We start from the raw sequence: 60,948 nt of genomic DNA on the forward strand, positions 1-60,948 counted from the left end.
GCAATGCCTAGGGAATTCCTAAGTTACTGCCTTCAGATTTTTTTACAGTGAGGTTATTGGCCAGCTGGGAAAGCAACAAAAGGGAAGAGGCAAACCTGAGTTAAAGTGAGAAAGATCTCATTTTGACCAAAGGATGTGTTTTCTTACACAACATTCCACTCATTTACCACTGCGGCTCAGGCCAGGGCCACGGCACCGACATTTTGCGAGGGATCTATGGGGGCCACACGGGGACACTTACGGGGAATCACTGAAAAAAGTAACTGCACTTTAGGAATCAGGACCCCACATGTTAACCACACAGCAGTTCCCAGAGTCATCGCTGAGCCCACCAGCTAATAGTTCCTGAAAACCAGACGGACCGGCCATTGCCCATCTCACCCGGCATCTCACATCCTAGAGCCCTGCGGGGGGCGGGGGTGTCTGCATGAACAGCTTTCCTGAGAAGTGTGACTTCCCCTGCAGGTTCTGTTCAGCGCGACGAACACAGAAACCCCTGGGCCCCCTCACAGGCTCCGGTTTCCAGCACCAGCAGGCGCAGGCGCTGAGAGAAGGAAGAGAAGAAGAAAGGAGAGAGAGCACGTGGTTTCTCGGTGAGGCAGGGTGGGCAGGGGCGGGGTGGGGGGAGGGGGAGAGCCGGTTCGGCAGGCTGGGCTCTGTGGGCGTGATGAGTTTTAAAAACCATTTGCAAGGCTGATTTAAAAAAATAATCTCACACAGAGTCAGGGCTCTCAGATGGATACCTTCCTTTCCTCCCACTCTCCGATCTTGCCTGTCTCGAAGCTTCTTAAACGAGGGCCTATGGCCTGCTCCCCCCACCCCCCGTGATGCAAACCTCTGCCTCGAAGACGTGAAGGCATAAAAACGGAGTGATGCATCCGGTAACTGGCATCGCCCAGCTCCCCGGGTTACCGCCTCTCCCCAGGGCACCTGTATCCGTGCCTCGAGTTGGGAGACAGAAGGGAAGTGTGAGCAAGGTCCACCGTCACAGTAACAGCTGACAATCCCTGAGCATTCCCTGGGGACTGATACTAAGCCAGGCACCTGGACACATACACATCCTCTCATTTCATCTCCACCCCAGTTACGAAGTCGCTATGATGATCACCTCTTTTTAAAGTAAGCTGCTCAAGGTAACCCCAAAGTGGGTCAAAGTTTGAGCTCTCACCTAACTGTCCCTAACCGGGACCTTAAGTCACGTCACCCACTGTCTTCCGGCCTTAGGTCTGAGAAGAGGGGACCGAACTCCCTGGTAGCAGTTGCTGGCCTAACTCCACGGGCTACTGGCGCTTTCGAGTCTTCTTTTTGCTTCTGAGTAAGACTAATCTCAGCAGAGCTCTTGGCCAAACCGTGTTTAATCTGGAGGAAGCTGCACGGAGAAACCACCTACGAAGCCTCTTCCAGCCTCAGGGCGGGACAACGCCCCTCTGCCCCTCCCCCCTCGGCCCCTCCCCCTTCCCCCACCGGGAAGGTTTTCAGGTCCTTCTGCCTATGCTCTGCAGGAGTCTGACACGGCCCACCCTGAGGGCTAAGAAGAGACATATTTTTGGCTTGTGCTGCAAGGAAAAAGAAAAAGGAAGAGAAAGGAAAAAAAAATCACAACAAAGGAGGAGGCTGGTTACATTTTCGGCACTTACTCAAACAATCCGCTCGCAGCCCAAGCTGGCGTGGTTTCCGGAATCGTCAAGCAGCTATTCCCTACTCAGGGGAAAACTGCCAGTTGCACGAGAAACCAGTTCAACGACGCCTCCGGAATCTGACGATTCGGCACCATGAACCCCACTACCGAACTGGTGTTGGTATTAATCACTATAACAGTAACTAAATTTGAGTTATTTTAAAGGGAAAACCGGAAGTCTCAGGCCAGCGTTCCACAAAACAAACATAATCCACAGACACGTTTTCTTTCTTATACGTGTTTTTAAACATGGAGAATTCACAGGAAAGTTCAGATTTCTAGCTTCTCCTTACAAGTAAGACTTAGGCCTCCCGCACTCGCTTTTCCCCATGGCAACGTCTGTCTGATCTGAAGAGCAGCTGTTTCCCGTAGGCAGGACAGTCACCCTCCAGTTGGCCACAGTCCCCACCGCTCCCTATTACCCTCCAACACTGAAATCAGGTTGCCGTTTATCCTTTCACTCGCACTTTTCCTTTTCATGGAGTACAAAGCCACGGCCTGTAACGAAGGCTGTATCATAACAAGGAAACTCAACCACAGACCAAGAGGGACACAAATTTCAAAGCAAAAAAAGGGAAATACTGTTTGTTATGGAAATGAAGAAGAATCTTACACCTTTCACAGGCATAGTCCTGCCTGACTCACCTACCTGGCACTGTGGGCATTGGAGGTTGTGACCCCAGCTTTGCATCCTTCCTACGACTCAGACCTTCCCGTCAAAAGTGCCTCCAGACGTTGCCAAATGTCCCCTGGGAACCAAATCGCCCTCGGGTAAGAACTACTGAGTTCATCCAACTTCAGACACGCCATGGCTGCCCTGGGGTCAGCGGGCGAATCAAAGGGCACTGCAGTCACGGACACGGGGAAGCTCGCGTTCCACCGATGGGGGACCGGTTCCACTGCCTTGAGCTGTGCGCAGCAAGGGCTCCCGCTCGCCATACCCCAGCAGTGGGAGCGGCGGGGTGTCGGAGCCCTTCACGTCGTGAGCTTGCATCCGCTGCCCACGCCTGCCTGTCCCAAGCTGCCCATCAGCTGAGCCCTCCAAATCCACGCAGAGAGAAATGGCTGGTGCCGTGGGCGACTCTCCGTCCTGCACTCCCCTCTCTGACTTCCCTGGGTTGCCTGACGAACTTGGAAATCCTTTTCATCAGGGTGCAGCCGGACCACAGGTTAGCTCTTTATCAACCAAGCGAGCGGCCATGTTCCTCCTGGCCCCGCAGTCCAGACACACAGAGCCCGCCCACCCACCCACTGCCCCTGCCCGGGTTCGGGATTGCGTGGATGTGTGGCGGCAGACCCGCCTCCGCTGCCACGTGCTAGGGATTTTCCTTTGGCACCTGGAAGAGCTGCAGGAGGCGACTGCACGCCTCCTATCTCGGAGGCCTTCCAGCATTTTCAGACCTAGTCCCACCAAAACGAACGGCTTTAAGCTCAGCCAGACAACAAGGGAAGAAGGAGAAGTAAATCGGAATACAAAAATAAATAAGTGAATGAGTCTCCAAAGAACCTGAATGACCTCTACATGTCCTGTCCAAATTCTGAATTTGCTCCGTATTTGCCATTCATTCTTAGCCCACAATTACACCTTAAGTTGATAATCCTCCACGGAACAGTTCTTATGTAAACAGCCAGTGATTTTAATATATGAGAATTACAAGAAATTTCCTAAGGCCAAATTCTGCCATAGTTTAAGAAATAGGCCTTGGTTATCCCTAAGAATAATTTTGCTTCAGGGATCCAATTAAAATGGTCAAAGCCGGAGGTCCTTCTGGATGCTAAAGATGCAACAGTTCTGCACATACCCCTACGGGTTACTATTTCCCAGGGATTTCATTTTACAGATTTTTTTTCAAAACTCCTCAACTGAGGGGAAAGGTTTTAGAAGAGCGCATAATTCTAAACCACAGACAGAAAGCTCGCCGCCGTGTGGTCTGGGAGGCTCGCAGGGAAGGGGCGGGCAGGTTTGGGCACACGCAGCTGGAAAAAAAGGCCAAGTGGGTTGGCCTGTGAGATGCTGTGATTTTCAACGCTTTCAAGTTCAAGGCGTGGTAGGTACAGCTCATTGGAGGCACAATCAGGAAGCTGCTGTTGGTTTCTGTTGCCGCACTATTGTCACAGGGGGTCCCACGTGGGCCGGCATCTTGTAGGCGTGTGGATGTGGTAATTACCCTGCAAGGATCCTGACATCCCCGCTTTCCCAGGGAAGACAGGGAAACAATGACGGAGACAGTGGATGACAAGCTTTTCGAGGGCCTCGGTGCCCCTGGCTGCCACCATCAGAGGCGTGAGCCACTGGGGCAGCCAGGGAGCCGAGCGGCAAGTGGGGAAGGCGTGGCACCTGTCGCAGAACAGGCGGGCAGGGGCGGGCCTGTCTGTTGGCTCTGCCGGGCCTCCCGTCCGTCAGCCTGGGAACTGGGCGTGGTGTCTGGCACCTCTCAGTTAGCCCGGTGCTCTACTCACAGAGAAGATCCGGGCAGCTTGACCTTTCTCAGCTCATCACAAGTAAGAATTTGCCTGTCACACTGTGACTTCAGTTACATGGCTTGGGGGGGGGGGGGGGGAGAGGGAGAGAGAAACCACGTTTGTCCATTTCCCTATTAAAATACCACCAAGTCACCCTGTACTGTGCGGTCCGACAGACTGGACCTCGACCTGGCCACCAGGAGTAACAGGGGGCGGGGGAGGCTTGGTCAGGAGAGGAGGAACCCCCTAGGTCTATGATTACAGAAGCTGAAATCTCCAGATTTTTTTTCAAAAATAAACTGGATTCAAGCCCCGGCTGGCATAGCTCAGTGCATTGAGCACAGGCTGCGAACCAAAGCGTCGCAGGTTTGATTCCCAGTCAGGGCACATGGCTGGGTTGCAGGCCACGGCCCCCAGCAACCACACATTGATGTTTCTCTCTCTCTCCCTCCCTTCCTTCTCTAAAAATAAATAAATAAAATCTTTTTAAAAATTCTTTTAAAAAATAAATAAAATAAATTGGATTCAATTATTTTTCTGTGATCTAGTACAGGGTCCAGCAAACATGTTCTGCAGCGGGCCAGGTAGCAAATGCTGCAGGCTTTGAAGACCGCACGGTCTCTATTGCAATGCCTCAGCTGCCCTGGTAGCTTGAATGCAGCCAACGCCCACTGCAAACGAACCAGAAGCCTGTTCCAACGAGGCTTCGCTTCACAGAGCCAGGTGGCAGGGGACCTGGCCCGCGGGTGTGCCGACTCCCCCTCCCGTAGCTGGGCCGACTCTATACCCCTCCCCACGTTCAAAGATGCCACCAGCCCCCTGAGGTCTGGGGGACATCACTTCATGGGGGACAGATACGAAATTTTGCTTCAAACAGTCAGGGGGGAACGCTTCCAATAACAACAAGGCTTTCTTCATTTATCATCTTTCCCTTGTGAAGTCCGTCCTCCTCCCTCACACCAACCCACAACAGGGTCTCTTGGGCACGCTTCACGGCAGAGCCACGAGAAACGACGCAGAAGGAGAGGATGGTCATCTTCGGTCAGTGTCGGTCCGTCACAGCTCGGGGCAGCTCCAGCGAGCCAGGGAGCTGAGGGCCGGTGGAGTGGAGTCTCCCCGCCCCCTCTCCGGCCCTCTCTCCAGCCCCAGGAGAGGCCCCGGGCTTTGCCTCCGGGCAGAGGGACCCAGAGCAGCATCAGCGCCAACAGCTCCGCCTGCCCCAGAAATCCACCAGGGGGAGTCGCCCAGGCGGGATCGAGCCGGACTCCATTGCACAGGCTGGTAATGCTCAGTTTTTCCATTTGAGGCACTGGAATTTTTTTTCATATCACTGTTTTATTTTTCCTATTCTTGTTCATCCTACGGAAACTCCCAGTGCTCTAGCCAAGCAGCTCTTTCTGTCCGTTACAAACAGTCACCTTCCTGCTGCCCCTATTGATTAAACCATAATTGTTACTTTCACACTTAATTCATTTGTTGTTGTTTTTTTTCAAACTTCTTAAGTCATGTGGATTGTTTCTCAGCATGATTCTTCCCAATGCTATACTTTAAAACAATGTGTTGCCCTGGCCAGTGTGGCTCCGCTGGTTGGAGCACCATCCTGCCCTGTAAACTGAAATGTTGTGGGTGCAATCTCCGGTCAGGGCACATGCCTGGGTTGTGGGTTCGATCCCCTGTCGAGCCTCTTACAGGAGGCAGCTGATCAGTGTTTCTCTCTCACATCAATGTTTCTCTTTCTCTCTTTCTCTCCCTCTCTCTCTCTCTCTCTCTCTCTCTCTCCTTCCCCCTCCCTCTCTCTCCAGAAGCAATGAAAAAAAATGTCCTCCAATGAAGATAAAAAAAAACTGTTAATGTAAGCTCTAATGAATACCAATTTGTAAAATCGGAGAGTTAAAAAGAACCCCATTCCTGAAGTGAGTATGCATGTAACCCCAGACGTCAGTGTTCCTTCGCTTGATCCGTCCTGGCCATTAGCAGGACATTCACGTACTGACAGGGGTTCCAGCTATTTGAGCTTCTCTGGGCCCACAGCTCCCGACTTCCAAGGTGAGCCAGCGGTGGCCCGGCCTTGTGCTAGACCCAGGCCGGCCGCTCGGCCCCTGAAGGCTCCCCTGCTCCCCCCCTCAGGCCTCCCAGCGGTGCGCCGCCCTCTGGTCCCACAGAGGGGCAGTGAGTGGGGCGGGCTGTGCTCCTCCGACCAGGTGAGCCAGGGCTTTTAAGAGGCTGGAGGCGGCTTTTCCAGCTCCAGCTCCGCAGAGCAATTTAAATAACAGGGGTCAGGATTAGCCCCTCCTGCAACAGAGGTGGGGGAAATCCGCGGGGGCGGTGGAATGAGAAAGGTGGGCTTCGTTCTCTCACAGCAGACCCGTGCCCGTCCTGCTAAGCGCACGCGGCCGTGACTGCGTTGCCCTCCGCCGGCTTGTGCGCGCCTGCTCCCTCCCCGCCGTCAGCACGCCCGCGCCTCTATAGACGGAAGCCGATTTTAATGGAGAAGCCCTGGTGTCTATAATTCATGCTCTTTAGCCTTTACATATTTATTCTGCATTTTAATTAAGGCCAAAATCTGAATACTTTGGATGGATGGTTGCTTTTTTCTTCTGTGCATAGCTTAGAGGCAAATCACCTGGCAGCGACCCAAATGTTAAGCAAACACAATAGGACCTGTGACTGAAGGAAGTGGAAATCTGGACACAACCGGCCCGGGAGAGCCTGGAAAGGTCTCTTCTTTTGAGGGGGACCCACCTCAAGATTGGCAGGGCCTCCCCTTCCCCCTGTCCTCCCCACTGCCACAGTCTGGAAAGACTGGATAAAGAAATGAGGATAAAACTCTGAAGTTTGGGGGTGACTGGCATAGCACACCTCTCCACAGGAAGCCAGCAGGGGGTCACATCTGGGGGGACGGAGGGGGCCGGGGCCAGGGCAAGACCCTGAAGTGCGCCAGGAATTCACAATCGGGACCTGGAATCCACGTCCCCACAACTGCGACAAAGACACACTCTAAAATTAGAGCAGCCAGAAGCTTGCTCCTGACATTTGGTTGGACCGACCAGGCTCTCCGATGAAATGTTTGACGCTTTGAAACCCCAAGCAGTCTCCCCATGAATAATATATCAAGGGAGAGGAAAATCTCAAATAAACAACCCAGCCCCACACTAAAGGAACTAGAGGAACACCGACTAACAACCCCCAGAGCGAGCAGAAGGGAGGGAAGAGTCACAATCAGAGCGGAATTAAATGACATAGAGACTAAAAGAACAATTCAAAGGATCGCTACATTCAGGAGCTGGTTCTTTGAAAAGATAAACAAAACTGACAAACCCGTAACCAGATTCGTCGAGGAAGAAAGAGGGAGGACCCGAATAAATAAAATCAGAAATGAAAGGGAAGTTGCAATTGAGACCACAGAAATACAAAGGATTGTATGGCATCACTAGAGACAACTAACTATATGCCAAGAAATAGGACAAGCTGGGTGAAATGGACACATTTCTAGAAACATATAGTCTGCCTAAACTGAATCAAGAAGGAGCAGAAAGCCTGAACAGACAGATAACAACGAGTGAAATTGAAGCAGTAATCAAAAAGCTCCAGGCACACAAAAGCCGTGGGCTGGACAGCTTCACGGGTAAATTTTACCAAACATTTAAGGAAGAACTTACTCCTGTCCTTCTCCAGCCATTCCGAATCATTCAAGAAGAGGGAAGACTCCCAAACTCTTTGTAAGAGGCCAGGATCCTCCTAATTCCAAAACCAGGTAAAGACACGGCAAAGAAAGAAAACTACAGGCCAATATCCCTGATGAAAGTAGATGCTGAAATCCTCAAAAAAAAAAAAAAATACTGGCCATCTAGATTCAGAAATAGATTTTAAAAATCATACGCCATGATTAAGTGGAATTCATCCCAGGGATGCAAGGATGGTACAACACTCACAAACCCACAAACACAATACACATAAACAAAATGAGGGACAAAAACCACAGGATCAGATCAACAGATGCTGAAAAAGCATTTGATAAAATCCAGCCCCCATTTATGATAAAAACACTCAGCAAAATGGGAATAGAGGGAGCATTCCTCCACACAATGGAAGTCATACATGAGAGACCTACAGCCAACATCATACTCAATAGGCAGACACTAAAAGCTTTCCCCTTAAGATCAGGAACAACACGAGGGTGTCTGCTCTCGCCACTCTCATTCAACACAGTACTGGAAGTTTTAGCCACAGCAATCAGACAAGAAAAAGAAACAGAAGGCATCCAAATGGGAAAGGAGGAAGTAAAACTGTCATTATTCGCAGAGGACGTGACAGTGTACACAGAAGACCCCATAGGCTCCACCAAAAAACTACTCAACCCAATATGTGAATTTGGCAAAATAATGAGGTGCAAAGCCAATAGTCAGAAATTGATGGCATTTTGGCACACCAACAATGAAATATCAGAAAGAGAAACTAGGAAAATAATCCCACTTACTATGGCAACAAGAAAAATAAAGCACCTACGAATAAATTTAACCAAGGAGGTAAAAGAGCTGTATTCAGAAACCTATAAAACACCAAAGAAAAAAAATTAAGGAAGATCCAAATAAATGGAAGTGTATATTGTGTTAATGGATTAGAAGAATTAACACCATTAAAATATCCATACTACCCAAAGTAATCTCCTGATTCAAAGCAATTCCTATTAAAATACCAATGGCATATTTCGCAGATCTAGAACAAATATTTCAAACATTTATATGGAATGAAAAAAGACCCCAAATACCCTCAGCAATTTTCAGAAAGAGAAACGAAGTAGGAGGGATCACACTATCCAATATCAAACTATACTACATGGCCGCTGTATCAAAACAGTCTGGTACTGGCATAAGAACAGACACATATATCAACGGAACAGAACAGAGAACCCAGAAATAAACCCAAGTCTCTACAGTCAATTAATATTTGACAAAGGGGGCATAAACATCCAATGGAGTAGAGATAGCCTCTTCAATAAAGGTGTTGGGAGAACCAAACTGGTACATGCAAAAAAAAAAAAAAAAACTAACTAGATCACAAACTTACACCTTGAGTTTATACACCAGGATAAACTCAAAATGGATAAAAGACCTAAATATAAGATGTGAGACCATAAAAGTCCTAGAGGAAAACATAGGAAGGAAAATTTCAGATATCCCACATAGCAATATTTTTATGATATATTTCCTGTGGCAAGAGAAATAAAGGAAAAAATAAACAAATGAGACTACATCAAATTAAAAGGCTTCTATATGGCTAAAGAAACCATCATCAAAATGAAGACGGGACCATCCTTGCTGGTGTACCTCAGTGGATTGGGTGCTGGCCTGTGAACCGAAAGGTCACCGGTTCGATTCCCAGCCAGGGCACATGCCTGGGTTGCGGGCCAGGTCCCAGTAGGGGGCACATGAGAGGCAACCACACATTGATGTTTCGCCTCTCCCTTTTCACACCTTTCCCCTCTGTCTAAAAAGGAAATCTTAAAAAAAAAGAAACAAAACAAAAACAGTGATTTCCTTGGACCCTCAATTCCACACAGACTGGGGGCCTGGGGCGGACCCTGCAGGGTCTTGTGCTTCCCTCCCTCCTCTCTGTGGACCTTCACGGGCTCATGGGGGCCCCGGAGCTCCGATGAACACCTACGCCAAGTGAGCAGGCAGGGAACTCGATAGCGGGGAGGCAAAGAAGGAAGGGAGGTCAGAGCACTGTACTCAAGCTGTTCCTCTGCCCGTGAAGGGCTTTGGCTGGCCCCCCAGAACAAACATGGCCATCCTTAGGAGACCAGCCCCATCTCCTCTGACTGGCTCCCTCGCCTGGCCAAGGGCTGGCCCCACCCCAAGCCAGGCTCCTCCGAGCTGGCTTTGGAAACTGCAAAAGGAGGGTCTTCCCAGGCTGGACGCTGCGTGGGCCCTGGTAGCAAGAGACGCACAGTAGCCAAGTTCAGTGCCTGCGACGTCTGGCCTCCCCACACCCCGTGGACGGCCTCCCGGCCTCCGGGCCTCCGATAAACCCCCGTCCTGCAGGAGTTTGCCGAACTGTTTCTCTCCCTCGTAACCAACCAACCAGCACTGATTTTTACAGAAGTGCTCTTCTTTTTTTTAAAGATTTTATTTATTTATTTTTAGAGAGGGAAGGGAGGGAGAGAGAGAGAGAGAGAGAAACATCAATGTGCGGTTTCTGGGGGCCATGGCCTGCAACCCAGGCATGTGCCCTGACTGGGAATCGAACCTGCGACGCTTTGGTTCGCAGCCCACGCTCAATCCACTGAGCTATACCAGCCAGGGCTAGAAGTGCTCTTCTTGATAAACAAATCGCTTTCATTCAGTGTCCTTGAGGTCTCCTTTCTAGGAATATTTTAAAACAAGTTGTTTCTACTTTCCCCTTTAAAAAAAAAAAAAAAAAAAAAACTAGAGAGCCATTTTAAGTTGCCAGGTGAGGCAGGAATTGACTCAACATGGACAGACCTACAAAGAGAAATTCCGAAAGCTATACTTTATTAACAGGTGTTTCAAAGGGTAACCTGTGCACGTATTATTGAATCATTCAGATCCAGTCGTCAAAGGTATCACCTCTCCTCCCCAGCACCGGCCCCCTAGAACTCCGATAAGCAGAGACTCTTTGAACTCAACCACGCCCCCACCTGAATCTGTTGCCCACACAGGGGCACCTTTGCTGCAGGGCGTCGATGTCCACTCCAGATTTTACCGCCCATCCCGAGTTATTTCAGTGCGTGCTAACGTGACGCGTGACATCGCTGAGCTTCCCTCCTCTCTCCCTCTCGTAAATCCCACAGGAAAGGAGACAGTCACCCGGCACACCGTGCTCACGGGCAGCCCACGGGAACCCCACGCACAGCGGACTTCTCCTCAACGGGCTTATGAATGCTCTGGAGCAACAGCCGGCCCACCATAGAGAGCGTACCGCGGCGTCCCCTAACGTGCCGAGTAAAACCCAAACTTCTGACCGTGTAAACAAAGCCCCACATCAGACGGCCACTTCCTAAAGCCCTGACTTCATTGAAGGCCCCCTCCACCCCCTTCTCTCCCCCCTCCCATCCCCCCCTGCCGCCCCAGCTGCCACCCGCCTGCTCAGCTCCCTCCCCACCTCGTGACCCTGCACTTGCTCTTCCGCTACTGCTGGGAACACCCCTCCAGTCCCCAGGACGGGCTCCTGCTCACCTTGTAGACCTCAGCTGAAATGTCACCTCTCTATTGAAAAAGGCCTTTCCTGCTCACCTGACCTGCAGTACCCCCAACGCCTGGCTTGCTCTCTCATAGCCCCCTGCTCTGCTTCGCTTCCCAGCGCTCGCTGCCGCGCAGAACACGCAATCCATGCCTCGCCTCCTTACCTGCTGCCTCGGTGGTGACGAGGTCAGACCCATGAGAGCAGGGACTTGATAGTCCCAGATAGTCCCTTAGAACAGTGTCTGGAATGGGGGGGCTCAGAGAGAAAGAGGGGTGAGACTGGGGAGAGGGAAGGGGAGGGAGGAAAGCACAGAGGCGGGCAGGGACCGAGGAGCCGGAGGAAGCAGTCAGCTGGCTGCTAATTCCCGTGACCCATCTGTCTGCTTTCCAGAACTAGGACAGCATTCGCCTGTCCCTAACCCTTCTGCTCGTAGTGCTACGAGGGATTCATCAGGGACACGGCTAAGCTCGGTGGGACTGCATAGAGTTTTGGAGACCCTCGCCCCTTTAAGAAAAAGAATACACAATTGTGAACATAACACCAGGTATGGACATGTATATATATTTCTTTTTTAATGAGGGAAGTCGTCATAATACAGGTACGTGTCTTGGAAACGCCATCTCTTTCTTCTTGGATCGAGCTGCATGATCGGCCGGGATTGCTCAAACAGAAATGCCCCTGACAGTGGTCTGGCCTCAGCGAAACACACGGAACAGCCCCAACCCCAGCGACACCCATTGGCCCCCGAACTCACAGGGGTCCAGGACGTGACAGTCCCAGGGGCTGGCACCTCCCTGTCCCTGCACACCCGATGCCCCCATGTCAGCCGTCACTATTATGTCATTTCACCCCCACAGCCACCCTGTAACGAACCCTGATAACAAACCGCCACTTCAAGCCTGGGGGATCTGCCATGGGGTTTGCAGTGACTCTCAGCAGGATTTACCGTCAGGTCTGAACGTGTGTTCGGTGCCCGCTGCTGCCTCTCACCCACCTTCCCAGCAAAACGTGGGCTCGTTCAAAAAAAAAGTCCGAGAAAACCACCACCTCTCCGTCTGTCTTACACTGGACTCCATCCGAACAGCGCTCTTTATAAATGATTTACTTCTTAAGCGGTGGCTCGCTTTTTAGAGCATCCTGACCACACCTGCGACGCCCTTGTGTTTGCTTTCACTGTTTCCGTATCCGCCGCTGTCCTTAACGTGGGGTCCTCCCGGCTGTCCTGAGCACGGTCTCCGCCCCTCCTGCACATCGCGGAGGAGTGACACACGGAGGGACAGCAAAGAGTGTCTTCCCGAGAAGCAGCCCTGAGCCGGGAGGCAAGGACAGGCAATGCGAACGTGACCCGTGACCCGGGAGGAAACGTGGTCAAGCGCGGTCTCACGTCTTCCTGCAGAAGGGAAATGAAGCCGCACGGGAGGGGACCCTCTGTCCCTGAGCCCTGAGCCCAGCAGCTCCAGGCAGGGACAGGACGACTCCCTGTGCCGGGGCGGGTGGGGGGGGTTCCTGTGGGCGATGCGGACCGTTCCCTGCTCGGGGGATGCAAATGGGCATCAGCTTTATGCTACGTTTGGAAATGTCCATCAAAATTACAAACGTGTGTATTTACCCTTTGATTCAACAACAACACGTCTAGGAATTTATTTACAAATGTGTATCTTACATAAATAAACACGAGCAAAGAAACGAATGCCCACGGTTGTTCGTTGCCATGTTATTTCTAACGACAGAAAGTTATAAACAACCCATGTGACCTTCGTGAAGGGTCAGGTTAAATAAATCATGAAATACCCACACAGTGGAGCATTATAAAGCTGAAAAAAGGAATAAGTAAGCACTTTATATTGAAACGTGAATATACGCCATAAGGTATACATTGAAAATAGAAGGAGCAAGTACAAACAGTATGTATAGTTGGATGACCTTTTATTCTCAAAAAGAAAAAAATGTATTTTGTAGTTAGATGAATAAAAAAGTTCCATGAAGAATAAACAAGAAACTAGGAACTAGTAATAGTGGCTACAAATTTTTTTGGAGGGCTTAGGAATTAGGCTAGGAGGGATATTTTCCACTAGTTATCTTTTCATCATTTTTAATCTACAGAACTGCACCACCTAGTAAAAAAACAAATAAAATTAAAAATGAAATGGGTCACTGCAGACCCATTAGGGTGGCTACTAAGGAAAAAAAAAAAACGGAAGATAACAAATGTCGACCAGAATGTGGAGAAACGGGAGCCGTGCTACACTGTCGGTAGGAATGTAGACTAGTCCAGCCACCGCGGGAACAGCAGGGCACCTCCTCAAAAAACAATAAAAATGGAGTTACTATGTGATACAGCAGTGCATCCATGTATCCGGTGTGTGCGCGGATACATGCCCGGGATCACTGAAAGCAGGGTCTCAGAGACAGGTGTGCGCCCTGCTCACGGCAGCATTGCTCACAGCGGCTAAAATTCAACAGCAGCTCAAGTGCCCACCGGTGGGTGACCAGGTGAGCGAAGTGCGGTCACACCGTGCGAGAAGGCGTCATTCAGTGGCTACAGGGTTTTAGTTTTATGAGGTGAAAGGAGTTCCAGAAGGTGAATGGTGGTGATGGTTGTATCACAGTATCAGTGTATCCAGTACCACTGAACTGTGCACTTTAAAATGTGTAAGTTGGTACATTTTATGTGTATTTTACCACAATAAAAAAAACTGCATTGCTACAAAAAGCAAAGGCAACAAAAGCAAAAAAAAAAAATCAAGGTGAACTACATCAAACTGAAAATTTCTGCACAGCACAAAATGAAAAAAGAGAATATTTGCAAATCATATATCTGATTAGGGGTTCATTGCTGAAGTATATAAAGAACTCACACAACTCAATAGCAAAGAAACAACGTGATTAAAAATGGGCAGGGGATTTGAATGAGCGTTTTTCCCCTGAGGACATGCAGAAGGTCCCCAGGTACATGAAAAGACGCTCAACCTCACTAATCATCAGGGAAATGCAAACCAAAACCATTAGGAGGTGTCGCTGCACACCTGTTAGAATGGCTATTACCAAAGAGTAAGGGTGTGGAGAAAAGAGCGCCCTTGCACGCTCCTGGTGGGAGTGTGAACTGGTGCAGCCACTGTGGAAAACGGCACAGAGGTCCCTCAACAAACGAAAACTCGAGCCACCATACAGTCCAGCTAGTCCGCTTCTGTAGATACGTGTATTCAAAGAAAACAGAAACATTAACTCAGAAAGATGCATGCACCCCCGTGATCGTTACAACATTATTTACAACAGCCACGGCATGGAAACAACCTAGTGTCCGCTGACCAATGAATGGGCAAAGAAGATGCGGCATGTGTGTGCAATGGAATATTATTCAGTCGTGGAAAAGAATGCCGTTTTGCCATTTGGGACAACGTGGATGGACCTTGAATAAATTATGCTAAGTGAAGGAAGTCAGACCGAGAAATAAAAATATCATACCGCACTTATATGTGGAATCTCAAAAATAAAAAATAAAACCCACCAACCTCATGGGTGCAAAGGACAGACTGGTGGTTGCCAGAGGTGTGGGGGTGGTGAGGTGGGGGAGGGGAGCAGCCGAAAGCTACAAACTCCCAGGTGGAAAATAAGTAAGTCACAGGGACATCGTGCACAGCTTGGTGGCTACAGCTGATAGTGCTAGACTGCATATCTGGAAGCTGCTAAAGATGGAGTCTCAAAAGTTCTCATCATAGAAAAAAACCTTAACTGTGTGGTGATGGATGCTAATGGACTTATTATGGTGCGCACCTCTCAATATATCCGAATACCGACTCACTATGTGGTGTACCTGAAACTAATGTATTGTCGTATGTCAACTATATCTCAATGTCTAAAGTGAGAAAGATTGCCCTGGCTGGGTAGCTCAGTTGGTTAGAGCATCTTGCTGATACACTAAGGTTGTGGGTTCCATCCCCGGTCAGGACACATGCAAGAATCGACCAACGAAAACATAAATAAGTGGAACGACAAATCAATGTTTCTCTCTCTCTCTCAAAACAAAAAATCAATAAATTTTCATCAACAAAAAAACCAATAAAATAAAGAGAAAGATCTGACGTCTGTAAGTTAAAATGAAGAAATTTGAAAAGACACTAAAAGTCTGGAAAAGAGAAGCTAGACCTACATACTACTCTGAAACATAGAAATAATTGAATAATTGATTAAGCGCAGCAGTTGAATAATTGATTAAGTATAGCTTAGCACATTTCAAATGTATATGATGGCATAAGTAAATGTTATCAAAGTGTTTTCAGAGATAAAACGACTTGGTTGGAGGACTGAGAAGAGCCCATTAGAATTACTCCGCAGAATCCCATTAAAAGAATCAGAAAGATAATGTCCTCGAGGAGAATTTGCGTCCCAGGAATGGTACGTTGGAGGAATGATACAGTATCAGGAAATCTTAAAATTCTTTTCATCACGCCAGATGCATCAAAGCCAAGAAGGGGGATCCTGTCACTTATGAATTAGAGAATTGAATGTCCTTAACCAAGAATCGGCTGAAGGCGACGGGGGGGCGCTGTTTTCAGCGTATTACTGGTTTTTTCTGCCTAGAATCCCTACTGCACCGCCGCCCCCCGCCCCCCGCCCCCCTCCCCCTCCCCCTCCCCCTCCCCCTCCCCCTCCCTGCGGCTACACCCTCCTTTTACCTCGAGGAACTGCCCTCGGTCAGCCAAGGCGCACAGCCCAATCACAGGCCCACTGCCTTCTCCCACGGTGAGCATGTGACTCGGGCTGGCCAATAAGAGCCCTCTGACCGAAGACACACTGATTGGCCCACGGTAGAGCACACAACCCAAACAGAGCCAATCAGAGTCCTCCTCCTGAGATGTGGGCGTGGAGGATCCTGACCGGGGGAGCTGCCAGGGACGTCCTCTGTGGCCACGTGGGTTCGGGAAGGTAGGCGGTGGCGGGTGAAGCCAGAAGACACAGAGGAATGAGGTGCCACGGCGGCCGAACTCAGGGGTCCAGCTACCTCTGAAGTTAGGACCAGCACCTAGCGTTCTCATCTGCTTAAGCCAATGAATTCCCCGTATTGCCCGGGCCGTTTTGAATTAGTGTCTATCACTCGGAAACGAAAGAGCCCCGACTACGGGGCACTTTACCAATTATCAGCAGCCTGGTTCGTTTGCTCAGTAATAAGAATGGCTGGTGCTGACCCCCTTACCAGCTTCTCCTGGGTCCTCTCCTGATGAAGGACACACACTGTCAGCACTGCTATTTTCTTGCTTTCCTTCGTTTCACGCTCTCACCTCCTCAGTTACTGCCGTGACTCAGTCGACACTTGGAGGCGTTGTTCTGAGAACAGTAAGGATTGTCAGAGAGAATGGACCTTCGACAGTGACAGTCCTGGGGGTGAGTGAAGACCAGGCACCGGAGCAGACAGCGAGGTCAGCCCACCTGTGGGCCGCGAGGCGGCTGACTCCGGCCTCACTCATCCCGAGCCCCACTCACTCACTCCGCAACTGAGTCACGGCAGTTTGAAGATGACGCAGGGCAACCTGCCACCCAGAATTCCTTCCAACTAAGGACGCTGGCAAGACCAGGGCGTTGGGACATCAGACGGAACCCGAATTCAAGAGCCCATCTGCCACGTACTGGCTGTGTGCCTTGGGGGGCCAGCCACCTCATTAGCTCCCTGCACCCCTGTTCTGCTCTGTAAAGCGAGCGTGGCCACTGCCCCTGTATCACAGGGTCACTGTAAGGACCCGATGGGACATCACAGGGGAGGAGCTCAGCACAAGGCCAGAGGCAGGGAAAGGGCTCAGCCAATGTCAGCGTTCAATGTCACGTATTCATTCCAACATGGATGGATCACGCCAGCAAAGCCCAGTGGCAGATGAATCGGAGAATATAAAGGTTATCGAGCATGGATCTTGGCTTCCAATACCTTACTCTCCTTAATAAGGGAGCCAAGACGAGTATCTACATAACTATTAATAAAATAATAATGGGTAACACTTCCTGTATTAGGCCCTGGAGATTTAATAATCAATAAGACAGTGGTCTTTGCCTTCCTGCAGGTACACTTCACTGGAGGAGACCAGCTATGAGTACCTCGGTGATTTAAACCTCTGATAAGGACCCAGGAGCTGGAGGCCGGGCACCGCCCGTGGAAGGCTGTGTTAAGAAAACGGCCCCTGGAGGAACCAGTGAGATGGCGGAAGGAAGAAGCAGAAGAAAGAGGAGAGAGGAGACCACGCTGAGGGGTGACCTTCTGCAGAGTCAAGGGGCAGCCTGGGCCTGACCCCACAGGGGACTCCGGAGGGGAGGTTATGGCTCCGAGTGGCCCCGACCTGAGGCTGGCAGGTACTTTCATACCGCCACACCCCTCGGCCAGGAGGTGAGGGCCGCCATGGGAGGCTCATGCACAGACTCTCCTGGCGGTCTGCGGCTGTGGGCAAGGGGAAGCCCTTCAGAGTAGAGGGAACGGTCCCCAGAGCAGTTAGAGAGACCCTGGGCAGGTGGGTGCAGCGCCCCCAGGGTCCAGCACACAGGGGACTTGAAACCCTGTGAGGATGGGCTACCAGGGGAGACTTCCCAGGGGAAGTGACATTTTAGCTGAGTGGGAACAGAGAGGCAAAGGCAGGAGTAGCTCCCCTGGAGATGACGAAGACGTAATACTTTTGCAGAAGGCAGTGAACACGGGGATCCTGCTAGTGGCCACTCCCCTCCGCCTGCAGCTGTGCCGCTCTCTGCCAGGGGCGGCGGCAGCTGTGCCAGGTGGCCGGGCTGACGGCCACCCCTGGTGACACGCACTGTAACTAGAGATCAAGGGCTTTCGCCGGGAAGCACTTGACAACCTCAGCGCTAAGTGACTCGGCCTTTCCGTGGCTGGGTCGCCGCTCATCACAGACCCCCCCCAAACACAGAGCACGTGATGCCACCCCGGGCTGCGCCCGAACATTGCTGCCCGACTTCCGCAGCCCCTTTTCCCTGGTCAGGCTTGCGTGGCACAGAAGTTCTTCGAGATCTCGACTTCCCCTGCCAAGCACGTTCCCAACTCCTACTGAAAACGCGAGACCCACTCAGCACACTTGAAAAGCAGACAGGTATGTGTCGCAGGTTTGATTCCCAGTCAGGGCACATGCCTGGGTTGCAGGCCATGACCCCCAGCAACTGCACATTGATGTTTCTCTCTCTCTCTCTCTCTCTCTCTCTCTCTCTCTCTCTCTCTCTCCCTCCCTTCCCTCTCTAAAAATAAGTAAATAAAATCTTAAAAAAGAAGAAGGAAAAAGAAAGGCAGACGGGTCTGATCTACCTAGACCAGGGTTTCTCGACCGGGCGGCGGTGCTGTCCCTCGGGGGACAGGCCTTGTCCGCAAACATCTTTATTTTCCAAAACTTGAGTCGGGCCTGGAGACAGGGTGCTACAGGCCTTTATGGGTGGAGGTCAGGGGTTCTGCTGAACACCCCACAAAACACAGGACACCCCACAACAAAGACCGACCGGGCCCCAGGGGCCGTGCGGCCGGGGCTGAGGCACCCCAGTCTGAACGATGACCACACGTGCTCCAGAGGTCAGGCCTCCAGCCTACAACCTCCCTCTCTGCAGCCAAGGTCAAGGGTCAAGGTCAAGGTCAATATGATGCATGTAAGACAACTTTTCCGGTGCCAAGTAGCAGAAACTGTCTTGAAATGTCTGTTGCTGAAATAACTGGTCGGTGGATGCATGGCTGATGCAGGGGTTCTTTTGATGCCATCAGGAATCTGTTCTCTCGCTCTCTCTCTCCCCCCCACGCCCCTCCCTCCCACTGTTCTTTTTCCCTCCCTTTTCGCCTCACTCTCAAGCAGCCTCTCTCCCTGCAAAGGCTCTAGAGAGCACACAGCGCACACCCTGCAAGACCGGCCACCCCCGGGGCAGGAGGGCTCCTCTTTCCTGAGGCCACCTGAGCTCTGTCAGGACCTAGGAATTGGCTTCAGTTTGTAACAGGGATGACCTGACCACCCCGAACCAATTGCTGTAGCCAGGGGACGTAGGGACTGTCCGTGGCTGGGCCCGAGCCCCGTGCCCGCACCTGGAGCCGGGGTGAGCACGCCCCTCAGAGCCGCCATATGCGGAGACGGGCCCCCGGGGAAACGGGGCACTCTACAAGCCACGTGCGCTCCACGCACACACCAGCCCTGGGACAAAGGTGGTGAGTGGCCCGGGTGGCACAGACACAGGGTCCCGCCGCTAGGGGACGTGCAGACCAGCTGGGATAGCGTTGCCCGGAGCCGGCGGCCAGGGCTCAGCTCCCGGCTCCACCACCGGCACTGGGCAGCCCCTCACCTCGCGTGCTTTTTGCTCTCCTTGTCTGCACAGGGAGGCGGTCTGTGCAGGAGACTCAGTGAGTTGATCCGTATGAAGGGACAGACCGGGGAAACCCTGGAGAAGTGTCAGCTGTCATCTTGGAGAACGAACCCAAGCTCCTCCTTGGACAGAAGGAGACACTGAGACCTAGACAGGAACCCTGCCTTCTCCCAGACACACACAGGGGATCTGTGGCCAACGCAGGACGGAAGGGCCCGCTTGTCACAGCTCCGCAGACCCTTCTGGAGATTCTAGTCCCTGGCATGTCATCAGCCCCAGCAGCTGGAAACCCACCCCAGAACTCGGTGCTCATTGATGGTGTCCACGTCCCATCCACAGGGACATCCCCGCCACTGGAACGGAGCACCGGCCCGGCCACCGTGGGGACTTAGAGGCTGGCCGTCCCCCATCGGGTGCGCCTCCCTCTCTCGTGGCTGCAGAAGCGGGGAGGTCGCCAACTGAGGTTCACGCACACGCTGCCCTGGCTTTGCTGGCAGCCCCCTTCCCACTGTGCTGGGCTCCCTGGAAACCCATCCGCCTCTGGATATTTATGGCTCGCTCCTTCCACGTGTGAGTCAGCCACGGGAGACTGGGGCTGTGTGCTCCCCTCACAGGGCACGGGAGGCCACGGGGAGAGAGGCAGCGGCCGTGTGTACTGGGTTCCTTGCAGCTTCCCCAGCCGGCTGCCTCACCATCGGCGCTCCTCGGCAACCCCACGGCGTGTTGTCAGCCAGAGAGCCACCGGACAGCCACACCATTGGCACGGGGCCCGGGGAGCGAGGCAAAGACAACACGAATTCTGAAAGCGAATCGCCGTCTCCGGAGACAACGGGACTGGAGAACAGGAGCGACTGATGGGATGCTATGGTGAGAACTCCGCCACGTGGGGGGGAGGGGGGAACCAGGTCCCTTCTGCCCGTCCACGCTGACAGTGAAGGAAGGCAGGTGTGGCCACGGTAAGAACCAGCACCGACTGAGCCCTCGGCGTGTACCAGGCACGACACAGTTCGTTCCATGCCTGCCCCAGCCCTGTGCACACGGAGATGTTTTCAGCGTCTCCGCTTTACCAAGGGGAAACTGAGGCTCAGAGAGGTCCAGGGACTGGGTGCCGAAGTGCCTCCAGGTGTGAACGGAGGGGCCAGGCCTTCCGGGGGGCCTGCAAACCACCCCCAGACCCGTGCAAAGGGACAGGACGCGTCTCTGGTCTGAAGGAACGTTTCAAGTAACCTGTCTAACAAATACTAACTAATGGCCAGTTGTCAGCCACAGTGAGGTGGGTGGGCGCCCCCAAACCACCTGGAGCTTTCTCCTGCTGTCATGCAAGAAGAGTTGGAGACACTCCGGCCGCAGGAAATCGGGCCAGCTCAGAAAGACAGCCCGAGGCAGCACGTCAGTGGGGGGCAGGGAGGGGGCAGCATCTGCTTTGCTGGTTACTAAGAGCGAGTCCAGCACGGAGACTGTGTCACCTCTCGCACAGGTGGCACAGGTGCTCGGTGGCTCCTGGGGAAAGTGACGCGGTCTCTGCAGGTGTTTTCCCTCCGTGTTGGGACATCAGTCCCTCGTCTGCCTGCGGGGACCCGGGGGACGCTTTCATCCCCCCCAAGTCCCAGCCTGGAGGGGCCCTGCGGCCCCGCACCGCCCCCTTCCCACTGCACCCTGCGCCCTCCGGTGGAACCGAACGCCGTCGTCGCCACCGGCTGGAAGCAGGCATGCCCGCGAGTCACAGAGCAGGCCCCATGCGGGTGCCAGAGCAACGTGGGCGTCCACCCGTGTTCTTCTCGTCGTGAAATAAGACTGACTTCCGTATGAGGGGTGTGACTAAGCGGGCGGGTACCACAGGCAGATTGACAGACCACGCTCCTTTCCCAGAAGTCCTCACCCTGATGGGCTGAGACCCCCGGCGGTCAGAACTCACGCACGACTGTCCCGGGGCTCCGTGAAATACGGTCGCCCGTGCCAAGCCGGCCTGCGGCGGCCGCGGCCAGCGGGTTGAGCACGCCGCCCGGGCCAAGCATCAAGTTCAGCACCTCGTAAGCACGGGCCGTGGACCCTCGGCACGGCGTCCTGCAGGAGAAATGGTACCTGCGTCCACTTCACCGGCGAGGACCCCGTGGGCCGCAGAGGGCCGTTTCTTGTTCCCAAGCCACGTCCCTGAGGGTGACAGCACTGAGCTTCAAGCCCCCCCAAACCTTCACAGGACCCAAGACCATGGCTCTTCGGCTGGCCGTCAGAATCTGTCTGCAGGGGGAAGGGTCCAAGGCTGTTACCCTTCATAAAAAGGGGGATTCACCCCAAGAATCCCGGAGTCCAGGCCAAAAGCCCCCTAGTAAAAGTCCGTGCCCTCTGGGTTTCTAAAACCAGCCACGCCCCCAGCTCCAGAGGCCGCCGGCCTCACGCATGCCGCCCCCTGTGATGATCAGCATGACCTGCCTCCGCTGTCACCCAGAGGCGACACTTTCTTTTGTAATTGCGGCATTAGACAGGCTCTGGAGCTGGAAAGGGCAGACTCCAGCCCGACCCGAGTACAGAGAGGAAGATCCTCCACGAAGACGTTGGCACACACAGTGGGAAAGGTCAGGGGCAGAAGCCATTCGGGCAGAGGCCGATCAGGCCCTCACATGGCTCCCATGACCTGTGCCCCTTGACCCTCCTGCCTGCGGTGCCCACTTTTCCTTCCCAACGGCAAAGGGCAACCACGAGGTCTCGGCCGCGTCCCAGCGGCTTCTCGATCTGAAAGGAAACTGAGCTTCTCGTGCTTGGTGGCCCAGCAGAGACCTCAGACTGCACCTCCCTGGTGCGCTTGGGGGGCGGGGCGGGGGTCACATGCTCACTCCTGCACCAACGACCTCCTGGGGCGAGGAAGTGCGGTCCTTTGGACAGATCTGAGCATCGCTGGAGCCTGAGGGCGTGAGAGCCCCACGCCCAGGGCCTGGGCAGGGGGAAGGAGAGGCAGCCCCCACCCCTGCCCACGGAAACGAGGGCACAGCCAGCGCTGGAGGAAGCAGCGTGAGACGCCCTCGCTCTCCCCACCAAAGGCGCCTGGAGCCTGACGCTCCTTCCTCTGGCCCTCGGTCCCCGACCTAGCTCTGTGACCTGAGCCGCAGCACGGCCCAGGGCGGGAAGCTGTCTAACTCCGGGGACACAGCGGGGAGAAATGACTCCATTCTTTCCCCGAGTCCCGCAGCCGCGAAGGTCTCGGGTCCACGGCTGCACATGGAAGGATCTCCCAGGAGGGCCGCTTTGTGCGCAAACACCGTTTGAGCGAGGAGACACTCGACTGCTCCTTCTAAGCGAAAATTTTCAATTAGTGTGAAGACGTTAATTACACCATCCTTTAATAACTACACTTGCGATTCTGCAAATCCTCTATTAATTGATTTCATCTGCATGACCCTCCCCTCCCAAACCCAGAATCGGCAAATGGAAAAAGGAGCCGAGGTGGGGGGAAAAAGGACGAAGATAAAACTTCGTGCTGCGCCTTCGGCTAGGTGGGCGAGGCAGGGCCCGCGGTGGGACGGAGTTCCCGGAAGCCGTGACGGGTGGGGGGCTGGGAAGCTCATCCCGGAGGACAAATGACCTGGCCCGGCCAGAATGCAAGGCCAGCAGGACGCGTCCGGCGGCAACAGTGTCTCAGGCAGAAAGCCAGTCCGTGGAGCTGGGTCCAGACCATTTGCAAAAAGAGCTCCTGGACCCACGTGCCGGACCCCAAGGTGGATGGGGAGGATGCAACACAGAGCAGGCTTCCATGGGATAGAAGAGCCCATTCCCAGGAAGCCAGAAACCAGGGGATCCAGTCCGGGCTTTGAAAACAGCACCTGCCGCTTCGGGCCTCCTGAAGCTCGCAGTGTGGGGGCCCCAGGACACCAGCATCAGACCCTGGCCCTGCCACCCGCCGGCTGCCCGGCCCTGGGGGACCTCCTTGACTCCGTCTCCCCACCTGCTCGACGGGAGCAGCAGGCACGTCCGTGTCACAGGCGCCTCGCAGCAGCCAGACCAGGTGAGGCGCACAGAGCGTTTGCCCGGGTTCCGGAGCACGGGACGCACTGGAAAACACGTGCCATCGCGTCCACCGGCTGTGACCCTGCCGAGGCTGCGTAACAAACCGCCTCCGAGAACCCCAGGGGTGTCCAACCACGGGCTTGTGCCCGTGCCGGCGGGTCAGCCGGGGCTCCGCTGGGCCTGGGTTTGGGCTGCAGGGGGGCCGGGTCTGCTCCCTGTGTCTGTCACCCACCCACACACACACCCAGGGCGCTACAGGGGTGCGTCTGCTCCTGGAGGTGGGCACGAGCTCCAGACGGCAGCTGTAACACCCCAAAGCACCTTTCAGGACTGCTCACATCCTGGCCTCCCGTTGGCCAAAACCAGGCAGCCGAAACCCAAACCAAGGGCAAGGGAATGAATGCATGCTACCCACGGGGAGGGAGGGGAGGAATGGTCCATATTTACCTAACGCAGCACAGCCACCTGAGTCACAGGGCTGAGCCCCCAAAGGACCACAAAGCAAGGTGAGGTCGGATGAGGGCTGAATGAGTGTTTAGTATGGACTGAATTTTGCTCCTCGCCCAGGTTCCTGTCCTGAAGCCCCGAAGCCCAAAGGGACTGTATTTGGAGACAGGGCCCACGCACAGGTAACAAAGGGTAAATGGAGTCCCAAGGGTGGGCCCCTCGTCTAACAGGCCTGGGGTCCTCCTCATGGGAAGAGGCGGGTACCAGGGATGCACACGCCTGGAGAAAAGGCTGCGTGAGGACACAGCAAGACAGCGGCCATCTGCGAGCCAAGGAGGAGCCCTGCTCTTGAACTTCCAGCCTCTGGAACTGCGAGAGACGAGTCTCAAGGGCTTGGTCCACCCCGGCCCTGGTAGTCTGTTACAGCAGCTGTAGCAGGCGAACACGGGCGTAGAGACAATGCACGCTAACGGAGGAAGAGAGCGCTCAGCGAGAGAAGGAGCCAGACGTCAAGGAGAAGATGTTCCCTGGTTCAAAGACAGATGGTGTTTCACTGGGCGAAGACAGGACTAGGGAGGAGGACCTCCCAGATGTGACAGACGGCCTTCGCCGTAGTTCTGAAGGGGGACAGAAAGACGGTAGCTAAGAATTCCTTGAACTTGGCTGCAGACACGGCGCTAGGTTCTCTCTCTCTATATATATGCATTTTTTTAAATCCTCAGAACAACCCTAAGAAGTGTATGCTAGTAGGATCCTGCCCTTGAAGGGGAAGAAACAGGTTTGGGAAGATCAAGGTGAACATCAAGGACATCACACGGCAGAACTGAAATGTGTCGGCAACTCCACCCCTTGGCTGCTTTGAGCTGAGACCCGGAAAGCGCGTGCCGTGGCCTAAGGGTGAGCAAGCAAAGCCCGGAGGAGGCCAGGCTGAATGAAGGAAGAGTGAAGGAAGGAGCCAGGTGGCCCTGAGGCCGGAAGTGCTGCAGAGTAAGAAAGAGAAGAGAGCGAGAGAGGAGAGAGAGGGAGCGGAGAGGCGGCTGGTCTCTTCCCTCTGTCCACTCCCCCTGACAGGAAGGGCAGCTGAGAGTTCCCAGGACCGCCGCACCCGCCAGGCATTTGCAAAGCCTTGTAGGACGTTCCCACTTTGTGGGCTTCGCACTGGAGCCCCGTGAGGCAGGTACTAAGAGGGCCCCCCTTCTGCAGGTGGGAGGTGGAGCCACCCCGAGGCGACAGGGAGTGGCAGAGGCCAGGATGGCCCCCGGGGCTGTCTGCAGGCAGAATCGGGGCCCCCAGCTCCCCTGCGTCCCCCACCCTCTGCTTCTGCTAAAACATGTTTCAGGAGTCCATTCGCCTTCCCAAAGAACTCCCCGGCCTTGCTCCTCGATTTGGAAAGCGGCAGCCGTCCCCATTGCCCTCGGGACCAAGTCCAAAATCAGGGCCTTGTCATCCAAGGTCAGGGTCAATCTCGCCCCATTTGACATTGATGACTTTCATCTCCGTCAAAGCGACCTGCTCGCCTGTCCCCGTGGACACACCCCGACGTCCTCTCCCAGCCCCACCCGGGGTGGGCCTCCCTCCTCTCTCTCCAGTCCCCATCACCCACAAGTGCGGGCCTCCCCCACCTGGGCGGTCCTCTCCTGTCTGACCCCTCTCTGATGGCCCAGGTGGGAGGAGTTGGCTGGGGCACAACACTTCCGGCTCACCGGGGACCCCTCCGCCGCTTCCGCTAGCCATCGACTGTTGGGGGGGGGGGGGGACAGGGCGCTTGGCCGCGGGGAGAGGAGGAGAAGGCTGTCCGTCCTCACAGGCCGCTCCGTGGGGCTCCGAGGCAGAGGCCAGCACCAGCGCTAACGCGAACACCCACATGCGCCCGCCCGAGCCGCCGACCCCGGGGCTCTCCAGCTGCAGTGCGGAGGCCGCCTCCCAGGGTCCGGGACCCCCGAATTGCACGCGCCTTCACGTAGGCACAGAGTTGGGGGGGGGGGGGGGGGTACCACGTGGAGTCCTCGTCAGATGGTCTTCTCATCCGGTTCCTCATGAGCCTTGGAGCACACACGGTTCGGCCTCAGAACAGTGTCGACTCGAAGAAGCGTAGCTTAGCATCGAGATGTAATTGATACAAATCCCATTCTTCATTCGCATCTCTCCGGTGACGCCCAAAGGGACCACACACATGTGGTTCCGGCCTCTTCACTCCCCTCCGCGCCCCAGAGGAGGGAGGGGCAGGGTGGACGGGGCGTTCACCTGACAACACCCGGAGAAAGAGCAGGCAGAACGAGAGAGAGACAGAAAGAGAGAGGCCCAGACTGGCCAGTCCCAGGGACCGTATCCGGGGCTGCGGCCGCGGGAGGCTCCGCGGGACTTGGGCGGAACCAGAAGGGGAGCGAGTGGAGGCGAGAACTTGCAGAGGGCGCGCTGGGTGGGACCTGTGAACCCGTGCCCTTTCACTTCTCCTCCCGCTGCGCTTGCACACGAACGCCTCCTGCTTCGTGGGGCCGTGAGTGCACTTCTGGGATTCGCTCTCTGTTGCAGCGGAGCCCCAGAGACACCCCGGGTTTCTGGGGGTTACATCTTTACCCCTGGACCCCACCGGGGACAGGCCCTGGGAGTCAGTAGTCCGAGTCCTGCAGGCCCCCCAGGAGGGCCAGCGGAAGCTGTTCCGCTCTGTGTACGCGGGTGGTGAGGGGCCGGCGCTGCACCGCCACCTGCGGTCCAACGGTGCATGCGCCGCACTGCGCCTGAGACTGGGATTCCACAGCCTTGAAGGCTCCCTCCTCCGAGACGCCTTCCTGAACTCGCTCCGCCCGTGGAACCCAGCCTCCCCAAGGGACGCCCCCCCCCCCCCCCCCCGGTGCAATGACGAAGCCGCGCCCATTTACATTGTCGTGCATGTTCTGTGTCCCCGTGGCCCCAGCAGCCCCTGGAGGGTGGATCCGTTTCCCGTCACACACCCGGTGCTACCAACACCCAGACCCCTCCGCGCCCCAGTTGGTGCCCCACAATCTCTCTTGGTTGCTGGCAACTCCCCCCACCCCCATTTCCCCACCCCCACCCCCACCCCACCCCCCACAGTTCTCTCCCCACCGAAGCCACACCCTCCCAAGTCAGGGGAGCCTTGGGGAGAAAACGCCTGGCTCCTTCTAGGCTCAGAGAGACTTCTGGAATAATCAGCGCCCACCTCCAGGGGAGCAGCGACGTGGTGTGTGGCTGACCTGGGGCTATGGTTTCCGGTGGCGCCTTGATTAACACCCTATGACCTCCCCTGATGTGAGGAGGGGGATATTTTTAGTGGAATCTTAGAGCCTAACAACATCAAATGCGGGCTGGAGTGATGGCAGGTAATGACCACCGTGGGCTCCGGGGCAGCCAGCCCACCTGAGCTCCCCAGCCAGGCTCCTGGCCAGAGCCGTCCAGAGCCGTCCAGAGCCGGCCGACGCGGGCGCCACCTGGTGGCCGGTGCCTGCTCCGGTGGAAATAACTCCAGGGAAGATTCTGGGCTTCCGATTCCCCTCGCTCTGCCAGGAATTGGGAATCTCGTCGTTGGAACCCTGACACGCACCTCGCCAGCCGGATGCAGTAAACGGGGCCGGGGGAGTTTCCCGTGGCACCGGGCCCTTCCCAGCTTCAGATAGAGCCACCGCCTCTTCCGCGGGCTGGTGTGGCCCACCCCTCCACATTCCCCTGCTCCCGAAAAAGGGGAAATTCTTTTGGCTCCACAGGACACTTGAGAGCGGAGAGGAGAAGAGATTCAGTGATCGGCTGGGCTCCGTCACCACTGGTGATGTCTCGGAACACGTCTTGCCAAGGTTCTATTGAACTGCACGTTACTTGAAATTTTATAATAGTCATGGACCACTTCTATCATCAGAATGAAATGACAATTACTGCTTTGAAAATGAAGAAGGAGGAAAAGTACACTGTGTTTCTTCTCTATGTTTACAGTAAGGTGGCCGCGCGGAGGGGGGAGGACTCTTTTGTACCCCACCAGAGTACAACTCACTTCGGTTTTCTCCGAATGGAAGTCCGTGAGCTGAGAACTGTGTGATGCCCAGGGACTCCTTTCCCCACCTGCACTTTCTGTTACAAATGCTCCACTTCCTCAATTTCTCGGGAAGGCAGAGCATTTCACCCCCGACATCCCCACACTGAAGTACTGACCCTCATGAACAGACCCCCATACTGTACTCCCCACTATACTCACCCCGGGGTTCTATGTATGTTCCCCAAAAGACATGCCCTAGAATGCTCATTACGGTGCTCCTTGTGACGGCAAGAAAGCTAAAAACTTCCCAAGTGCGCATCAGTAACACAGTAAATCGTCACATAGCCACACGGTGGAATATTACACTACGGTGAAAAGGTATTACCACCATGCTCAAAAATACGGATCAATTTTACATAGTATCGAGAGAAAGAAGCCAGTCTCCAAACTGTGTGTGCCCGTTAACACAACGTGCAAAGACAGGCTAAAGTCTGGGAAGAGAAGTCAAGACAGCAGTTACTTTGGGTGGGACTGGGGACAGGGCGGCCAGAGGGCGGCATACGAGGGGGTTTGGGGCCGACCGCATTCCGTCCCCTGGTGTCGGTGTCCCTGGCGTGGGTGCGCTCAGCATGTGAGAATCTGAGCTGTCGGCCCATGATTGGGGCACTGTTATGTGCCTATTATGCAAAAAAGGTGTGTTTTTTTTTTTAAATAGAGACCAACTCCTATAAAGGATTAGGTTTTAATTGATATAATTCACTTGGTGGACTTTCTCCCATGAACATCAGAAAGGCAAAAAGGCAAAGCGCCTGCGGGGGGGAAACAGGCGGCTCGGAGAAAACTCGGACTGGGTGCCACGCCCACGCTCCCGCCAAGGCCAGGTGCACGCTGGAGTCTCAGCCAGTTTCTCCGCAAAAGAAAGCATTTCCTCCTCCGGAAGCTGAAGGAGTCTTCGTCTCTGGGCGGATCTGTTGGAAGGTCCTTCACATGGCTGCTTTTCATTCCTTGGCCCGCCCTCCTTTTAGATGAGAAAGATTTTCTAGAGACGAAAAAGATTTTCTAGAGACAGAAAAGGTCCAAGAGGGAAGCCTACTGCCATTTGACCTGATTTTAGTCTGAGTTTTATTTTTTTAAAAAAAAACACAGGTGGCTGAATTGCTTACGGAATGAGGTTGTCTTTTTGAGCATCTGATGCCCAGGCAAGTGGAAGGCAGGCCAGCTGGCTCTCCCTCAGTTGTAAGCACAAACCGCCTGCTCCGTTCCCCGGGGATGAGGACCCGCTGTTCTTTACACGGGTGAACAGTGCCCCCCAGTGGGGATCATGGAGAACAAGCTCTCTGTGGTAAGGCCTGGGAATAAAGATCAGGTGTGGGAGCTTACTTCCCGTCACCTGATAAAAGGGAAAAGGCAAAAACCAAACGAGAGTCACCTGTTTAGAAATAGGTAAAGGATGTAAGGAAGCAGCAAAAGGACGAAAACTTCAAAGGGTAAATAAATATGTTAAAATATGCTCAATGGGAAAAAGGAAAGTAAAGCACCAATCAAATACCGTTGTAACCCACTTGACTAGAAGAATTATGCAAGTTCGGTCATCTCAAGAGCTGCCAGAAGTGAAGAGACTTGGTCTCTCATGAGGCGGCTGGAGCAGCAAGCTGGTTCTGTGTGGGGGAGCCATTTGATGCTTTTTAAAAAATGTGAACTGTACATAATCCAATAATCCTGACTTTCAGAACTGACTCACCCGTCTTCACTTTTGCACAGGAAGCTAAGTACGGCCTAGGGAATACTGTTGTGCCAGGAAGCAAGGAAAGAGCCCATGAGCGTTGAGTTCACGTCCAAAAGATATACAAGCCAACCCGACAGGGTGCCCAGGGGCCAAAGCTGAGGTGCGTCGAGAACAGAAACAGAGTACATCTATTAAAAATCCGTGATTCTATATTGATAGACAAGAGGGGCCCCAACAGAACAAAGCTCAAACTTCTCTGCCATCACTGAGGTGCCAACAGTCCCATCTCCAGACTCCAAAAAGCGGTAATTACTGGGAAACAGCTAAGCATCTATCCCACATTTCTAGCAGAAACTGCAATTTAGAGTAACCCAAAGCCCCAGTAAACAAAGGAAGAATGTTTTTAAAGAAGGGCGCCAGCCGATCCATGTAGAAGATGGGGTGGGGGTTGTCCACCAGCAGTGGGCACCCCCAGATAAAACAGTGACGGACACCAGAGCCAGCGACCAGCATGAACGACAGGGAACCGGACACGGGCGTGGCGCCAACACGTCCACCACAGACCAGTCTCTGTTTGCAGAGGGAGGGAGGCGTGGGGCCTGGCAGGGCAGGCACGGGGCCACCCCACTCTCCACCCAGCGATTGACGTCAGCATCTCTAACACGGGACAGCCAGGTGTCACCAGTTTCCTGCTGTGTGCACACTTGGTACAGCTGCAGATACTCTTTGGGTTTTTTTAGATTTTATTTATCTTTAGAGAGAGGGGAAGGAAAGGAGGAAGAGAGAGAGAGAGAAACATCACTGTGTGGTTGCTTCTCGTGAACCCCCTACCAGGGACCTGGCCCACCACCCAGGCACGTGCCCTGACTGGGGATCGAACCGGTGACCCTTTGGTTTGCAGGCCGGCGTTCAGTCCACTGAGTCACACCAGCCAGGGCCAGCTACAGATATTCTTGCCAAGATGTTTATCCTGGATCCATTTAAGCCTTAGGACATAACCCTCAGCTTACAGAAAATGTAGGTGATGGCAGAACTTCATCAGTAAGAAGCAATCCCAAATCCAAAAAAGGTCAGACATTCTGTGGGATGCCAGTCTTGTATCTTTAAGGTAATGTCATTGGGCCCTGGCTGGCATAGCTCAATGGATTGAGCACGAACTGCGAACCAAAGCATCACAGGTTTGATTCCCAGTCAGGGCACATGCCTGGGTTGCAGGCCACAGCCCCTAAAAACCGCACATTGATGTTTCTCTCTCTCTCTCTCTCTCCCTCCCTCCCTCCCTTCCCTCTCTAAAAATAAATAAATAAAATCTTAAAAAATAAACCTTTAAAAAAAGATGTCATTGGGGAAAAAAAGAGGGGTGGGGGCAGGCAATGTTACTATCCTAGATTAAAAGGGACTTAAGGACAAAATATAACCACCAAAGTTAAGGTACACTGGGGACTCTTGATTGGATTCTGCTCTGAAAACCGTTCCGGAGACGACCAGGAAACTGGACTGTGAGCAGGACTTTAGGAGGCATCCGGGAGCTGTCGCTAAGGTCCTTAGAAGGGACGAGAAACCTGTTGTGTGGGATGCCATGTCACTGTTAGAAATGCATACAAGCTATTGAGGGGCAAGGTGCTATGGTGTCTGATTCACTTTAGATTTGACAAAAAATATAGATGAAACAAGTCCGGCAAATATGAATAATTATCAACATAGGAGACGGGAATACAGGTATTTATTACAGGACTAGTCTCCCTACTTTGCTGGGTTTGAAAGGCATTAAAATAGAAACTAATAATAGACAGAAAACGCAAGATGACACGTACAAGAACATTCACTGTGTCGCTGCTTATCACAGCGAACGATCGGAGCGGACCTCGGCGTCTCTCAGCACCGCGGGGAGTGAACAACGGACCTTCATGAATAGACTTGCCGCCGCACTCGCCCCAGCCCAGCCCGCGGAGGTGGACAAGCCAGCAGGTCCGGTACCGTGAGGGACCCGTAAGCAGTAAGATGACAAACACTTTCTACTCCGTCGTGTACCTACCTCTAAATGTGTTTATATTCTATTTTGCTGCTCATCTTAACCACGAAGGAACAGTCTCCCCCTCAGTAAAAAAACATGCTCCCTACCATTTGTTTTTACCGAAAAACCGGGCCCTCTGCTTCTATTTTTGGTTTTCGAACATTTGATGGAGACACGGATGCAAGAACGGTAACACTTTCCTCCTAACTGTACGAGGGAAATGAAGGGCACTATTATAACAATAGGAACTGGCGTTCTAGTTGCCACTGTAGTTGCACCGGAAAGATGAACGGAAGAACCCATGACATTCCGCGGTGAGAGCCAGTCGGATAACCGAGATGAAAGGGGATTGGAGAGGGTTTGGGGCTCGCGTCCCTGTCCCTCCTCCGTCACCAGGCGGCGCTGTGGCTCCTCGAGGCGCATCCGGCCTCCGTGTCCTCTCGGTCTGCGGGGGCGCGGGCGTTACTGTCCACAGACGGAATTTGGGTCCAAGGCCCAGGGTCACCCTCCCCCAGCTCTCCATTACCAGTAGCAGGCAAGGGCTTCCTAACGGTCTCCGAAACCATCTCAGACCAGCAACTCAGTCCCCAGCCTGGGCTCCTGGCTTCCACACGTTAATGAGGAGCACGAAGCCCTTAGGACGTGAGAAAACGCGGGTTATCTCCCGAGTCCTTCTGCACACAACCGACCAGGCTCACTTCCATTCTTGCACTGATAAAAGAGCAACAAAAACATGCGCCCCTCCCCCGCCCTCCTTTTTTTTGTAGGAAGCCTTTAGAGGTGGTCTACTTAGTCCAAAGAGCTAGGAGCCAGCCCTGGAGCAGGAAGGGCGGCAGGGATGCGGCTGGTGTTTCCACTTGGGCAAAACCCCTCCTTGCTTAGGAAGCACACCCGCATGATTCAAACACTCGGGGGCCAGGGCCTGGCCAAGCGGGCAGCCAGCTACCTGTCTCCACCAACTGTCTCCACCAAATTCACCCGCAGCTCCCATCAGTACTGAAAAATCTGTGCTCCCCCGGTTTCCTCCGTTCCTGGGGATGCGAAGAAGTGCCTGGGCCAGAAGTGGGCACCAGACCCCACCTCATGTAGTCAGCTGCTCAGCTCCCCGAAAACAGGGTGATTTCGAGGACTGGAAGGACACCGGAAGGTGGAGGGTTTGTCTGTTGCCAGGCACTAGACTGCCCCCCACAGAAGTCTGGGTTTCCTTCATAGCGAAGAACACCCACTATGAACGTGTCTGCGTCTAAGAGGAATGAATCCCCAAGCTCCAGAGAAAGCGTGGCGCTGCGCTCGGTGAATCCAATGGAGGCCTCAGTAGGACTCCGCGTAACCGGGAAGTGGCGCACGGAGTTCTGCCCTTTCGGTGTGGGGATGTCAGGTCAGCCGGCCCCCACTGCACGTGGTCTGCATGCCACGCGGGCCAGTGCATCTGCGGGAAGACATGCAGAGAAGAGCGGGCAAAGCTTAGCGTCTGAGGAACTCCGGTGTGATGGTAACCTAGATAAGTCTCCAAGGGTCGCATGATTTTTTGTTGTTTTTTTAGCCCAAAACCAGCTCATTACCCTTCTCTGGCTCGTGACTGAATGAGGCCACCAGATCTTTGAACAGCTGATTAGGCAGCGCCATGCACTTCCGAAAGGTTGAGGAGGGCAAGTCCGTGGTCCACAGGCAACCCACAGCCCCGCGGCAGAGCTGAGAAGTCACAACAAAGCCCGTGTGCCCTGAAAACGCAAAGTATTTACAGTCCGACCCTTTGCAGAAAGGGTTTGCCAACCCCTGATCTAGATCATGGAAAACCCCAGGATGAAGCTTTCTGGTAAGAGCAATGATGAGCTATTGAATGGGTTCCAACTGAGAACCGACACAGATCTGCAACTTTAGAACAGTAACTCTGACTACAATGTAAAGGGTTAACGTAAAAGACAGAGAATGCAGCGGGGGGCGTTGTATCAAGAATCAGGTAGCCTGTACTACACACAGGGAAAGTTAAATAAACTACATTTTAATCCCAAACACAGAGGGTTTTTTCTGCACTATCTTCAAAAACCACTAGATGGCGCCATATTACAGGGAAAAAAATTATTTGTCGTTTCCCCCAACATCCTTCCAGGAATTCAAGAGCTGTAATCAAGTATGTCGGTGGCTTAACCCCTTCAGTGGGTTTCAGAAAGAACCTGCTTTACACTAAGTTGAGTTTATTTCTCTATTCTGTGATGTTTATATTTTTTACCAGCGCGATGAGCAAGGGTATTCTATGACAAACCAAAGATGACCCAAACCCAGCTCTCCAGTTAAAATAGGCTGCTGTAACCCACAGAAAAATGGACAAAAGACCGAAACAGTCCTGCTTTCTAAAGAAGAGATACAATGATCAGTGGGCATGCTAAAACACACACACACACACACACACCTAAAAATCCCTACTGAACTTTACCAGCAATCAAAGATACATTCACCAAAACAAAAACAAGACATAATTTAGCCCTAGCAAGAACCTTTTTCCTAAATGGCGACTTCAGCAGCAGCCGGAACGTGGTGAGTGGGCACATGTCGGCGTTGCCGATCAGAGCACAGACTGGTGTGATGTATTTATTTAGCAGGGAGTTTTTTGGTCAACACCCAGAACCTTTACATTGTGAGTCTTCGCAACTCGGTGAAGCCACTTCTACAGGGGTGAGAAATGAGCTGAGCGTGTGGACCAGGGTTTCCCCCGAGGGGGCCCCCGCCACAACACTGCACACACAGCTGACGGCAGCGGCAGCGCCCACGGGCAGAGAACCCGGTCACCAGGGTCTGTTCCCACTTGAATTCCTTGTCTGTCCCCAAATCACTTGGGCGTCCACCACACACCAGGCCCTGAGCCTCGAAGACACCGTGCAGAGCACAACAGCCTGTGTCTTTGCTGCCCCGGAATTGTCAGAGGTGTTATTTCCAAAGAATATTTGTTTAATGAATTGGAAAATGTTCATAATATCACACATGGAAAGACAACGGGGTAAAAAGGTACACGCAACAGCTGCGTGTTTAAATATACATTAAAACAGTGAGAAAAAATTCAGCCCCAAAAATCCATCTACAGTAGCCCCCCCTTAATCACGGGGGACACTTTCCAAGACCCCCAGTGGGTGCCTGAAACTGGGAAGTACCTAACCTTGTGTATACTGTTTTCTTCTTATATTTAGGCACATACATAACTATAATAAAGTTTCATTTATAAGTCAGGCACAGGGAGAGATTAGCAATAATAACTAATGCTAGGGTAAGACAATTATACCAACACACTGGTAAAAGTGATCTGAGTGTTGTCTCTCTTCACTGTCCTGTCCTCTCCCTTCTTCTTGCCGAGATGATAAAATGCCCACGTGCCCGGAGGTGCCTGTGAGCCGCGATGCAGCAGCAAGACCAGCATGACAGTCTTGCTCCTCTGTGGCGATCCCACAGAGAGGAGTCCGTCCTGACCGTGGGTCTCAGCAACCTCAGGGGACAATAGTTTTTCCTTCCTGAGTCCCGAAGCTGCACAGCAGCGCCCGAGGGGTGGGACGGCAAGCACCGCCCCCTGGTGGTCACACGTTGTCCTCAGCCATTGGTGACCCCCAAGGCACTGACCTGAACATGGAATCAAGCCAATCTCATGACAGCTGCCACATGAGGGCCTTGCCACCCAGCCAGTCCTGACCCCCAACACACACCCTGTGTGCCCAGCCCCATCTCAGCGCCTGCTTCTGGAGAACTCAGGCTGCAACCTCTTCCTTGGGGTGGGGGAAAGGGGAACCACATGCTCAAGATGATCAATCATGCAAACCTTTACCCTAATCTCCCAGCCTCCCTTGCAGCTATGGTCAAGCACGTGCCCCAGCTCCAGCCACCGAGGCACAATCACCATTCCACTGGGGGACATTTGTGAAGAAAGGGGTGTCTTTCCTCACAAAGGGGAGCAAGTCCCAGTGGCTTCCACCTCCTCCCTGCTGTAGATGTGGCGTGTGGAGCGGCCGCCACCACGTGGCCACCAGTGAGCCCACAGGAGAGCAAGGTCAAGAGAGCTGTGGAGAATGGAGCCCTGAAACCGCTGAGCCAGCGTCTACCTCCAGGCGCCATCACGAGTGAGGACAACAGACCCCGGTGTGTGACAGGGCAGTCACCGACCGTGTCCTGCAGCAGAGCACGCACCCCTGCCCGCCGCGTTCCCGCCCAGAACTGGCCACTCACTCACCCCCCTGAATGTCCTCAACAGCCTCTCTGAAACACACGCAGGGGCTTGCTCGGCCCTGCACAGACCACCACCGATCTGTCCTTGCAGAAGTATGGGACAACCATGCTGGACCTGGTCACCTGGACTTCAACCCGGCGGAACCTAGGGTCGTGGGCTCTGAGCTGAGCTAGGCACCCGTCTCGGACATGCAGCCAGGACAAACTCACGTGGAGCGGCAGTGGCAGCAGCAGCTGCACACACCCCACGCCCCATGGCAGGAGGAACAGCAGGCTGCCCCAGCCCTTGTCCCTGCGCCCATCCATTCCTGCCTGACGGCTTTGGAAGCGTCCGCAGTCCTTGTCTAGAAACATCTAAAAATACAGAAACGCGTTAGGAAGGCAGGCTACCCCTACCACATGCTCACTCTGAAACACGAATTATTTTGCCGGGTTTTCACTTAGAAAAAGGTCACCCAAGCATTTCCAATCTGGCAGTCGGGTCCCAAAATACCCGTAATGGGGTTTTTTTTTTTTTCCTAGCTAAACATCCCTCTTCTCCACGCACACATCTGGCACCTGCACTCCCCAAATCAGGAAGGGGACAGAACACCTGCAAGCTCCCGGGGGGAAACTCTGAAAACGCACTACGGCTGCAGCACACAGTCAGACAGCTTTTTGCCAAGGCGCCACTTACAGAAAGCGCAAACCCCATCTGAACTCCGGCGCCGCCAGCCCCGCCCCGCGAGACCAGGACACGCAGAGGTATTTCAGGTCTCCCTCTGCACACCCACAGACACTCATCCACTCAACAAACATTCATTGAGTGCCAGGCGCTTTGCCAAGAGTGAGGAACACAGTATCTTCTTAGGTCTCCCTACCTTGCTCGCCCTCCAGGGGGCGCTTCGGCAGCACGTGCACTAACAGTGGAGCGACACCGAGAAGACGACGGGCATGGCCCCGGAAGGAGGATGCCGTGCACATTCTTGCAAAGTTCCGTATTTGATTCCGCACCTTACCCCTGGCTCTGGCCCTTCGCTTTCCTGTGAGCTCCCAGGAAAAGAGGATCCTCGCTTGCCAGATGCGTTAGGACGTGTCCCTCCTTCTCCTGGGCCTTCTGCGCCACCTGCCGGGGCTTCCTGCCGGGGCACTGAGGGGGCGCTGAGTCGCCGTAACAGAGACTGTGATAGACAGACACGGCTGTCTGGGACGATGTCCACGAAGTCATGTCATCCTCACGACAACCCCGTGAACTGGGCACTGTAACTATACCCGTTTCATAGACAGGGAAACTGGGGCAAGGGGAGCTGTAGTAACCAGCCCGAAGTCACACGGCCAACTGTGGCAAAGCTTGTGTCCAAAACCAGAAAAAGCAACAACTCCAACTCCGATCTGCCCTCAACCTCCCAGAAAACGCTCTCACTGTTTGAAGTCCAAACGTGATTTCGTCTATGAGCCGATCAGTCAGTCCCGCCCCTCTGTGGTTCTTCCAAAACTGTCGTAGTTGCCGCAATGAGAAAAGCGTAGAGATACTTCATTGATGGTTTTCATTATTGCCGTGCACCGGGGCTGGGCCTGATGGGCAGCATCGTCAGGGAACAGAACCACATTTCCCTCAAGGAAGTCACCCTCTGCTCTCAGCTTCCGGAGCTATGGTCCTTCTCACTTACTTCCGGCTCCAGAGTTGAGCACGTGGCTCAGCCCTGGCCAATCCAGGCACTGCCTTTCCCTGCCCACAGCCCATTGGCTCAGGCGTGTGTGCCCTGTCCAATCAGATGCGGGGAGAGGTGATCCGGGAGTCTGGCATCTATTGGACTTGAATTCAGGCCCCGCAGGTCTGAAGTTGCAGGCAGCTGGCTCTCTGTGGGAGGACACAGCGAGGACCCACACCGGCGAGCCGGGGAGAAAGCTCTCGCCAGCACACGAACCCTGCCAGACCTTCATCTTAGACTTTCCAGCCACCAGAAAGTGTCACAAAAAATTTTCATCGTTTAAGCCATCCAGTCTATGGTATTTTGCTATGGCAGCGGGAGCTAATGCCACCCAGGTCCTTGTTACAGTCATTGAGCCTTGAATCTAGATGTATCTAACTCTGGAACCCCCCCTGAAATTTCCATTGTGCGGGACAAAAAGCAAATCCCTTTATTGTGTTCGTTTAAAGCATTTTCGATCCATTGCTAGGGGCTTTCTGGGCGGGGGGCCGCGGAGGCAGCAGAGGCAGTGCCTCCTGAAAAACAGTTAAGATCGATGACAGAGTCTAATTGTTTCTAATTGTCCTCTGGACAATGCTGCCCCCCTCCATGGGCCTGGGGTGTGACCTCTAAAGATGTGGCATTCTGCAAGTCTCGAGAGTGAGGGAGGAGCGATGAACCCCCCTGTCGGGGTGAGTGGAGGAGGAGGCATGAACTGCTGAGTGAAGTCTGAGGACAGCTATAAAAAATGGCTCACATTTGAGCCGGGTCTTGAAAGACACAAGAAGCATGCCAGGGCGGAGCTTTGGTGGCAGAGAGAACATCCAGGTGGATCATCGCTTAGGATGTTGCAGTTTATCGTAAGAGATGCAGACTGGACACCCCCACACGTGCCAACAACATACAGTAAACACGGACCAGACCGTCTGTCTGGCGGTTGTTATTAATAAAGCCAGTTCATCCCGTTAAGATTCATCCCGCACCTGTGCGGCTCCCCCAGGTAAGTGGGAGTTGTGTTTAGAGAGACCAAACCAACCCTCACTGGCAAGGACAGGGCTCTGAGACCCAGGTGTGAAGCGCCAAGCCCCACCTGCTCTCTGAACAGGATGCACAGAATCCGGGGCTGGGGGCAGAGGGAGATGTCCCGGCTCAGCATGCCCCACCCACAGAGCGGGGAAGACACCCAATCAGCAGTGTGGTCTGGGTAAGACCCGTACCCCGAAACCACAGACCAACATCCCATCAAGACACTGCTGGAGATGGCCCAGCAGGGGAGGGGGCAGGAGAAGCCCCAAACGGATTAAGACTGTCTTTTAGTTCCCCGACCTGGAAGGCGGCCGGTTTAGCATCGGAAGTCACTCTGTTGCAAAGGAACAGAAGTGGCATTTCTCCCGCCCTTCGGTGTGTAGACGGAGCTCCCCGCCCAGCACGGTTTTCACGGCAGGGGACCCCGCTAGGTGGTGAGACTCATCACAAACACCGGGAGTGCCTGAGGGTGCTCTTCCCCCCACATTCTCTCCTGCATCCCACACCTTCTGAATCCTTGTCAATCAAACTAGAGAAATGGTACCGAAGTCTCGATCTGATTTCCACTTCCCTGACTCCCCCAAAGGCTGAACATCTTTTCGTGTTTATCAACCACTTGCAGTTCCTGTTCAGTGGACTTCCAGCCACATCTGTTGCCCCATTATCTAGGAGGTAATCCATCCTTGTCCTATTAATGCGAAAGTGTTGGTTCTCTATGGGGGCAGTAACTTTGGCCTGCGGCAAAGGTTTCTTCCTGCTTGTCTTTGACTTGGCTCACAGGGCTTTTGTCCGCACCGGATCTGGGGCTGCCCATCTTGCTAAGATCTCTCCACTCCAGTGTTTTATAAATAGCTTAAATGTCCCTCTACTTCCCTGTGCACATGTCTTGTATCTCCTAGTCACTCACGCACACTGGCATACAGAGTTCGGTGATAATTAGATGGCGCCTTAGCCCACCTGGAGTGTGTGTGGGGGTGCGTGTGCTCGCGTGCAGGTGCCAGGCTCTGTGTGACCCCGTGTGCGGCATTAAACCTGCCGTGTTCCGGCCAACCGCTGAAGTCTGCCTTGCACATTCTCCGGCTCAAAGATCGCCTCCATCCTGCCTGGTGCTCGAGGAGGAGGTGGGGGCGTGTCCCCGCGTTCCCTTTCCCGCAGTCCCAGACCCACGGAGGCTGCCACCTCCCACACACTCACGGTCTGCCCCTCCCGGGGCCCCACGGCCGCCTCCCCGCTTCAGGGCACCGCCGTCTGGCTCTGGGTCCGCGCAGCCCTGGCCTCCAGGCTCCTCGCTCCTCCCCTTCCCATCCAGCCCCCACCTGCAACCAGGAGTCTCTGCAAAGGCAGACGGACCTCAGCCCTGCCCTGCCCAAAGCCCTTTGGTCCACAGCCCCCCACCACGTTCAGGACACGGTCTGAACTCCCACAGAAGGCTGACACCATCCTTTTTTGCAAAGGTACTTCTCACCTTAAGAAAAGGGGGGAAAAAAACACTTTGCAGCCTGACTTCTCACATTGTGTCTCCCGGGTCCACGCTCTAGCCAGGCCAAACCACTCCAGTTTCCCCAGAAACACCAAGCTTCCTTTTCAACAGCTCCACACCCTGGCTGTGCCCCTGCTCACCTGGCAAGCCTGCACACACACTTGTGCCGGTCCTCGCCCTGGGTGTCAGTCCTCACTTGTGCCGGTCCTCGCCCTGGGCGTCTCTTATCCTGGAGGCCAGGCGGGACCCCTGCACCCCCATCCTACGGACGGCTCCCACGGGCGGCATTAGGAACCACCGCCTTCTCCCTCCTACCCCAGCCCCTTCCTCACCACTGGGCGGCCTCTTCTTCCTCAGACTCAAACCTTCGATGCTCCTGCCCCCAGGAACTTCCCTTGACCACTCAAGCCAGGGCTCCCTCTCCATCCCCCACCATCCCCCACCATCCCCCACCATCCCCCACGCCTTCCGATCCAAGCATGTATCCCCCTGAAAGACAATTCTCTGATTTCTCGTCTCCCACCCCAGACTCTGAGCCTAGGGGAATACAGGCGCGGCATGTCTGCCTTGCTCACCACAATATAAAGCACACAGCAGAGACCTGACACATAGTAGGTGCTCAGGAAATGTTTATTTGAAAAATGAACGACAGAAGGAGTAAATGGATGAACGGATCCCTCCGCAGTTTCCAGGACCAACGGCTCGGAAGAGCCGGCCAACAGAGGCGCAGTCTGGCCAGCAGGGGGCACCAGCCTGCTTTCCGATCCCGCCGCCTGAGCCGGGAGCTGGTACCCGCCGTCAGTCAGGCGGCGCTTGGGGTGGGCACGCAGCGGTCCCTTCGCTGCGCTGGAGATGAAGTAGGAGTCGCTCGCCTGCAGCCAGGGCCGGAACACTGAGTGTCCTCCCCTCACTCCCACCACGAGGTACCACGTCCCCTGTCTTGCTGTGAAAAGAGCCGTAACTGCAGCAACCGGTGGCGGGCTCTCGGTTCCCAGGTGGGGATGGGGGAGGGGGCGGCAGGTGAGGGGCAGAGAGGAGGAGGAAGGCAGCAGGACGGAGTGAGTATAAAGCGGCTGGCCTCGGAGAGGCAGGGCCAAGTCCTCTGTGTGTCCCCCTGCTGACTGACCCTCTCTCTCTCTCTCTCTCCCTCCGTATGTCCGTCTGTCTGTGTCTCTCTCCCCCCATCCTTTCATTCTGGGGGGGCAAACCCAAGTGTGCACTGGACCAGCACCCACAGCAGGAGGTATCTGCAGGGGATCCTCTCCTTTCCCGAGAGCAGCAGCACCAGCACCTGGTGGCCCCGCAGGTGCCGTGGCCCAGCACTGCCCACCTGTCAGCCATGAACACCTCGTGCTGCCCACCGCCTGCCCAGCCCACGCTGCCCGACGGCTCGGAGCACCTCCCGGCCCCCGGCCCGGGCACCCACAGCGGCGGCTGCGAGCAGGTCTTCATCCAGCCCGAGGCCTTCCTGGTGCTGGGCGTGGTCAGCCTGCTGGAGGACGCCCTGGTCATCCTGGCCGTGGCCTGCAACAGCAGCCTGCACTCCCCCATGTACCTGTTCCTGTGCAGCCTGGCCGCGGCCGACATGCTGGTGAGCGTGTCCAATGTGCTGGAGACCGCCGTGATCGCCGGGGTCAACAGCGAGGCCCTGGTCTTCGGGGACCAGCTCCTGCAGCAGGTGGACGACGTCTTCGACTCCATGATCTGCATCTCCCTGGTGGCGTCCATCTGCAACCTCCTGGCCATCGCCCTGGACAGGTACGTGACCATCTTCTACGCGCTCCGCTACCACAGCATCGTGACGGCGGGGAGGGCGCGCGCCCTGGTCGTGGCCGTCTGGGCGGGCTGCGGCGTCTACTCCGAGAGCAAGATGGTCATCGTGTGCCTCGTCACGCTGTTCTTCGCCATGCTGCTGCTCACGGCCGCCCTCTACCTGCACATGCTGCTGTTCGCCCGGCTGCACGGGCAGCGCATCGCGGCCCTGCCGCCCGCCGCCGCCAGGGCCGCCCCGCCGCCGCGCTCCTGCCTCAAGGGGGCCGGCACCGTCACCATCCTGCCGGGCGTCTTCGTGGTCTGCTGGGCACCCTTCTTCGTCCACCTGGTGCTCATCATCGCCTGCCCCGCCAACCCCCCCTGCGTCTGCTACTCCGCCCACTTCGACGTCTACCTGGTGCTCGTCACGTGCAACGCCGTCCTGGACCCCCTCATCTACGCCTTCCGCAGCCCGGAGCTCAGGGACACCTTCCGGGAGATTCTGTGCGGCTGCTGGGGGCCGTGAACTTGGGGCAGGACGCGACGCTGGGGGCGCGGTGGTGGGAATGGGTCTGCTCACGTGGGACCCTCCCTCCAGCCAAGGTGTTTAGAGAGAAGGAGAGAGGGGGAACCACCAGGTGCCAACCTGTGAGCAGCCTTTGGTCCTGAGCTCGCAAAGCCTCCTAAAGGGAAGTGGTGTGCAGCAGGCTCTCCGGAAGGATCCCAATGAGGGTGAGTCACAAACTCCAATTTCCCCCACAGCCCCCGACCGGGGGAGGCTGCTGGACGCAGGCTGCACTCACTCCCAGGCGCCCAGGATTTTCACGGCCCACATCCTACTACATCTGTGTGCTCCGGCTGGGACCACACGCAAGGATTCTCACTGACCGGAGGGTGATTCAGAGTTCTCCCAGGCAAAGCTTTCACAACCCTCCACCCCCAGCTGCCAGCTGCTCGGACGGCTTTGCCCTTGTTTCGTGAGAGCCTTGAGTGTCTGCTCTATTATCCTATTTACAGCACAGCACTGTCCCCCGCGCAGTGAACTCCTTGTTAAAGAAGCTGTGCTGTGCTGTCGGTCGCTCTGTGTACCCCCGCACCCCTCACCAGCCGCCCCCTGAAAAACAGCAGCGTGGATGGGAGGGGCTGTGTCTCAAGAGGTTGCTTCACTGTAGGTGCAGGTTGCTTGAGAAATCGTGGGGACACGAGTGACTTTCTCGGAAGCTCTGCTCTTGCTCATTACGACTGTGTCTCTGTCCCACGATTTCCTAAAGCGTTATCTAGAAAAGGAAACTCAGGTGTTTACTGCTCCTTTGTCTCGACATGGTATTAAAGTTGGGGTGATCCTGGTATCAATGTCTATACCTTATCAAGGACAGCAACTCGTTCCCGCACGCACAGGGCAAGACTGGCTGGCTAGCACCATGGAGCACTGCATGTTGTGTGTGACCACGAGACCCTTTCCTGCCCCGGAACACGCCCCGCTGTGCTTTCTGGCTGTCCCCCTCCCCCTGAGCCGTGGATTCTTCTACTGTGCTGTGGCTCTGGTGTACACTTCTGTGTTTTTCTTGCGCTGGAATGCATGGCGGGTTTTATTGTCCTTGACTCCCTGCTGATGTGAACAATGTCATTTGTTTCTTGCTTGGACATGTTTGGAGATAAATAAAAGGCTTCTGTGGCTGCTGACTGTGTGACGTTAAAATACAGCCCCTAGAGGCACCCTGGCGGCTTCTGCACAATCATAGGTGGCCCTGCAAGTCCGACTGTTTGGTAAGTGGCACGAACACCCCCACTGCCACCATGCTGGTCTTTTCTAGGGTCGTGCCTTTTAGCCAAACTACAAAACACCCCCATTTAGGTTCTGAAAATACCGGTTCCTGGGCTACTGCTACTCTCCATTATTTTAATCGAGGCACCAAATAATAGGTCTTGTCCATTGCCACTGAGAGAGCAAATGTGGGAAATGGGGAGTCGGATTCTTTGACAATTACACTAACAGCTGTAGGTGTTATGACGTCCTGTTTCTGTGTAAACAAGATAAAAATAACTTATTTTTTCACCCTTTGATATCAGCCTCCACATTATTTCAATTATTCTCTCAACGAACCTCCAAAACAGGTGAGTCACTTTGCAGATGGAGAAACCCAGTCCCGGGGGCTTACACAGCTGTCCGAGAATGCCCGCCCAGTCAGGGTCGCTGCACCCTCTGTGTCCTGCGGCTGATGTCTTTCTGCACCAACGTGACCTGCCAGCAGGTTTCCGTAATGCAACCTGGTCCGACGCCCCTTCCTCTACGCGTGTTGGCTTGGAGAGCACTTCCAAGTGCAAAGCGCCCACCAGAATCTCCCGGGATCTTGCTCAAGCGCACAATCCAATGTGGCCGGTCTGGCGTGGAGGCTAAGGTTCCGCATTTCTGACTATGCCAGTCTCCCAAGGAGTGTGGCTGCTGCCTGGGGACCCCCTTTGGGACAGAGAGGGCAGAGAGGACTTTCAAATGAGCATAACACGAAGCCGAGAGTCTCGCCTGCGTGTGCGTCTGCACAGAGAGCTGCCCCCAGGCCGGGAACTGTGCTGACGACTACTGGGTGTTTGGTCCTCTGAGCCTCGCTGTAACCCTGTGAGACGGATACTAGTCTCACCCTTATCTTCAGGACGAGACGTCTGCAACTTAGCGAGGTGAAGGCCCCGTCTGTGAAAACTCAGCACCAAGTGGGGAAGCAGAGACTCGGACTCGAGCTGCCCAAACCGCACTCCCAAGTCCAACCCCGATGCCCTAGCGCATCTCGCGGAAGCAGTTTGGACACGGGGGCCGTGACCCAGTGACATCGGAGGTGTGGGCCACTGTGCAGGGAAACATCAGGGTGTAATTCTACAGCTCACGGGTCCAGATGTTCCCAGCAGGGTTCCACAGAGACGTCATACAAACCAAGAAGCGCAACCCATCATCTGACTTGCTGATACCCTTTCCCAAAGTCCAGGTGGCCCCGGGAATGCATCCCTCTCGGAGAGGGAACAGCCCTGCCCAGTGGGCCGGCACTGCCTCCTCCCCGGCCACCTCCCACACAGTGTTGGAAGCGGCGGGACGGTCAGCGTGAAAATGCTTCATTGGGGGAATAAAAGCACGTGACAATGTTCATGCCCGTGTTAGGTTGCATTCCCTCTCCTCCGCCCTTTTCCCCAAGGCAGAGTCACCGCAGCGTGGATTCCCGGGGTCTCCAGAAATCTCTGCCTATTGTCCTGATGCAAACCGAGCTTCTGAGCTCAAGCCTGTCGAACAGGGAGGGGGGGCTCCAACACGCTCGAGCCTCCTTGGCTGGAGACACTCACGCAGGCTCACCGCCCCTGAAATCCATTCTCCACACAGCAGCCTGCTGGCCACTGTTTCATTTTTGTTTAATGTAAATTATTTTACTGTTGTTCAGTTACAGTGTCTGTGTTTTCTCCCCCACCCCCCCCAAACCCACCTCCCTCCCTTGCTTCCACCCTCCCCCTCGGTCTGTCCCCTCCCCGCTCCCCTCTGGCTACTGTTAGATTGTCCCTAATTTCAGTGACTCTCATTATGTTTTGTTTGCTCTTCTCTTTTGTGGATTGTGTTCCAGTTCAAGGTGAAATCATATGGTGTTTGTCCCTCACCGCCTGGCCTGTGTCACTTGGCGTAACCATAAAGCAGATCTCGTCATACTCCTCAGGACTCTTCCTCAGCTTTGAATAAAGGGTCCCTTCCTTACCCGGCCCTACAAAGCTGAAAGGATCTGAGCTGCTCTGGGAAATCCTCAATACCCGCCCCCTTCCCCACGCATCCCCCTTCCCCACCATGGGACTCAAAGCCCCCACGCTCACTCCTGCCCCAGGGCCCTTGCACCTGCCGTGTCCTCTACCTGAAGCCGTATCTTCCCGATACCTTCCTCCCCTTCAAGCTCCAGCCTCATCCTCAGAGACGCCCTCCTGGACCACTCTTTCTAAAGACCACCCGGTCCCTCACATAAAGTACTATTTCGTCACAAATCTTGTTGCTCCTTTATTTTTCCTCATGAATCTGCTTCATTATCATCAATCTTCTCCCACCAGAAAGGAGTCCCTAGCGTGGCAAACTGGTCAGTAAGAAAATATAGACATATGCACTTACTGGACAAGTGATGCCACTAACACACTAGAGTACAAGTTCCTTTGCCATTGCCATTGCCCGTCAGGATACCAAGGGCCTGCCATGAACGCCAGGCCAGCAAGAGCCAACAGAAATCTAGAAATTGGGAGGAACCAGATGGCGAAATGCAGAACAAAAGTGAAACTTGCCACCGAAGAACTTGACCTTATGCCCTGGCTGGTGTGGCTCAGTGGATTGAGCACCAGCCTGAGAACCAAAGGATCACCCGTTCAATTCCCAGTCGGGGCACAGGCCTGGGTTGTAGGCCAGGTCCCCAGTAGGGGGCACTCGAGAGGCAACCACACATTGATGTTTCTCTCCTTCTCTTCCTCCCATCCCCTCTCTCTAAAAATAAATAAACAAAATATTTTTCAGAAAGAAAGAACTGAACTTTCCTTGTCTACAAACACTTAGGTGGGAACCAAATCCATAAAAATAAATAATAATATTATTATACGGGGACATTATATGGGGTTACCATGTGCCAGACATTCTGCGAAGGACTTAGATGTGTTCATCCACTCCCTGGATTCTCACTCAGACCCTGGGAGGTAGGCACCCCTAACGTCTTGTGCTGGAGAGAAGGGCCCTGGGGTGGGCAGGAGGTTGGGCATCTTGGCCGGGCTACTCGGTGGTGAGACACAGAGCTGCGACCTGAACTATGGGGGACCCCGTAGCCCCAGGTTATCCACAAAGCTGCCCCACTGAGGTGCAGCGCCATAGCCTCCAGCAACACCCATCCCCCTTGGCCTTGAATGACCTCCAGCAAAGCTCCCCGGCCCCATTGACTTCCCCACAGGAAACGCGCCACTTTCTTCCATTTTTCTGTTAACATCTCTCCCTGTTCTCCCGGCTGCCGGCTGAGTGGACACACACGGCCAGGCAGACGGGGCGCTCCCTGCCCTGGGTGCCTCTCTTTAGAGAGAGTGGTCGGGGAGGGTGTCTCCGAGGACGGGGCTGCAGCTTAAAGGACAAGAAGGAGCCAGTCCTGGGGAGCTGGGCCTCAGGCAGCAGAGGACACAGGGGGTGCGAGGACCCTGGGGCAGGAGGGAGCGTGGGGGCTCCGAGTCCAGCTGTGGAGGAGGAGGATGGATCGGGAAGGGGGAGTGTGGAGGGACTTCCCAGGGGAGATCCGATCACTAGAACTCAGTAGGGCCGGCTAAGGCAGTGACATTTTATCCAACAAATGTCAGCAGGGACCCCCGGCCCAGGAGTCTGTGAGCGAGCACACGGAGGCGCAGGAAAACCTTGACTTTTAGAGTTCCTGTCCGATGGCGTTTCCCAGTCTCCACGGTCAGACTGACCTGTCTTTGAATCCCGAGTCTTCACCCGCTGCGTGGCGGATGCAAATTGTCATACGCCGAGCGGAAACCCGACAGGCACCGCACGGGGATTCTCCTTCATAATTAAATTCTCCTCTTGGGCATGACGGCGGCTCTCTGGGGGTTGAAAGCATTTTATTTCTCAACCCACTCGTGAAAATTCATTAAGCTTTGTTATTGGTGCACTCTTTGATGGAACTGTAATAGGTACACTGAAAGGTTCTTTCAAGCTTTGCTTTTGGCCATGCTCACAGGCCACACAGAGCACACGTCTGCCCCCAGAGCCAGCGGTGGACGGGAAGGGCACAGGCGGCCGATGGTGTACGTCGCTGAGGCCAAGAAAACGCACTTCCCATGAAATCCCTGAGTAATCAGCTCATTTCCCTAGATGCTTCAGAGAGCACCGGCGGACCTTACAAACAGACCCTGGCAGTGTTCTCTGTTGGTTCCAACTGTACGGGGGTGGGGGAAACGATACGGTCAGAAATCTCTGTCTCTCTCTTTTTTTTAAGATTTTATTTATTTATTTATTTATTTATTTTTAGTGAGAAGAGAAGGAAGAGAGGGAGAGAAACATCCATGTGTGGTTGCCTCTCCAGTGCCCCCTACTGGGGACCTGGCCCGCAACCCAAGCATGTGCCCTGACTGGGAATCAAACCAGCGACCCCTTGGTTCTCAGGCCGGTGCTCAATCCACTGAGCCGCACCAGCCAGGGCAGAACTGTCTGTCTCTTGACACTCATTTCCTCTCCTTCGGCTCCTTTCTCGGGCAGGTTTTTTTTTCACGTGGGGGACTCAGTAGTATGAGACTTCTACCGACTTCCCGACTCCAGTGGAAAACCAGCCTGGCATTCCCAACAGAGTCCCACATCCCACATCCCACTGCCCAAAAGAGAAGAAAGCAAACTCCAGCCACGAACTGCCGTCAGACGCCAACCTCTGAGCCAATCGCTGGGGCCGGGGTGACATTCCTGCCCCAGGGCTGGGCGCCAGCCACACCCAAGCCACGCGGCCCGTGATAGAGGGAGAGGGGTTCCCACGCAAAAGGACTGGGGCCGCTTCTGAAATTAGGTGGGCAGACTCGGTCACCCCACCACCCTGCCCCAAGTCCTCCCCACACGGCCCTGCGACAGGCTTGCCTTGGGGGCTTCTTTGGCTTCCCTTCAAGTACCTACACCTGGTCATTTTTAGGTACACCTTCATCAACATCCATTTTAAACTACTGAAAGTATTTTCAAAGATTCTGTGCAAAACCACAAATGTACACGACAGAAAAGACACTTCGCCCTGGACTCAGCAGTGGCTCTGCAAGCCGGGTGGTCTGGTTCTTCATTCCTGGTGTTCAGGGGCTTACGTGAGCCAGTTTACCAAGTGGCTTGCATCTCCCCCGCGATCTGGCTCGTCCTTGGTCTGGCTCGTCCTTGGGCTCGCCGCACCCAGGAACAGCCTCGGTTGTCCCGGGCCCCGGCGCTTCCCGGAGCGCATCAAGCGGCGGCGTGTTACGTGGCAGACAAGAAATAGAAGTACACGATATCTTAACTTTTTTTAAAGATTTTATTTATTTATTTTCAGAGAGGGAAGGGAAGGAGAAAGAGAGAGAGAGAGAGAGAGAAACATCAATGTGCGGTTGCTGGGGGTCGTGGCCTACAACCCAGGCATGTGCCCTGACTGGGAATCGAACCTGCGACACTTTGGTTCACAGCCCGCGCTCAATCCACTGAGCTATGCCAGCCAGGGCTACGATTTCTTAACTTTTAAAACTCTAGCAACCCCTCACCCTCACTCGGCTGCTCAGTCCCTGCACACGGACCCCCAGCTCGGCCTCCCCTTCAGCAACCTGCACCCCGGGCAGTTTCCACGCCCGACTCGGTATCAGACAGGCTGAGGGGTGAAGGAGCGGGTGTCCAGTTCCGTGTGAGTCTCGGGTACACAGCCTACCCTTTTTCAACATCAGTATATCCCAAACGCTGAGCGGGACATGTTTATGATAAATAATCATCCGTCACCTACTCTGCGCAGGGCACAGGCGGGGTGCCTTAAATGAGACACGCTGTCCTTTGTTAACTCTGGAAGCCCTGCCCCCGCAGCTCTCTCATTCCCTGGGTGTCTTTCTTTCCTGCTCTGAGATCTTTGCGGGAGCCCCAACCCACGCACACGGCAGGACATCAAGGTAAACCTCAGGGGAGGCCATTGTGTCCATTAACCTTTTTCCTTCCAGAAGGCTCCGTGGCCTCTTGTGCCAGGAGGCCCTCCTTCCCCCAAACTCCACGTTGCAAAGGTCCGGCAGCCTCGAGAAGTCCAAGACAAACCCTACTGTCTGGTTTCCCCCCACCCCCCGAGCAAGGGACCCCCCTCACCTCGTGTTGGCACAGCTCAGAGAACCTCCAAGAACAAAAGCCTCTGAAGAGTTTTCCCTGTGCGGGTCCTGAGCCCCCAGGCTGCCCAGGTGGGGCACTTGGCCCCGGAGGGGCTGTTGGTGCCGATGGTCCCGGTTTCTGACGCCCCTGCCCTGTGTTGGGGGGAGGCCGGGGACCACGGCACCCAGCGGCAGTCACGGCAGGGAAGGGAAGCGATGCTGACGCGGTGCGTCCTGGGCCCTGCGCCCGCGTGCTTGAAACGTGCTGACCCATCTACCTCCCTGCTCGTTTCGTACCCGTCACGCCCTTGGGAGTGGAACCTGTTCATGACGCCCCTCTTACCAGTAAGGAAACTGAGGCACCAAGTGGGTACGAGACCACGCCAGAGACAGGCCACTCGTCGGTGGCCACTCTCTTAATGACCCAAGAGCTGAGAACCAGCCACCGAGGGCCTGAACACTGTCCCCTGTTCCAGGAAGCATTTGTCATTCTCTGTAAGGGGCTTGTGCTATGGGACCGGGGGGGGCACTCAGGCCTTGAGCCCACCGCCCACTGACTCAGCATCATCCAAGACAGCACCCGGAATGGCCACACCCCCCAGGAGCGGGCTCTGCCAATCACTCACATCCCACGCACATCTGCGTCCACGGAGTCATTTTACTTCCTCCTGAGAACCACACAGAAATCATTCTCATTCCACGATGCTCAGACTGAGGCTCAGAGAGGCCGGTCCCTCAGCCAGAGCCACACAGCCGGACGGTGCAAAGCCCAGAGGAGCGCCCAGCCCCGCAGAGCCGGACGCCAGGGCCGTCTCCATAACAACCCAAGAACGGGGCGCCGCAGTCAGGCTGTGGGGAAAGACCCCTCAAGCACTCCACAGTAAAAAACAAAGTGTTAGAGGATTTGGAAGTTGAAACCATTTCCAAAAGAAAAAAAAAAAACTAGCATTTCTTCTGAAAAAGAAAATGCCCAGACCTCACAGCCTAACAAGTTTGCTGAAGGCCTAAGAGCGGTTTTGATAGAGTGTCCAGGCCTCTCCCAGTGCACCCAGCTAAACTCCGGAACAGAAAAAGGCCACAGTCTGTCTGGCTTTACATGTCCATCACTGGATAATGATGAGCTGTTCGGTACATCCAAAAAAAAATTAATTGAATTAAATGGGATAAGAAGTGACTGTGGCTGCCTGGGGAAAATATCTTCATAATTACACATTCTCCTGCAAACCCAAGGACAGGCTGTCCTACCCCAGGACGCTGTCACACGAGCCATTTGTCGCCATCAGAAGAGCCCGCAAAGTCCTGTCCCCAGTGGCTTGAGTGGTTCAAAGCTGCTCTGAGTGGGGCCACCTCCCTCCCCACGCCCTGTGCCTGCTGCACAGGGGGGCAGCCACACCCCAGGCAGGCACACACCCCCCGACCCTCTCCTGCAGGAGAGGGGATCGTGGCCCAAAACGGCACGTGGAAGTCCAAGGCTTCTGTGCCAAAACCTAGAACCGGCGCGTGGGCTTTGGGGCCAGCTAGCGAGTGAAGGACGGAAGGGCTTCGGGGAGACGGCGCCTGGGCGGACTGTGAAGGAGCCATTACTGGAAGATGCAGACGAGAGAAGCCGTGGTGTTTAGCAGTGGAGAGTTTAACAACAACGCTATCATCTGCAGTAAGGAAAAGCATAGTTACATAAGGGCCCCCTTTCGTCCGGCCTCACTGCAGGCCAGCCCCGCGTGCCCTGGGGAGGGGACAGGCTGGGACGGGACGGGCTGCAGGGACACCCCTCCACTGGGCTCAGGGCCGAGGGGTGCGGGTCCCCGCCTGGTAGGAGACACAGTGACCCAGAGGCCAGGGCAGCAGACCGGCTGCAGAGCGGAGCCCTCCGCCCCAAGACCCGCAACGGGACTGCAGGACGGAGCCCAGGCCCCCAGGAGGTCTCTCAGCGTGGGGGGGCCTGAATCTTCCCTTGGCCCCTATGCCCAAGGAAGGAAGGACGACGTCTCAGACGGTGCCACTCCCGACAGCAGGAGAGACTGTGTGAGGGTCCACGGTGGAGCCACGACTCCGGGGGAGCCGGCCGCGCGTGCTCTGGGTTCTGCGCTCTCCCAGGAAGACTCCGAAAGGCCTCGCCTCCAAACTCACTTCTCCAAGAAAGAACACGGCCACCGGCGTGACTCAGCACAGAGTGGTCTAGGCTTGGTTGTTCCTGGGAGCAACCGCACGAGGACCAAGCCCCCCCTGACGGTCACACGGATGGAAAATGGCTCTGCCACCACCCGTGGGCGCGGGGCGGAAACCTGGGGGATGTCGGTGCCACGTGCAAGCCCTCCGTCGGCCGTCAAACCCCATCACGCTCATTAAAGCCTCTGGTGGAGACAGCCACCGTGAAAGCAGTGACTCTGAGAGGGGAAAGCACACCTCCGTGCCAGCTCCTCTCTTACCCAAGGGGGGTGGGGGGGAAAGTCATGAGAAGCCCTAGGAGCTCAGTCGAACGGGAAAGCCTGTGGCAGAAGTCTCGTCTCGTTAGGGTGTCGTGAGGTGACAGTCGTGCCGGGGAGGAGGCCTTGCGAATGCCGTCGCAGCGGGAACCCTTCAGAAGAAATGCCCCCTTGCTCATCAGAGAACTCATACTGGAAAAAGTCCTTTCGGATGTAATCACGGGGGAGAGACCTTGAGCTGGGGCTCACCCCTCGGGAGACTTCACTGTGGGTGCCGTGCGGGAAAGAAACCTTACTGGGGCGGGTAATCCTTCCTGTCCGCGACGGGGTCGGACCCCTGGGGAAGGCAGACACACCTCTACTCAAGGGGAGACCATTCGAGCAGCGTGTATTCGCAGAGGTGCAACGTGTTCCAAAGCGCTGGGGTCGTGCAGCAACTCAAGGGCCTGAACCCGAAGAGAAGAGTTGGAGTTTGCCCTGGCCGGGCGGCTCAGCTGGTTGGAGCGTCATCCCGCACACCAGTGGGTTATGGGTTTGATCCCCGGTCGGGGTACATGCAGGAGGCAACCAATCGATGTTTCTGACCTTCTCGCTCGCTCTTTCCCCCTTCTTCTGTCTCTCTAAAATCAATGAACATATCCTCGGGTAAGGATTTAAGAATTTTATAAAAGGGCTATGGCCTTCCGGGTGGGGGGGGGGGGGCGGCCAGGAAACCCCACAGCCCCAACCTCACACCTCTCTCTCCCAGAGCCCAGTGGCTGGGCCCTATCTGAGGCCAGAAAGCCATGGGGAGCCAGCGAGGGGGTCGGAGCAGCAGGCAGGGGGAGAGAGGGAGGCATCCGGGAGGGAAACGGAACGTCCCCAGCCCAGGACCAGGACCCCTAGCTGGTACAGCCCCCAATTCCAGACCCAGCAGCCCTGTGCCCCTCCGATTCCCAGAACAGGCACTCGGTCAAAACTGCTGAAGGGGTGAGGGGTCCATGGAACCAAGTAGATGGGGGGCGGCTGCTACCCCGCAAGGAAAGAGTGAGACCCCTCCGCCTGCCTGTCTTCCAGGAGGGCCTGGGGGCCCAGGGACAGGGCATCTGGAACTGGCTCAGCAGGGCCGCCGAACAACAGCCCAAAACCAGGGATGCGGCAACTGCGGTCACATAAAGGGCGGGAGATGAACGGGACTCCCCCAGGCACTGTGCTAGAAGCTTTGTAGGCGTGTTTCCCCACCTTGCCCCCCAGTTCTGCACAGTTCTGTCACCTTCAGTGAGACAACTGAGGCCCTGAGAGCTTCTGGAAATTTCCAGGGCCACCGCAGTACATGGTGCCCGGCTCTGCATCCAGACCTCCCTGCACCCTGACCTGTGGGGTCCCCACACTGCAGGACCCGGGCTGAGCCCCACCGTGGGGGAAGGCAGGAGGACAAACGCCACTGACAAGGACCTGACCGTTCCCGGACAGACAGACCCCACGGTGCAGACGGATGTCCCCAGCAGCTCTCCTCCACGAGAGGCGCTGAGTTTAAAAACACACCCGCTCCGGGCCCTCTCGTGGCTCCAGACCCTGCGAGGGGCGAGTCGGTGACTCACACAGCCGCCCCCAGGTGTCGCTTCACATCGAAAACAAAACGCAGGGACGGAGTGCTCTGTGTGCCCGGGAAGGCGGTGGCAGGCGGTGCGTTCCGACAAAGGCCCTGTTTAAACAGCATTTCTATCTGTAATTATCGGCACGTGCACCCTCATGGGAGGTGAAAATCCTGCTTGTTAGCACGTGACTCCTTCTGGAGGGAGGGAGGGAGCACAAAACCAAATCCGCCTTGAAAACCAAAGGGCGCTCGCCCTCAGACCGGCTGAGCCTCCCAGGAACCCCGGGGGTGGGGACTGGGGACTGGGAATGACGGACCCCTCCTCCTTCTCAATTAAGAACGGACTTTCGGTGACAGGGTCCCCTCCTGCAGGAGGCCTGCGGGGACTGCACCAGGCACAGGCGACCGACACCTCCGGCTGCCTTAGTATTTATGACCTGCAGCTCTCGGCCCTTTCATGGAGTGAACCACAGCTGCAAGCAGCACGGTGCGTGTCCGGGACATGGGCTCCAAGGGTGGACAGACCTGGGTATTCGGTCACCTGCCCGCTGTGCCACCTCGGGTGAAATAAGTCCACGTGTCCTTTTCTGAAAAAGGGCGAGGGAAGTATTACAGTCCATAGAACCATTTCATGATATCAATTTTTTTACATGTAAATAGATAGCTTAAAAAGTTGGGAATGTGCCTGTTTTAAAAGAAATGCTTCTGTATATCTTCCACATCGACTATGTATTACTTTAGGGAGAACACAGCTGTAACCCACAAAGTCACTAAAATGTGTGCGTTCCTGCAGAAAGACCTAGAAGAACGCAACCACGTAGTTCAGGGCGGTCACATCTACAGGCTGGGGAGGGCGGGGAGGGAGGAGGTCAGAAAACTTGCACTTTTTGTTTTTTGCACGTGTGAGCGATATTTGAACATTCTGACGAGCATATATACGTTATTGCTCTTTAATTCCACAAAGACGAAGGGAACTATAAAAGACACGTGATTAGCCTCCCTGTCGCCGGGGCCGCAGTGACTGAGGGCATCATTTGCAGCCCAGCCTTGACCGTGCCCGCTTCCATGACGGGCGTGTCTTCCCGCGAGGCTCGGCTGTAGCAGGACTCTGAGTCGGAGCGTGGCCAGGAGCCACAATCACAGAAATGGTTTGCAAATATTATGTAAAAAAATGACCTAGGGCCGCCCGGCTAAGACTGGTGCGAGCAGGAATGACTCACCCAAGACAACGACAGGGGGGCAAAGGAGAGAAGAGCAGGGACCCTCGAAGATCGTTTTGTAAACAATTTCCCCACCTTGCCCATGTCCAGGGAGTATGGGCAAATCTTCGCTTTCTGACCCAACGAGCTGCCAGGCATCTCCACGGTCACGCCCAGCTCCTGCATCCTGACACGGGGAGGCCGCCCTCCCAAAGATCGGTCTCCCCCGGCATGCAGGCGTAGGTGGGGAAACGACATCAAGCACAATTTCGTAGGGATGATAGAAGACCCCAGTGGGTGTGGGTCTGCAAGCATCTGCCCGGAGGGGGAGATTTATATTTATGTCCATCCATCTAAACCTCCTCCGCAGGATTTTTGATAAAACCCCATTACACCAGAGCGCCCCTGCAGCTTCCAGCCCTTCCTCAGACCTTAAACCTGACTGCGTGGCTCTTCTCCCTGCGGGAAACCTGCCTCTAGCTCGAGCACAGCCCACGGAAGCAAGCCAAAGACAGCTCATGCATTTCAGACATCTGACGGGTTCCAGAAGTATTGAGGATCCTCCGTGTTTATGCCCAAGCCATGACCTTTTATTGTAAGAATGAAATATAGGTGTGCTCTCCCCCGGGGAGAACTAGCCCTTCTCCACGGAAGACGAAGCACCATTTCTCACTCAGTACCTGTGAGCACTGATCGTGCCCTTGGGGAAGAACCGGCCATTCTCCCGGAGGGAACAGTTGGTCAGTCGAGTCACAAAAGGCTCTGGGCACGTAGCCACTTTTGTCTAAACCCCATTTAAGCAGAGCCCCCAAAGGGAGACTGTGGAATCCCACCCGAGGGAAGGACACTCCCCTCGGAACTGCTCCCAGGTGAACCCCGAGTGCGGCTGCCTCTGGGACTTCCCAGTGTCTGTGTGGGTGTTTTTCCTGCCTGGTGATGCGTGCTCTCGATTCTTGCTTTCTCTTTGCTCTTGCTTAGTAAATTGCTTAACTGTTCACCTTTGACTTGGGGTTTTCCTTGTCTGTGAATCCGAACCGCCGGATTAAGTGGCCACGATCTCGGACGTGCCCCGTCATGGCACAGCATCACACCTGCCTCCCCCAAATTCCAGGTGTTTCTGCTTTGCCTTCACGGGGGATTACCGGATGGGTCTACGACTTGTCCTACAACTGCCTCCCCATCTCTAAGGCCATCGCTTTAGAAGTGCACATAATTATTGTACACAGAAAGTGGAAATCCACTCCTGGGAGGCAAAACCACGCCACTTGCTGCATAAGCCACGGCATGCCGGGTTCCGCGGCAGAAACCACCAACCCCAAATTCACGGCGGCGTCACACCTCAGAAATTCACTCCATCAACGACCAGAGTCCCCCCACATCCAGGGCAGTGGCAGCCCCTCTGAGGACCCAGACCTCCCGGGGCTGCCCCGCCGGGTGCTGGCCACCCACCCCCCCCGTGCAGGACTCTACAACTGTTAAGGAGTGCTCCCCGCTCTGAGTGACAACCCGGACGTCTGCTCACATTTCATTGGCCAAAGCAAGTCACGTGACCGTGGCTAACGTCACCACGACAGAGGCACGCTGCCCTCCCGCGGGTGCAGAAATGGACGAGAGGCAGACATCGCGGAGCAGCGCCCGTGCCCGCCCACGTGCATCAGGAGAGGGAGCCAGCCCAGACGCACACACCGTCAGAACGGGCGCTGTTACCGAATTCTGGCTGGTCACTGGCCCGCTCCCACCCCAGGGGGCTCGGACCGCAGAGAGGGCAGTGCCAAAGAACAAGTCCCAGCCCAAAGGGCAGAGGGCGTCCCCCACCCTTTCTTTCCCCCGCCTCCCACTCTGCAGAAGAAAAGCGCCCCTCTCCCCACCCGGGACTTCCCGTGCGGCGTCACACCCAGACATCGGGGGGGGGGGGGGGGGGGCGGGGGGGGGCGCACCAGAGGACCGGCTCAAACAGGGGGGCGACTGTTGAGGAACGGGGCCCACCCTGAAGTCTGGGGACACGTCTTTCCCCGAGTCCAGTAGCTTCCAGTTCTTCGCTGTCATCAGTATGACGGCCGGGCCTCATTGAGCTGCGGGCTCCCAGATCATTGAAAATCAATCTTCTGACAAATCGCCTTGGGGTTTTTAGCACGTGACTCGGAGGACTTTAAATAATTGAGTGGCGTTGCTCTGGCAAGCCTGTTTCGTGTCTATCAATTTACTCCCGTGTTGTCGCAGTTGCTCAGGACTTACGTCTAGAAAACATTAAAAATGAGAGCAGGATGAATGCTGCCCCCTGTATCATTATGGTAATTAGTAATGTCCTCTTCTCGAACAGCCTTTTAAAACCCTGCTCCTCTTACTAAGAGATGCAGTCCGATAGAACGTTACTCCTAATGCTCAGTAATTATTTCCCTTTTTTAGAATCAATTTACATTATGTGGATAAATTATATTAATACTAATTAAATGGCAAGTTCAATCTGGAAAAAAATGTTAAGCCCTAAAAGCCTTAGGATACCAGGAAACCGCATTTTTTGCATATATGCACATATGCAAAGCATATATGTGTGTGTTTTCTTGCAGAGAACCATGACAAAAACAACCAAGAAATGCTTCTGCAGCATCAAAACATTTTATGAGAATAAAAGTCTGTGTGGAAATAAAAAAGAAATGGTAAGTTCAAGGGCGAAAATGGGAACCACGTAAAATTTTAAATTATTTTTTCATCCATTTTTAAATGAACAATGGTAGGTATCAAATCGTTGCAGTGTTTATATTCCACGGGATACAATCTCTTAAGCATGTAACACTTTTCACCTTTAAACATCAATATTTATGCCATGCCAGAAGTTATCATCTTTGCAGCTATTAAAACTTAAACAAAGAGACCCTGGCTGGCGTAGCTCAGTGGATTGAGCTCAGGCTGCAAACCAAAGCATCGCAGGTTCAATTCCCAGTCAGGGCACATGCCTGGGTTGCGGGCCAGGTCCCCAGTGGGGGCCACATATGAGGCAACCACACATTGATGTTTCCTTCTCTCTCTCTTTCTCCCTCCCTTACTGTCTCTAAAAATAAATAAATAAAATACATTTTAAAGTTTGAATATCAACCTCAAAACGTGGGAGGGGATTCACAGTTTTTGGAAATACCCTCAGGGTGGCGTGCGGACATCTGTGGACGCTCCTGGCCTGCACCCTGCCCCGGGCCCCAGACCCCGCCACCAGGGGGCGTGCCTGGGCTCCAGCAGCTCCTCAGCGGCCACCTCGTTCGAGCTCCTCACGGCAGCCCCGTCTCTCCAACACGGATCGATGGATGGAAGCGGAGTCGCGCGCAGCGGCGTGGTTCCGCCCGCGGGGCTGGAGAGGCGCAAAGCAGAGCAGACCGGAGCCGAGCCCGGGCCCGGCAGCTCTTGACCCAGCCCTTGTACCTCACGCCGGCCGACCGGGGCACGTTCTTGGCGGCCCCTTCTTCGGCCCCTGCGGGTCTTCATTCCGTCCTCGGTGAAACAGGGTCGCACCTGCTGCATCCACGTTACGGGATTTTCATGAGGCTCAGACAGGATCCACATCCTTCCTAGTTTTAACTCCAATGTGTGAACTATTTAAACTTGCAGCCTACGTGTTTGTTCTGGGCTCACAAAACCCCCCATAAAAAGAGTAGTAAGAACTCCCCCCAGATATCACTGTCCCTGACCATCACCCCGGCAAACCAGGGAACCTCTTCCTCCTTTCCTAAGAGCCCAGTGAGCCAAATATGGCCTCAGATCCCTTTATCAAAACCCACAGCTCTCTGCACCACCCACTGATCTCCCAGGCCGCTTTCCCTCCGAGGTGTTTGATGATTGAACACAGAGTGCGGGTGTATTGATTATTGGGCACTCCCAGGGTGGAGCCCCACACTTCCCGCAGCACCGGCCTGGACAGCAAGGGGGAGGAGGGTGGGGAGAAAAGGGGGGACGAGGAGGAGGGAACCCCGGGATCCACGCCCCACCCGCCCCTTGCAGGTGGCCCCAGGTGACGGCCGCCTCTGCAGTGGCCGGTTCCAGCTACAAGGTCCCCGCAGAGCCCGTTCTGGTGCTGCTCCCCTCCGCTTTGCTCCAAGGATTCGGCCGGGATGGACGCCCGTGCTCTGCCCTGCCTGCCATTTCTGCTGCGCAAGAGGCTTGTTTATTGAAGAAAAGACCCTCTCGTCCCTGGAGGCAGACGAGAGAAGCAGGGACTCGGGCAGGGCAATGTCCCAGCAACCGGTGCCACTCGCCCCGAGGATGAGGAAGGCACGCCCACCTGTGTGTCCCAGGAGACAAAGCCTCCACCCTTCTGGAACCGGTCCTCAGGCCCACAGCTGCCAGCCACAGGTAAGCGTGAGGACAGGCTTTGGCTTAGACGCCCGGTCTGCTACATCCCGGTGTACCGCCCTCTCTGTCCCGATGGTCACGAACAGGACTGCACTGTCCCTTCCCGCTTGCTCTTTGCAAGCAGGCCCGCACACACAGAGGCCAGAAGGGCTTACACACTGGGCTTTACTGTCATTTGAGCCTGAGTTCTAATCAACAGCAAAGCCACAGGTAGAGGGGGTAAGTGTAACAGGGTGCAGCCAAGAGGGGGACCCCAAATAGGGATTTGGAATGGGGTCCAGAACTCAAGGTGTTCAGGAAATATTAGGATGTTCTCACCCCCCGCCCCCACACACACAGGTGTGGGTTGGGGGAAGGGACACACGGAGCAGGAACACGGAGAGCTGTTTTGCACAGCAACAGCTTTGCAGCTAACCTCTGGTGTGGTCATTTAACACGTCTATAACCTTTACCTGGTTGCATAGATATGTTAAATAGCTGTGGCCATGCTCTGAGCCAGGGGGATAGAAGTAACTTCCCCACCAAGACATAACTGGGGGGTAACTCCCCCGAGTTACAGTGCCTGCGTGGGAGCTTGGAGAAGGCTGGCTCCATGACATGGGGCCACACCTGCCCAGACCCACGATGGCAGCCCAGTAAAGCTGGAAGGATATGGGAGTGCTGGCAGGTGTAGCCAATCGTGGGAGGAGTCGGAAATGGGGCTGCAGAGGAAGATTGGTGCAGGGATTTAAACCCAGATGCAGCAGCCACTGGGGGGAGAACCACGCGGCTTTGCCAGAGTGGGGACTCCCATGGCCCTGTGAGAGAGACTCACCACTCGGCTTTGGCAGAGTGGCGACCCCCCCTCCTCGCAGCCATGGGGGAGGACCACGCAGCTGGGGCCCTGGCAGAGTGGGGACTCCCTCGGCCACTGTGCAGAGAGGACCACGTGGCTGTGGCAGTGAAGGAGAGCCACGTGGCTGTGGACACATAAGAGACCCCGCAGCTTTAGAAGGGGGAACCACCACCCGGCTTTAGCAGAGATCCCGGCGACACAGCTGATGGTGCCGGGAACCGAGGGAGGCCTAGCAGCCGGGGGCTGCCTGAGCCACCTCACCACGTTCTGCCAAGACAACGAGGAACTCTCGGCCCGGGAAATGAGGGTTTGTCTTGGCGTTTGGTGGCTCCATGGACTTCGCAGTGACGGCACTCGGGCCCTGGCCTGGTCACTCTGTCCATCTGTTCCCAGCCCCTTCTCACTGGTGGCCTGGGACTGTCCCAGCCAAGCCCCCTTCGGCTTGGCCAATAGGAGGCACCCACAGGAGAGCAAAGGCAGGGAGGAGGAGGGGCTGGTCAGGGCCCGTCCTCCCCACGGGGCACTCCCCATGGGAGTCGGCTCAGGCTGGTTTTGGACCCAAACTACCCAACCCCCATCTTCTGAGCCTGTCTGCCTCTCCAGCCATCTGCCGTAGACTTGAGGCTGAGAGATAAGGTCCCCGCTGTACGTGCGCATTAAATTCAAGCCTTCCCAGAAGAACACTCACATTTTTTTTTTTTACCTGGAAATGGAATCTAGCTTGTTGGTTGCCTGAGAGACCAAATGCGCCGCTCCGTGCCGCTGAAACGTTAAGAGGGTTGGGATGTTTT

At 55.0% G+C, this 60,948-nt stretch overlaps 1 protein-coding gene across 1 annotated transcript; it reads left to right on the forward strand.

The window, feature by feature from the left end:
• Positions 1-41,540: 41,540 nt before the first annotated feature.
• Positions 41,541-42,494, forward strand: MC3R (melanocortin 3 receptor). The gene has a single exon (XM_028523634.2). The coding sequence runs from the start codon at positions 41,556-41,558 to the stop codon at positions 42,492-42,494; it is 939 nt and encodes a 312-aa protein (XP_028379435.1). The 5' UTR covers positions 41,541-41,555.
• Positions 42,495-60,948: the final 18,454 nt, after the last annotated feature.

This window comes from Phyllostomus discolor, chromosome 9, assembly GCF_004126475.2.
Source record: "Phyllostomus discolor isolate MPI-MPIP mPhyDis1 chromosome 9, mPhyDis1.pri.v3, whole genome shotgun sequence".
NCBI lineage: Eukaryota > Metazoa > Chordata > Mammalia > Chiroptera > Phyllostomidae > Phyllostomus > Phyllostomus discolor.

Coding starts and splice junctions, on each gene's coding strand:
- MC3R (XM_028523634.2), top strand. CDS start 41,556: ATGAACACCTCGTGCTGCCCACCGCCTGCCCAGCCCACGCTGCCCGAC.